Raw genomic sequence first — 59,609 nt, 5'->3', positions numbered from 1 at the left:
CATTGCATTCAAGTTTGCCTAACAAACTATCTATGGAAAATCTGTGAATGGTGAAAATAGTTTTCCTGCATCTTTGAATACTGATCAGCCTGCTGCTGTTACCTAGTCTTACATTTTATCTTCTCTACCCTCACAAATTCATCTTTCCTCTTTGCACTTCATCCCCTAAATGTTGGGGATAACAAATAAACAAATGATAAAGGCCCAGCTGAAGCAAACCTATCTCTAGATACCATTTGGCTTATCTGTATAAAATTATCAGTTTTGGCAGCCTTGACAAAAACAGGGGGGAGGCATCCTTTTCTCTGGCGAACCATTGTTATCTTCCTGTTTTGAAAACAATTCTTGATCCAGGTACATATACATCCTTTAATTCTTACAATGTCTGACTGAATGAAAAACGATTCTTTTCAGGGCTCCTTTTCATTGTTCCTTTTTTTTTTTTTTTATTCCAATACTCGTCTCCAAACTCGTCTCTCTCACAAATCAGTAAAATGGTGATGTGACAAAATCTGATTAGCAAAACGCTAATCAGATAATATAGTTCTACCAAAGTCCCCCTCAATATTAAAGGCACACCACAGTGAAACAACGCCACACTACTACAATGCACAGAGAACCAATTCACGACTTATTGCGGCCAGCAGACACAAGAGTCTGAGTTTTACAGCAGCTTCATATCGCTCCTTCCCCTCTTTTTCTTCTTCTAGCCCACACAAAGTTAGTTTTGTTAAACTGAAAAAAACTGAAAACTTAAACATCAATCAATCTTAATCAATCATTTTTAAAGCCAGGAGAGCCAGGAGCCAGGAGCCAGTGGGCGTGTAGAACCTGCACACATGCCTGGGCGGGCAAGCAGAAAGAAGTGTTGTGTAGTGTTGTATACAGTCAACAGGAAATCGATTAGATATAAGTCATGAGCGAAATTTAGATGGGGCAAGTAGATTTAGGAAGGACCCTGTTATTGTAAGGATAATTAGGCAACATTGGACATTTTATTGGTATGTGCACTGTTGAACTGGAAATGTCGCCTCAACATACACTTCTGGTCATTTTATTTCAAAGATGGCAAAAAACCAAAAGCAACCTCAGCCTCAGAAATAGTACTAAAAGTGAAGCTTACTTTAAATTAAAGTTACAATGTTTCTTATATGATACAAAAACAATAAAACATTTAAAAGTAGATGCTTCCATAAAATACATGATCAGCCCCCAAAACCCTGATCAGAGCTTCTCTAATAGGTTGGCAGTGGTCTTCTAGCATCTTTCTGTTTTTCCTTCCCCTGACAATGAATGAAACTATGAACCTGACAAATGCCACCATCCCATCCTTCCCATGAGCTGTTCTACCTTTTGGGGCCGTTTCTTCCTGCTTGACAAGTTGTTCCTTTTTTGAAAGAGCTTAGGATGCTGTAGATCACAATACCTAACAATTATCTTTTGTTGCAGAGGAGCATGGTGTCCTACAGGCTCATATTTGTCTGCATTTTGGCTGTTTTGGATCAGGTCCAAACTTTAGAGAAGTCTTCAGGAGAGTGCTTTATTAACACCACTAATGGAACTGGCTGTAATAGATAAGTGACCCAGGATTTTCCATTCATAGACCAATGTGACCAATTTTTAGAGTGACTGAAGCTGTAAAAAATGCTTTTGTCACTCATAAAGTATAGCTGCTAAAAAAAAGTTCTGGTTGCTTTTGTCCCTCAAACCGCGAGAAATAGTAATCTTTGATTTTGCTTATCCATATACAGGGCACGTATCCTTTTAGTTCATGCAGCTTGACAGCCTCCAAAACAAAAATTCTCACACATTTTTATCAACTCAGCAGTGACACCTCGTCCCAGACCAGAGCTTTTTTGTGGTGATCTCTAAAAGCAAAAAGAGTCGGATCATACAACACCGGGGGGCCAGAGATGGCAGCAATCAACTTCATTTTGATAGGAATTAAAGTACAGTAACCAAAGTTTCCGAGTATATTCCCCAAGATCCACGCAAGTGGAGAACGTCTACATTCCAATTGGTTGTCATTGTTTTATGCGTCATAGCTAATATGCATAAAGTTCAGCCATCTTCATTTAGTCGCTCTAGTAACTCAACTTTTGTAGCTCGCCGCTTTTGTAGCTTTAGTCGCTTCTGTCACTCTTGCCCATAGAAAGTGAATTACTTCTGGCAATTAAACAGATTTAGTCGCTTTGAACTGAGAAATGAGAAATACTCTGAGTTTGAGACACTCAGTATAAGTGGGGCTTTTATCATGATTGAGCTTACGGGTTAAGCCAAATTGTTGCCTGTAATATAAACTGAAGCAAATGCATGCTGAAAAAATGGAGTATTTGCTCTCTTCAATTTACTGTGGCAGTACTGTATGACTGTTGCTTGTTTGTTTACAAGATAACATAATTTAGACAATGAAGACAAGCTCTGAAAGGATGAACACCATCATGTGAAGTGTGTCCTGAATTTACATGCAAATGAAAAACCAGTCTTTGTGACTGTTGCAGGTCGTGATTTCTCATTTGTCACGTTTTTTGAAAAACTGAAGCTTTTGCTGTACAGTACATGCTGCTTTTAGGGGTCAAACAAGGAACATTCTGCTCTCCTTTTTTTTTTGATAGCATATCACATTATGTATCACCTGTAGAAAAGCGCTCCAGGTCTGTCTCACGCTCTTGCCAACCAAAGTGCCACCTTCATGCCTTCAGTGCATTTTTGGTGCAGCTGGTTTTGAATGAAACAAAACAGCAGAATCTGCAGACTGTTTCTACTGAAACACTTTTTTTCTGCTATGATATAAAAAGCCTTGGTGCAAAAACAAGTTTAGAAATGTTGGTTAAGGGAAGATACATTCTCTCCTCACAACCTATTGTGGACAACAACAACAAAACTATAATTGTTAGAATAATAAATTGTGCCATGCACTTAATCTGAAGTAATCCTACAGTAATATTAAGTGACAAAAATATATATATACATATAATATGGACAGCTTCCACTGGACAACGACATAGCTAGCAGACATCTGCACAACAACACACTCCCAGGCAGCTATAAGTAACATGGCAGTCTGTTCACACGTGACGTGTTAATTACATTTTAGCCAACTTTAATGAGGCAAACACTAAAGCTTACATAAGCATACAAATGCTACCCAGCTAACTAACGTTTATCGGAGGCTAGCTGAGCTAATAAACACATGAGATAGCTACAGATAAAGATAATTTAATTTTCTTCAGATGAGGCTGAAATTGCAGCTTTGGGGCCCCCTGGTGGCTCAGAGGCTCTATGCATTTGCATAGTCCGCATATACCAATAAACGACTGCATGCAATTGTTATTTGAAATAAATGCTGAAGTTTGAAAGTTTTGAATAGTTTGATTTTTAACCTAAAGAAAAAATTCTTGATCTTGTGAAAATCTTGTGAAATGTGAAAAACCCGAGAAAATCATTGAAGGACCTTTATTCTTTAATGATTTTACAGTTCCTCCTGCTGCCCCAAGAAAGCCTGAAGCATCCTGAGAGATTTACACCACAATATCTATTTGAAATGCTTCCTTCAGGCAGATGCTTTAGATTTCAATCTGAGCACTTACAAACAAAACAATAGTTTTTACTCAAAAGCCATGGCTGCACTAAGCACTGCAAAGTTCAATATTTAGTAAGAATTGTGTATCCATGTTCACTTTGACAGATTGTTTGTTTTATTTATTTATATATATATATATATATATATATATATATATATATATATATATATATAATCTGGAGTCTATATATATATATATATATATATATATATATATATATATATATATATAGACTCCAGATTTAAAAAAAAAAGTAATCAGACAATCTTTTTTCCCTGGTAGTCAAGAGGATATAGGAGCTCTGGAGCTCTGTTATGATGACGCAAACATTTGGAACAGACGTCACAGGATACTTAGTCAACCAATCACATCGCTTTAAAGGTTAAAAAAAACAGCAGTACACTACGCTTCTCTTCTGCGCAGACTCACATACAGAGGAAGAGCCAGGGCTCACTTCCCACAGAAGATTTCCCGTCTTCATTAAAAGGTAAAACTATCAATATTTTGAATAGTTTATAGTCTCTTTGAATGGTCGTAAGTGTAGATAACGTTTTCATCTTTCACGGTCTATAAGTACAGTATCAATGAACCGCCGTGATGATTTTTCTGGGTTTTAATTGTGTTGTTATGCTAACCGGCGAAAGCTAGCTAATGCCGCTAACGTTACCAAATAGTAGTTAGCTTGGCACCTTCCTCTAAAAGCTAACGTCAGCTTTTGTTTCATTTAGCCCCACTGGCTCCGGTCGTTTGACATATCGGCCGATCACATTCAGACATCCGCGTTTCTGAAGTTTTTGAGACTCGGATCTTTAATAAAAGCATTAAACAGCTGAATTTTGATCATCATATCATTATATCTATCTCGAAAGAATTAAATGACAAGTGAACGCCGACTTTACCCACACTAAAAAACCGAGCTTTATCGGTGGTAAAGCTCCATTTCAATTTCCCTTTTCAGAGGCTAAAAGAAGCACTTCTAGTGAATGAGCGAATTTAATGTCTATGTTTTGTACTTGGAATGTGAAGCATAAACCTTCGTTCCTGTTGATCTGATAAAAGACATGGATTATGTATAGTACATACATGCATATAATATATAATCGTATCTGTATATGGTTATCTCTGTTCTTTTCCTCAGCTCTTAGGAGCTCAGCATCACCAGTAAAGCTGTATAAGCATCGGATTGACGTGACTGAAGGCGTGTTGTACGGGGAGCTGCCTGCTGAAATCGCCATGAGTTACAAACCCATTGCTCCTGCACCATCTGGCTCCAATCACACTCCTCCAGGTATATCAAGATCACAAAGGTCAACCGGACTAGTCACATCTCTGTGTATAAATGCTGGCACCATGACCATGGAAAATAATTATAGTCCAACAGTCTGATCACCATCATAAATCTGTTTTAGAGTAGCCAGTGCTGAAGTGCAAGTAACCATAGCAACGCTATGTGATCAGCATGCTAAGATCATTGTTACAGTGACTGATTAGTGTGGACCTGCTCACCACATTAGGGGAAGAACATTAAATAAATCTTTGTCTGAGATGTAGCTTTGGGTTAAGTGTCCTGCCTGGGGGCTCATCAGGGATCAAACTGTCAAAATAAGAAGTGGCCAGAGCCAACCATAAATATTTCAGAAGGAAGGTTTTAAGTCCAGATTATAGTGTGTTTTATTTGTCCTCTTCTTGTGTCCAGGGTCTTCTGTGCCCTCTCCATCCCTCCCCTCATCGTCCAACTTTAGACCAGTATTTAGTGACTTCGGCCCACCCTCCATGGGCTTTGTTCAGGTATGTGTGCAGTAGTCACATTCACATTTTTGTAATACTGCTTTTATACTAATACCTGCTGAGCAGATGAATACAAAATGTGGAAACAGTTTCAAAGCACTTTTAAAATGCATGCTGTTTTCTTTTTACAATAGTGAAGACAGACCTTGTTCTTGTTATATTTTAGGTTAGTTATTGAGGAGAAAAAAGGTCAAAGTACAGTCAACAACACATCTGTGCTGTACTGATGAAGAACAATAAATATTGACTGTGCTGTAAGGCTGTTACTGTGAGGTGAATGCAGGCATATGATGGGATAGCCAAGGGGATAGCTGAGTCCTTACTTGATTAAAGTGTAAAATACACTTCTGTTCCAATAATTTGAAACCGTAGAAGAGAAGACTGGGCTTTAATACATCATGGCGAGCATGACGGTCAGATGGGAACAAGCGTTATGAGGCAAATTAATCAACATATCAAAAACACTAATTTTGTTTTAATACTGTATGATGATAGATATGATAGAGCACTGTTCCATATCAGGAGACCACACTTTTCATTGTTTTCACTACATGTGTGATTTGACATGACAGCTATGACAAGTCTTGATGGAATTTTTTTTCCAATTCCAAACATGTCTGTGGAAAAACACACCAACAGCCTGTCAAAGTGTCTCAAGGGTCCACCTACAGTGAGCTTCTGTCTGTCATTGAAGAGATGAGCCGTGAGATCAGGCCCACATACGCTGGGAGCAAAAGCGCCATGGAGAGGCTAAAGAGAGGTATATTTGATTTGTCAAAAGTGGCAGCTAGAGTCATTTTTTTCTTGTGTACAAGAGTGATTAATCCAGTCTGTGGGATGATTTGGGGTTTCCTACTGTACTTCTTGTTACTTGTATTATGCAAATGAGACCTCAGGAAGTATGACAACCTTTTTTTGCTCTCTAATGAGGACAAGTCCATATTTTTTGTTTTGGTTTGTTAGATTTCCTTCTATTAAAATGACCCTGTGTCTGTCTTATTCAGGTATAATCCATGCCCGAGCACTTGTCAGGGAGTGTCTTGCAGAGACTGAGAGAAGTGCCCGCACATAACCCTTTGGAAAAGATCCCTCCACCTGACACTTTCCCTCTTAGAAGCCTGTCCACACCATGCTTCCTATTGTACGTTTTACACCCATTTTTTATCCTCCCATTTTCAGCTTTATTTGCTGGCTATTTATAGGTGCATTATGTTCTGTGTCCTCTCTTCAATGCATTTCACCATGCTCAATTTGTTGACTAACTTTCTGCGACCTGTGAGGTGTATGCAAAACAAAGTTTTGTACCTATTTTAAAAAAGTGGTTGGGAATTTCAGCGTATTTTTAAGCCAAGCTGTGGGTTAAAGTTTTAGTAAAATTAATGGGAATGTTTATATTCTTCTTTAATTATAATGGCAATTTTTTTTAATGATAAAGTCAATTGAGAAACTGCACCAATCCTGTTTCCTAGTCTGTAATTTTAACATCACTCAGCTATATTGTTTTTGATAACCTGGACATCTTGAACATACACTTTTCCATGTACCCGTGCTTTGTTTCTTATCAGATTTTCTAGCATCATAAACAGACATTAGATGTTTCTCATTCCCAACAACTTGTACATCTCAAGTCAGTTTGTTAGTATGGAAATTTTGTAAACCAGATTTTTGCAGTTCGGTATGTATATCTTAATTAAAAAACGGAAAAAGAATACACCTTGTGTTTTTCTTTGTGTAATGACTTTGGGGTTTATAAGTAGGGTTATATTTGGCTGCACATATCAGGAATGAGATGATATGTCTGTTTAGGAAAAGCTTTTTTTTTAAGTGAGCCTTCAGAAGAAAATGAGTAGTACGACAAAAAAAAACTGATCACAGTCTAATTTCTAAATTAAATTCAGGGCACAGAGTGTATCGATGGCGCTCAATCAACAAGACAACACATTTTCAAATTGTTTGGTTTTCAAGACCGGGGATAAACATTTATTTTCAGTTACAATTTAATAACATCTCACTTCAGACAGGCTCAAGCTAACTGCTTCGCATGAAGACTAATGAGTAGCTCTTTCTAAGCAAGTGAAGGAGAGTGGATTTTTTGCTGAGTACATTTAGACAAAAACATTACATAATAATTACATACATAAAATAAGATACATAGGAGAAACAAAATACAACACAAGCCTGTGTTTTTTTTATCATGATTGTCACAGACAATTCGGTTCCACGTCCCACCTACCACAGTAATGTTGCTTCTGCTGTGACCTGTATATTTTAAAAAAATTAAAAAAGGGAGGGGGTCTGGCGGTGCAAGGCAGAGGTGTATATGTAAGTACACACCGTCCCTTGTGCAAAAAAGAAAATTAAAAAAAATCTTTCTGAAGGGAGAGTGTTTTTCAGGATTGCATTATAGGCTTTCTTTGCTGTATAAGTTTCACATAAATCAGAGCTTTCCTGGCAGAAAGCCCTGTGAAAGCTGGTGCTGAGCATTCTTTGGGATGCACACTTCAGGTAGTGAATCATTTACGGAGAGTGTATCTGGAATACAGAGCCCCCTTATGTCAAGAATAAAATGCAATGAATTAATGTTTCCGCCGTCCAATTGAGGCTTTCTGCAGGGTCCAGTAAATCATGTCAACATGTTCTGATCAAAGCCTAAGAGTGTGAGAGTTTAGAGGAATAAGTCAGGAATGCAAATCACCTTTGTGTGTATGTACTAAGGAGAGCAGGATGGTGTGCTTGGCTTGGGCGCATGATGAAACGAAAACACCTCTGTCTTGAAATTCATAGGCATCCTCTTGTATCAAACTCATTAAGAGCTTCAACTCTGTGAGGAGGAAGAGAAGACAGACATTTCAATCAAACTCTTTTCACATAGCAAACTCTATTCCACACCAAATAAGCAGGGAAAAACTGAAACAGGACTGACTGTAGTGGCAGTGGCTGGTGGTGAGTTGTAGCCAAACAGGCCCTTGTAGCGACCCTTATCCTCCCTCTCCTTGGTGCGGATCCTTTCCTCCATGGCCCTCAGCTCCTTGGCCACTGATGGCCCCAGAGAAGGGTCCAGCTCTACCACCTTGTCGAAGTCTGCTCGGGCCTCCTTCTCATTCCACACTGCAGAATGGGCTTTGGCCCGCTTGTAGTAGGCCTTTACATTATCTGCCAGAAAGGGGAAAAAGAAGACATAACTAGAAATACTACAGTTACGAGAGTAGCATTTTCTGTCTGAGTTAAAGAACATTTTTTTGAAATGGCTTTGATTCTGTCTGCAAAAGGACAATGGCCCAATGCATTCTGTTCCAAGTCTGTCTACCTTGTTTTTTTTTGTTAGCATAAAGGAATTTTACAGGCCTGAATCTGTCTTTTCTCTGGCCATGGTTTAACAAACTGCCACGTTCTATTCAGAGGTAAAATATCACCAAATCACCGACCTGTGGCAGTAGCATATAGCAGTAAGAGTTTTAGTCCGGATAGATAAATGAAATAAAATGAATCCAGGTATATTAATTTAGTATTCATTGTATGTAGTAGTAGTACTGGAACTCCCCTAAGGTATTCTGACACATTGCTCCAAAAAATTACTGTTTATCCCGCAAAGATTATTTACTATCAGTCGTACTGCCAGTCTGGGTAAACATATCTCATTGTTCAGCTGCTGTTTACACTGATGTCCAATAACAATCTAAAGAAAGTGATATAGCCTACACAAAGAGAGCAACAACATATACTGGCAGGGTACGGTGCCAGAACAAGCCACAAGAACAGCTTCAGTACACCTTAGCTGAAATTTACTGTAGGGAAGAACAGTGTCCAACAACAACATGTTAATGTTTATACACGGTGGCTATATATGCTTATATATATATAGTATATATATATATATATATATATATATATATATATATATATATATATATATATATATATATATATATATATATATATATATACTTGGGTTCTGTTTCAATTTTTCCCCACACAAAAACCACAATCTATAGTAATAACAAAGTCCCTGTGAAGCACCAACACAAAGCTTTACCCTCATATTTGAAGACCAAGGAGGAGCAGTGTTCAATAACTTCGTAGTACTGGCCCTGGCGTAACAGACATTGACAGTAGTTGAGAAGCAATGGTGTGATCATTTGGTCCAATTTAACCCATGCTTCATCTCCAGGGTGCTCCTGAAATAAAAGGCCACACAGAAGTGTTAAGAGATGCCTGCATTCACTGTATGACGATGTATTCATGCACACTACAACACAATAAGAATGATTAACTCTCTTCTAACCTTCATCTGTAGACTTTTTAAGCAGGCAATGCCATTGTAGTACTTCTCTGTGGCTTCCTTAATTTTCCCTTCTTTGAAGAGCGTGTTACCCTCTTCATGCATGTGTGGCACAAGATCAAGTTTCTCTTTATCTGTCATGGCCCACACATCTAGCTGGAATGATCCGGGACAGAGAACCTGAGCAGACAAGCAGACCAAAGATCAGCAGCAGCAGCAGCAAAAATGTAGGCGTTCCCAGTAACACACTGCAGTTCTGTATGATTCACACAGGTTTTATACAGAATGCTTTTTAACAAAAGCATTCTGTATAAAAAAATATTATTTAATTAAACTAACAACCAACAACAAGTACAGCCAAAGCTATCTAAATCAGAAAAAAAGAATCAAATGATAACAACAACATACATTTATTTTTTCATCAAATAATGCAATACAGGCTAACTCTCTTGTTGCATAGACAAAACAGAGGCCTACTCTGAGTAAGGAAAAACTCCAGCAGTGTTGTAAAACTTGCTCACCTCCAGCATCTCGATGGTGAAGACAAGAGGCTGTGGACTGGCCTGAAGGTGATCCAGGTCTTTGTGGCCCAAGGAGTGATGAGAGTGAATCTGGGCAATTCCGCAGCAGTGTCTCTGGCCTTCAAGAGGGTCCTTACCAGCACTTATGTTTCTCAGGGACTGGGAGACGAGGGGGTACAGTGCTGTGTGCTGAGGACACAGAAAGAGATACAATCAGCAATGTGGAATAAAAAAAATAAACAGGCGGGTTATTAAATCCAGCTTCTCCAGATTACTAACCTTAGTATCACAGGTAAATTCTGCAAGTTCTCCTTGTTTCATAGTGATGACGATTCTCTCCCACACAGCTAGTTTAAACTTCTTGCCCAGAATGAGCTCCATAGGTTTGCTATGTCCCCCCATAGTTCTGGAGTCATCCAGCACGGTGCCATCACACAGGCTGGTGCGGTAGTGAAAGACTACCTGGATGTGAAGGCATAAACACAGACAGACTGATCAGCTGTTTGCTACTTTGCTACTACCAAGTCTTCCTATCTAAAAAGGATGGGTCAGATTGCATTCTTTGATGCGCTCCGAGATCGTTGTGACTCTCAAGTATGAATAAATAAAGTTTATTTCAAACTGTATGGAACAACAGTAAGAGAACAGCTCGAGCTCGGTGCAGCTGAATCTTCGTTTAGCAGAAACAACAGAGAAACCTTCACTTTTTGACAGGCCTGGATACCGTCTGCATTCAGTGATATTCTGACCAATAACAGCAAGGGAAAGGTGATTGACAGGCCAAAAGGACGAATCAGCATTCAAAAACACAGGCCATCCTGTCCCGCCCTATATTTTCCATCAGATGAAAAAAAACAGAAGCATTTTTTTCACCCAGATTAAAAAATACAAACTGGACCTAAACTACACCGTATCACCACCCTAACCACACCTAACAAGCGCATTCGCGGTGTTTTACAGACGAAATATCATATTACATGACGTTAATCTGCCTCACTGAGTCTGGTGTGTTAGCAAAGATATAACCACTGATAGCATTAGCTAGCGTGCCTCGTCGGATACATGGAAATATTCGGAGAACTCGGCTCTATCACTGTCCAGATAACGCTGTAGTTGTACCTTAGTTCCATTGGGGAATGTTGACAGCTCTCCTTTACCAGGGCTGATCAATTTCTTCCTTATTCCTTCTTCGAGGAGCTTGTGTGCCTCTTCCTCCATCCTTGACCGCGTCTCAGCTGCCGACAAATGCCGATTTTTGCCGAACCCAGTCGTTTCGTAACACGTCACTCCGAGCTTCCGGCGTCTTTACAGTACCACAAGATTACTAGCACAACATGCAAAACATTTACATAAAATACATTTAATAAGAAGTTATAAGACTTTGCATTTACATACGATTACAGAAAACAATAATTATACTTGCATAAGGTTCTATTACTTAGTACATGTTCATGTATGTCTACCTTACTGACATCAGTGTGGCTCTTGTGGTGGAAATGTTCAATTGTTTGTTTATTGTTTGTTTTTATTTTATTGTTTCCACATGCAGTTAAAATAAGCTACTGACAAAACGGTCCAGTATTCACTCTGGTTCAGACTGTTGCTCTGACACTTTCTCACTTTGTTGTCTTTGAGCAAACAAAGAAACTAAATAGCAGACAAGCTCCTCTTTAGTTCATTTGTTGGCCCTGCCATAACATCTGTTGAGAGAATAACAAGCTACATAGCTCCCTGTTATTGTTAGATAACTTCAAGCTGCTATTGTGACATACCTTTGCCCCTTTAACCCAGTCATTACACATGCAGAGCCCGAAGTTTGGGCTGACAAATAGGCTACACAATTCTTCCACTACTTGCAAATTAGAGACTTTGTATGGGGAAAATATATTGCTACTTTCCTTCCACTGATTTATATACTGAGATAATGAACAGATATAATGTCGTATATGGATATACTGATGGATATACTCACATGTATCATGCATGCAACAGTAGGGGAATGATTTATGGATATCAGCTAAAGAAAGGGGTTCACTCATTATTCAAGGACTTAATACAATTTAAAGTACTGCATCCCCTACATGATGCACTAAGATCCCTCTTTATTTTATATACACTATATTTATATACATTACCCTTTTTATATACATTATAAAAGGTCTCCTTCTCCTTCACAGTGTCGTCATTTAATCAATGCTAATTTTTGATCAAAAATAAAATATCTGAGCATTACAGAGCAGAGTATAAACTGAATAATCCATATACGCCATGCAAAGCTACAGAGAAAAGACATGCAGGGAGATTTAATGGATTTCACTGAAAGGTCTGATAAAAGCACTTTGTTATTTTTATATTTCCATCATACTTCAGATATGAACAGATCAAAGGCATCAGGTTCTCTCATACAGTATAAGAGGAGCTTGTATGTTCTCACTTGTTGTCCTTATTACCATTAAATGATCAGGCACTGCGGTCCTTAAAAAGAGCAGTTTGCCCCACTGCAGTCCTTTAAATAAAACAGAAATGTCACTATGTCTCAAAAAAAATTACCACTCAGGAATACTGTGGCTCTACATCCTACTGAGATGATAACTACCTGGGACTGAGAAACTAAAGCAGGACTTTATTTCAAGGTTCCCTGGGTGTTCAAGCTACAATTGAAGAACCATTAAAGTGAGAAAAAGTAGTGACATTTCATGAAAATGAAAGCATTCCTGTCTTATTAGAAGCTGTGTATAAATCTGTTAGAACGGAAAAATGCATTACGAGAGAAGGCACAAAACAAACCCATTAGAAACAGAAACAGTTTAAACGTCTAAAACCTCCTATAGGGCTTTCTGGTTAATGTGTAAGCTTAAAGCTTTTACAGTGAAGCTTTTAAATTTGGTCAACATTTATTTAATTTAATTTAATTGATATGTTATGCTAATCCTTGGTTAAAAACTTGTAAAAAGTAATTTTAGAAAGACATTACATAGCAGAGAATTAATGGGCTAAATACATAACTATTACTGTGAAGAGCAGCAAAGCAAACATGCAGAGGGTTTTAATAGATTTCACAGAAAGGTCCAATCAGTAACAACGCTGTATTTTCTGATTTCAGTGAATCAGATCTCATGTTTGAATGTAATTATTTTGTTTTTGTTGGTCTTTTATTGGATCATCTAATAGCTACTATTGCTATACCATGATAATCAATGACATCCGTAACATTACACTCTGTTTTATCATGAAGGTATTATACTATTAGCCAGCATAATTTGTTTTTAATCCCTCGCACTCATAACTGATTGGCCAACCAGTAGATGGCAACAGCTTCACACAGTAACCTGGATGCTGATTGGCTGAAAGTTGTGCATTCAAACCATTGTTTTTATCTTTTTTAATCATTTATTAAGGACTGTATTCAGTCACAGTATTCAGTCGCAGCAAATGATCACGATTAATAAACAATACATGAAAGAAATTTTTGCCCTTTGTTTCTGTAGGTTTGACTCCACTCCAGTCAAAAAGATGCTGGGAATGTCACTCTGACACAAGTTAAAATATACAAACATTTTATTGTAATTTCACAGTCATTATTCACACAACATGGAAAACACAGGCAAGCTCCTTAGTTTACACATACAGCAATGTCAGTTCATGTAGTGGAAACATAGTCAAAGCACTGAGTGGTTTAGGTATCAGTGGTCATTACAATGACAAGAAAAACAACAACAACCACACATACATTTTGTGACACATGACAAAAACAGTTCATTTTAACTGAGTGATAAAAAAATGTAGTGATAATGTAGAGTCTTATAAAAAAAAGTCACTTTTCAAAATAAGGCAGGTAGAACAGTTTGAAGCCTCTCCTACCGCGGACAGCACAGCTGATGTATATCACATGATACACTGGAGGAAATATGAAGAATAACACTGTTATTGTCAACAGTATTGTCAACAAAAAGTCGAGTAATAATAATAGAAATAAACTGTGCCAGAAAAATAAATGATCAATTTACCTCCAGGGATGAAAAGAAGAAATCCAGGTACAAAGAAAATTGCACTTGAAACACCTGCAGGGACAATTTTATTAGTAACAACTTACGAGGCAAAACATGGTCAGGAATACTAATGAATGCAAGCAAAGGTAATTAGAGGAATCATTTATGACGATTTATGCTGATCCACTTGACATGGCATGACTCATAGGGGAGATGGCTGACGTACTTAAAACTAACGGTGTTTATGTGGATTTATGTTTTGCTGATGTTACAGGGAACAGATCAGTGGTGCATTCCTGTTTCTAAGTAAATTTAAAGTTTGGTTTGGCTAAGCAGCAAAGACCAGAGCTGCATGAAAACAAAAGCAGCATCACACTGTGAACTTGCTGTCTGTCATAGTGTCTGTTTTATGCTCATTAAGGTGGAAAAGATTTGACAAAAGAAAAAAAAAACTCACACAGAGGAACCAATGGGATTGAAATGTGTGAGCTCTGAGGAAGTATCGGGGGACTGATTTATAGAGCTGGATATGCAAGTTTAACTGTTAATTGTGAATTTGGAAAGACATGATGTGAATCACTCAAGAGCAAACGTGCAGATTTCCAATGACCAAAAAAATGTAGGACACCATACACAGAATCAATGCAGCTGATGAGTTGGGCATTTATCATATACATTGATCCATAACCGTGGTGTGTAATTTGCCGGTTGAGGAACAGTAATACGAATAGTTCTGATGAAAGTGATGCTGGGATCAGAAAACTGAATTTTTAGAGCAACACCTGCTCCTTTAGCAGCTGATTAAATATAGTTAATGTGTCTCTTCTTTCATTTGCACTCAGCCTGATGGCATTTTCTTTTCATGTAATGGGTATGCTCATTTAACCCAAGAGCTTGTTTCCTGCTTGACTTTTTCTCTGAGTCTGAGAAAAACCACTTTACAAACAGAGAAGCCAGATTGACTGATTAAAAGTGTCACAGAGAGTAGGGCAGGTGGGTGAGCGTGGCTGTACAGGCAGATTTACAGAGAGATGCTAATTTATGACTGAGAACAGGTTAGAAATTAAAAGCAAGGCTCTCATGTTGAGAGATACAGTGCACGTTTAAATAAAGTTAAATTAATCCTAAGGTGCACATGTGTGAAGCAATGTGACATAATACAATAAGACGCTGTTAAAGATAGTCAAGTGAAATAGTTCTGAAAGTTCATCTAATACATTTTTAATCAATCCAGAGGCTGATAATGCACCCGAGAAAATCAAAGCTACCAGCAGACCAAGTGTAAACAGAGAAAGCAGCTCTCAATCAGGCCTCTGCCAGCATCTGCGGCTCATATATATTAGAGAAATTATTATTTATATTATCTGATTTACTGAAATGTGTGACATTTAAATCATCAAATGTAATTTTATGAGGAATTGATTAGGGTGGATCTGGTTTGCAAGGAATGCAGTATGTATAATAAGTAATATAAACATGCTGCTGCATCATAGTAAACCAGGTTTAATGAACACACATTATCCTCAGGCACTCAGGCATAGCATCCAGGTTGGTTAAATTCCCATAATCCTTCAGTCTGTGAACTACCATAGAGCTATGGAAACAGAAACCTATAAAAAAAACTGTATTATCATCACTTCAGACATTTATTGTACATCCCCACTACAAATTAGATGTTTTATGTAAATGTGTTCAGCTGGCAGACTTGTAGGTTTGTTTTAAAAATAAGTTTTTAATAGCCTTGCTCTCTGCTCCCGCTCTTCACACCAGCTCTAAAAAGTATACAAAGCAAGACAAAATGGCCTTGAGGCCTGAAAAACACTTTGACTTTTAACGACTAGCGCCTTTTCCAGTATGTATAAACACAACAAACATTCCAAAATAAATGTTGTGGTTGTGCTGGTTGTGTGTGGATGAAGAGTGAAGTGAAGTGTGCCATTTCTGAACAAAATAAAATGTTCTCATCTATTTTCTTACCTGCATTTGGATTCAGCTGTACAACAATACCTGCGAAGATAAGAGCTAAGAAGAGACAGCACAAAACTCTATCAATGAGTAAAGAACACAGGTATTAAAGTATTCAAACACATGTTTTTCACCAAGTCCAATACTCTGGAGAAAAAGAAATATTGGTTTTTATAATCAGTGGACCAATGTGAGGACAAAGTCCACTGTGTAAAGTGCCAAAGATGTCCCTGACTGGCACAACTACCTGCTAGTTGCAACACTATTTAGTGTTTACATGTTTAGAGCCTGTTTTGAAGTGTTTTTAATATATTTGTCAGGAACAATGTACAAAAACACGGATCTCATAGGTGAAGAGAGCATATTTCCACATGCAGTCGCTTTCAAATGGCCAATTACCCAACAGTAACCGTTACCTCTATGTGAAAATAATGCTAATAACATGTTAACACATGGCTTCCCACAAAGCAGTGTAATCACATTCACAAATTTGGTTGAATAGTTAAAAAATAAAACATGTGTACTCACCAACCCCAGTGATAAGGAGAAGGAATGAGGCAAGAACAACTCTCCTGTTTTTCTTCACCAGTGGATGAGACACCCACCTGAGCAACACATGTTTTTAAAGTAACTCTGTTTGTTACTGTTTCCCTGCTTGAGCATGTGCTTAAGATGTTTAGACATACCCGCAGCAGTGTGCAGAGAGCTGCGTGACTGAACTCAAGGTGCTGAAGGACCACTGGGAGCTGCAGTACGACAGAGTTGCAGGATCACTGTGGAGAAACAGAAACAGGGCTTCATCTCTAGTTCTAAAAACAGGGAGGACGACAAAAACAAGAAAATTACCCCCAAGACCTCCAACAATATAATTCACCTGATTTTGAAGAAGTTGTTAAACGTGGAATTGCCGCTGCTTCCCAAGGCGTCTTCATTTTCCAGATTCTGCAAAACAGCAGGTGATGATAACTACACTGCAACAACTAAACAGAAGCTGGTGATGTAAGCATGCAGGTGTGTGTGTACCTGATACTTCAGGTTACTGTGTTCAGGGGTGCCAGAGGCGGCAGGGGACGGATGAGTCTGAGGTTTGGAGAAACTTAGAGGACCAAATGTCATCTCGCCTCCATCTCTGTCCTTGTCTCTGCCATTCCACCTCTCTGACTCTCCATCAGACACAGCTCCCTCCTCATCGCCCTCCAATACAAAGGCATCGTCGATAGTAAACTGCGTTGCCATAGTGATTGCTTCTTACACCCTGAGGTCTTCTAGCTTGATGGTCACTGTGGTTCAAGTTTGAAAATCAATATTAAGACACATGGAGTCAGAGCTACGAAGAAAAATCCAAATCACAGTACACTGTAGTGATAGCATGTGTGTTTACTATACTTGCCAGACCAAAAGACTTTAGTTGTTTTTTTGTATGTGTAATTTTTCTGTCGTGTCTGAATCTTTAGAAACAACTTATATTCAGTTTAAACTGCAAATGCAGCTGTAAAATCTAAAAAAAACAGCTCCAGCACGGTGTCAACTCAGCCTTTAGCATTCTAACGGACGAGGCGGAAGCTAACTAGAATAAAGCAGCAGCTAACTGTTGTTGCCATTGTTTGTCTTCTTTCCGCTTGTCGATCAGATGACCAGGACGAAAACTTACTGTCTTAAGTAAATCTTTTCTCCCGCGAGGCAAAAGTCGACTTCACGTCGTTTAGAGTCGGCTCACATGTTTGTACACTTTGTATGAACCACTGCGATCAATACGTGTGGAGTTTTTCTCGTGCGAAAATAGCTTTAGTAGAAGTTTGAAACTCTTCTTCTTCTTAACACCCGGCTCTCGATTGCACACGCCTGATTACGCCCAAGCAGCTTTCTTCGGGTATCAGTGCGCTTAATCGTGTGTCGATTTATCGATTGACGGGCCAAGTGACGAAAGTTGTCCGGAACCAGGAACACAGCATATAAAAGTCCAGAGTTGTTGGTATTAAATGTGCCAAAGTGCTAAAAGTAGACAGAATATTCGAATATTCAGGTTGAGTGCTGACTGAGAAATGTACTTTGAAACATATTAGTTTATAACTATACCTAAAAAAAATATTAAATATGTATGTGCAGATGTAGATTTATGACTGTGAGTTTAAGGTTTGCAATAATTTACTAATAGTTAGATCAAACATTTTTTAACCACACTGACGTCAAGGATGCGTCAACTGGCAATACTTGACTAACTACAACAAATAAGCTGCATTAGTAATTTTAGATTAAACAGACAGCTGAATATAAATTTCATATTTTCACTCACACACATAATTCATTTTAATGATAAAACACTGTCAGCCTTAAAAAGAAAATGTATGACAAAAATGCATTCAGGGAGTGTTTATGTTGATATAAATTGCTTTTTTAATGTATTTAATTAAACCATGTTGAGGAAGTAGACATCACTGAAGTTAGACAAAAAGTAAAATTTAATATCATCATTTAATATGATGGTCAATGAATAAATGAATAAAATAACACATTAAAGCTGTGTAATAGATTGTTTGCATGGTTTGAGGAGACATTATAAAACCACTTTAAATATAACATAAAATAATCACAAAATAAATCCATTAATTAACAAGCACCTTTCTAAAAAGGTGGAGGTAAGAAAATTAACACTGCTCTTCTAAGATGGATGTTTGTTTTTGCCTCCCGCCGTCCTTGTCTCTGTATACCTACACACAACTTCTCACAAAAGCCAAATTAATCACTTTTAGCAGGAACAATTCATTATGCAAATTGATATGGGTCGAAGGGGACCCGTTCATCCACTCCCACCCCTGTTCTGTTTCTGTGTTTCGGTTTGAAGATTGAGCAGACAAACATTTTAATACAAAAAAATTATATTATTAAATAAATACATGTAAAGGAGAATAAATATCAGGGTGTGTAAATCATTCCCATTAGTATCTGTTGCCAAAATGATAAATCATGTGATTTCCAGCAAGTCAGAAGACCTGCAGTATGCAAACAAACATCTCTAAACCAACAATCAGAGGCTAGTCAGAGTTGGTTGCAGTTCAGAGGAGCAGTCAGAGTGGGTGGATGAAGTGGATGGATGCATTATTAATTAAAAAAAAACCTGGTACCATCACAAATTTGAAAACTTGGAAATTCATGAGCTGTGAGTTATGTAATGGTTTTTTTTCTCCGTTCTTTGATAACAGCAGAAGCAGAGGTTATTTACATTATATTATGCATGGCTACATTTTGTCTTGTGAAGTTTTCTGAAGTGTGGCAGACACTAATGGATCCTGCAGATTAATGATCACAGTTTTAAAAAGTTTTAACGTTGGAGGATATCGCTGCTTCACAGATTGCGCCATGTATTGATCTTTTCCTGCGGCTCGATGCCATATTCATTTTGAAATCCTCTCTCCTCATTCCCTTTGCAGATGAGACAGCAGGCCACACTTTGCCTCCTGCTGCAGCTCATTTTTGAGGTAAAGTCATGTATTGATATATACGTGCATGTATGTTCTGTGGCCACTGATTGGTGGACTTCATCCTCTGTATCCCTGAGTTTGTGATGAAGCATTTTATTTGTTGGACTTGTTCCTTTTGCTCAGCTCACATCATGCACGTACCTCCGGGTGACACCTGGTTCTACTCTGGAGCTGCCCTGTCTCTCATTTCAAACTGACTTCAGTGGAGCAGACATTACCTGGAAATTCAATGGTCACATTATTATTTTTTTTCTTTCTGCTTGTACAGTATATACATGTGAATGTGTACACATGCATATGTATGATATGTTTATTTTGTTTTCTTTACATGCAGGCAGAGAGATAAGCCCTGATGATCAGTCGCCCGGCTCGGCTACAGTTCAAAAGAATGGCCTGTATCTCTCTATATCTCCTGTGAGCGCTTTCAATGAGGGCGGCTATGAGTGTTTGGTGAAGGACAACAATGTGGAGGTGATAAGAACATACAACATTACAGTTGATGGTGAGAAAAACACTTGATATCATGCATAATACTGCTGTGTCTATAGAGCCATAATGTAGATGTAGAGAGAAAAGACTGTGTCATTGTTCCTAGTGTGTCTGAATCCAATCAGAGGTGTGCAGCCCCTCATCACAACATGTAATAATAAATCACATCCAGGCAGCTCATCTGCATCTAAAGACACTAAAATAGACTGATCATCATGCTGCTTTGGGCATTTAAAAATGTGGAATATAATGACATATTTAAAAGGGATGTACTCCACTCTGTTAAATTTAACAAAGCTTAAATCCAGAGACGTGTTCTCATCCTCCTCTTTCCCTGCTACAGCATCAATTGGATATACCATTAAGGCACCTAAAGGCTCCCATGTTCACCTCCCGTGCCACTTCCCGCCTTCCAGCCTTCCAGTCAGGGCCAATGCAGTGTGGTATAAAGAGATCAGCGCTGGCATGAGAATAAAACTGAATTCTGAAGATGACTCCACAGATGAAAATAAGAAACTGGATCTGCTTTACCCTCTTGATCAAGATCAGACTATAATACTCAGAAACATTGTCATGGAGGATGCTGGAATTTACCAATGTGAAACCACCGAGGGGGGGAAGCTCAGCACTGTGTACATTATTGTTGGAGGTAGCTTTGTAAATTAAAAACGATTCAATGTCCACATCATGTTTTGATGATGTGTTTAATTTTCTTTTAGCTCCTACCTTGTCTCCTAACACGTGTGAAGGCCTCTCCACGGCGTGGGAGCCCTGCCAGGATGAGAACAGTCGCACGGGGGAACCCATACTGCAGGAGTCCATAGCAGAGTTCTCTATCAAGCTCTACTCTTACTTCAGAGAAATATATCCTTCCAACAACATGCTCTTCTCTCCTGTCAGCATCAATGGATTGCTCTCCCATTTGCTGTTGGGTAGGAAGAGAAAACCAAGCAGCAGCAGTCTGTGTTCTTAACAAACATGTGAAAAAGTGCCTGAAAGAGCTTCTTCTGTCAGACCACAAAAACTAATAATCAATACTCCACACTGTTGCAACCACTGACATGTTTCTTTAGTGAGGAGAAATTTCACAGTAACTAGACAGGACTTCCATTAAAATCCCTGTACTTGTACTATCAGACAGTATTGTAGTATCAGACAGCCTTTCTGTATCAGACTTCTGAGTACATCTTTGTTTTTTCCTGTGTTATACCTTCAGGTGCAAGGGCTGACACCCGCAAAGCCATGGAGAGGGCTCTCTGTGTGCCTCATGACTTCCATTGTCTTCACTTCCAAATGAAGAAGCTAACAGAGAAGTTGTCCGGCTCCTTGCAAATGGCGTCACAGATCTACTATAACCCATGTATTACTGTCTCAGTACACAGTACGCACAATAACCAGTCAAAAAGGAGCACTGCACAGAATGACAGGTTACACGGGTTTCTGTTTTTCTTTTTTTTCCTCCTCAGACATGAATCTGACCCAGTCCTTTACTAACCAGTCCATTCAGTTCTATGAAGCGGAGCCCGTCAAGCTGCTGGAGACCAGTGATGAGAACGCCAGGATGATCAACAGCTGGGTGGCAAATAAGACCAAAAATAAAATCACACATTTGTTAGACTCTGTTTCACCAGACGCACAACTGATCCTGCTCAACGCTGTTTCCTTTAGTGGTCAGTAGAGTGTGTGTGTGTGTGTGTGTGTGTGCGCATTTGAGACTAGTGTTAACTATTAAAGTGTGTGTGTGCATCATGTGTATCAGGTCAGTGGAAGATCAAGTTTAATCCGAAACCAAAGAAAGGACTTTTTGCCAAACTGAATGGTGATCTGGTGACGGTCCCCCTCCTCCATCATCAGAAATACTCTGTGGCTGTGGCCTATGATGGTGTGCTAAAGGCACAGGTAAGAGGAGCCACCTTAAAACCACCCTACCACACAGCTATGACATCAAATGCATACATTGTCATATTTAACAGAAAAATACTCATTTGTAATTCAGCACATATAAGCTAATAACAGCTTCAGTTTGCCAGAATTGCAATAGAATGGCTCAGTTTTAGTTCCATGTCAAACAGGTGGCAAGGTTTCCCCTCACAGGGGACAGCAGCCTTTACATCCTGCTGCCTCACTCCAACGGATTGACTGACTTACAGCTGGTGGAGGAGAAGATGACGGACACAGCTGTGCGTCAAATGATAGAACAAATGAAGGGGACACCTCTGCAGCACATGGAGGTCGCTCTGCCCAAAATCAAGCTGGATGCACAGCCAGACATGAACGTCCTTATTAAGAAACTAGGTTTGTTTTTCAGTCTGTTTAGTGACTAATTTTCCATTTAGAAAATATGTCTCTTCACCTGCTTTTTGTTTTCATGTTTATTTATTTACACACAGGACTGTCGTCGCTTTACGAAGGTGCAAGCCTGTGTGGCCTCCACTCTGAAGGACAGCTGGTCCTGGATAGTGCCCAACACAAAGCCTTCCTTGCACTTACAGAACAAGGAGTTGAGGCCGGCGCCGTCACCTCTGTGTCGTTCTCCCGCTCTTACCCTAACTTCTCTGCCCTGCGGCCTTTCATCATGTTGCTGTGGAGTGATCAGGTTAATTTGCCGCTCTTTATGGGCAGGGTGACCGACCCATGAGAAAGGGAGGGGAGAAATGTCTGACATATATCTGCCTAATAATAATTGAATGTCATTTTTTCTGTTCATTTACCAAGCATGGATATGAAACAATATAAGCTGAGTTCAAGTGATGAATAAACACAACAAGCACAGTATGCTGCCTGTCTTTTTACCTGTCATTGAAAGGAGGACAAACAACCACTGAAACAGTTTCAGTTTATTTTGCGAAGTAGTTACACAAACCCACCACAGGATGGCAGCCATACTGTGTGATTGACATCGACAGTGAATACACAGGGACTGCAGTAGTGAATTCCCATCTCATTCCCCATCTCAGCCCTCCTGCATCATTACCACGGATATCAATTTAAGGAAGACAAGTGTCAAAGTCTGTGACTGTAAAGGTTTTGTCTGTTAAAGCAACAGCTCGCCTGGTAAAGCACAGCAACTGAGCAAAAAATACCCTGAATCATTGTATTCACAAACAAGACACACACACACTGATGGCAAGAGACGGAATGGATGCCGTCGACTGTAAACACATCAGCATTCAGCATGATCAGCTAAGGTTGCACTCTATTATACAAGCTGATGATGATTGCTAAACATGCAGCTGTATTGCAGATAGAAATGATTACATAAGCAAAGCGGGGTCAATAGACAACATTCAGAAAAACTGTGAGTGTAAACAAAACAAACCAACAGATCCAGAGACAGAAATACGCAATCATCCAGCCAGTAATGTGAACTCTATTTGATCAGTGTCAGCCAGCCCGGCCACAAACAAAGTACTGAGTATTCCCAGAAATGTATCCGTAAAGCCTGGATAACATGATAACACTGTTTTGGTTTGATTATCTCACTTGCTGACGTGCTGGGAGTTTTAATGTGCATAGAGAAAGTACAGAATAAACCCCACCATTCCTTCCTGACCCAGTTTTTTTTAAACTGAAAATGTGTTTAAGCCTACAGTTAAGTTAGCTATAGTTCCAATAATGTCCAAGCCCTTTTTACTCTGAGCCAACACTGAGGAATCCTGTTTTTGTTGTTGTTGTTTTTTTGCAGTGAAAAATAATCAGACATTCACAAGGTTGTTGAAGGACACTAAGAATATGAGCAGCCGGATCGATTCAACAGTTAGAAAAACTCCCGGAGGCCACTGACCGACTGTGGGGTGTGTGCTCTTTTTTTGTGAACCAGTGTATGCCCAGATGAACCAAGGGGGGCTTGATATGCTGGCGGGCTTTTAAACAATACACCACTGATAAGCAGACGTGCATAGAGACGCATAGAACACACATGTAGGATAAAAAGCGTAGCTTCTTCTATGTATCTTGGGTTCTGAGTTTCCATGCTGGGTGTAATCCCTTCTTACCACCTGAGGTTAAATTGTAAGAGGGGAGGCTCTCTTCTCTGTGTCTGCACAGTTTATCTCAGCAGTAAATCCTCTGTTTGACAGACATGGTCAGGGTAGTCCCACTGGGGAAATATATGCCACTAGACCTGATATTTAGTAGGTCAGGAGTAATGGGAGGAATAAAACATTGATCACAGCTTTAACTTCCTTTGATGGCTGACGTACATTTCTGCCACATTTCTTTGGATCGTCACAAGGGGGGGGGGTGTCTGAGGGCGTGTAAAATGTGGGCTGGGGAGGATTTCAAGCACTAGACAGTTCACGTAAATCACATAGCTGGACCAATCACATTCTTTTATTTTTACTTTTTAATTAAAACGTGTGACATTGCCCCGAAGGGAGGAAATGTTGCATCATCTGTGATGTGTTTTTTTTTTTTTCGCTGCCACTCTGGAATACAGTTCATGGTGCTGCAGAAGCAACATTCACTCTGCTTGCTGCAGACACAACATCAGCTTTTCATTAGAAGAGTTGAAAAGAGCAGTCAGAGGTTACGTATCCTTTCTTAAAGTTGCTCTGCGACTTGTCTGGCAATAGGGAGATGGCACACATGACTGACAGTTTGTTAAGAGTCCTCCAGCCAGGAGGAGCTCACACACTCACACCGCTAAAGGCCTGCAGTGGTCGCAGAGGATTTAACATCTTCTTTGTCCTTTGTTAATATTTCTTCACACCTCTGTGCTTCTGGAGTTGGATGGAGATATTTTTTTGAATGGGGCGTGACGTGAATACAGATAAGCACGCACTGCACAGACAGGAAAATGTAGGCACTCATATTCTCATAGCCCTCATGCACACTCTTACACACGTAATGCTGACACATTACAGTCAGATATGACGGTGAATACAATACCACTGTCACCGACAGACAATGAGAAGACATAAGAACAAGAAACACTGGAAAGGTAAAGGTACAAATCCACCAAATGGATCATTTTGTGCTTTATAATAACGCCGTGTTGTTTTGCATGAGACGTCTCCAATCATCGTTTTTGAACATCCCCCCACTCCTGTACCTACTGTACCACATTATGAGTCACTAGGGTGCACATACTGTTGGGCACTTTCACGGAATGAATCTGAAGTACGATTACTCTCAAATCTGTTCTGTTAAAGTGTAAATTTGAATGAACGAGCAACTTACACGATACAGTCAGGTTCTAAAGCACAATTTTCTGAGTATTGTTTTGTTACGACAACACTTTAATGAGGACATCGTCACAATTTGGTTCACTCAAAATGTATTCAGATTACACCGTATTACCATCACTAATATTAGTATGAATATCATATACTAATACTTTGTGCTGTGGTTATTGGCATTATATGACAGACTCTTCAACATTATTGCATGTTTTATCCTTTGCTCTTATAACCGCTGCACTCTTATCAACCATATTTTATGAGACAAAAGTGTGTGTCTGTGTGTGTTTAGTGTATTTGTGTGTGTTTTGTATAATCTAGTCTGGTTTCTCACTGCTCGGGGCTCCCTGCTGTGTGAGCGTATGCCAGTACTCCACTTTCTTTCCTTTGTTTTTGAGACAGTCAAACCAGTGTCTGAGTCGCTGTCCGCTTGCATTGATGCCCAGCTCCACTCCACCTGCAGAAGGAGACGAAGGAGAGGAAGAAACAAAGAGGAGCTGAGATGTGTCAGGGAATTTGACAAGGATGGGTGACAAAAACTGAGGAAACATAGTGAGATTCAGCCACAGAATGACTCCGGTCTACTCATTTAAGATCCAAACTTTAAAATGCCTCTTTTGGTTTAATACTGCCTTAGCCTGTGCCTTCAGATAGAACGCTACCATTCATTTGATAACTCAGATCAATTAGAACATTCAGTTTAATTAATGACTGTAATATTTTGTAGAAAGTCTCTGCAGGCCACTGAGTAACAAAAACAACACTTCATCATGGCAGGTGTCTGATGACAGCGGGACAAAAACACACGTATCCACTTTGTTTTTCTTGTCAACCGACGTAATGGTCTTTATCAGCTTCTAAACTGACGTCCTACCAGTTATTTTAAGAGACATATTTTTCACTTGTGCAACAACAATGACACATCATTACAGATGCAGGTAATTGCTGATTTGGCCTACAAACACGTATTTAAAAACTTGCCATTCACATTCCCTGTTCTTCTTTGTTTAACTGTGTGTTACGTCTAGTGCAGAACAAAGCAGCCATTGTGTTCCGTGAATGAGCCAGTATATCTCCTGCCTGCTGTTTAACAGGGTTTTGTACTTTGATCATATGTTTTTATGTACGTACTAACCTGAAAAATAGAACATAATTATAGCTGTCAGATAAGTTGTTATTTTCTCCAACAATAAGGAGACAACCCAACACACACACTTACAATCAGACCCTTAAATAACGTGTAGCTGAGCTAAGGGCTAAGGATATAATGAATATTATCATTTATGCCAATGGTGGTTATTTGACAGGAGGACTAACAGATGTGGGAGTAAATGGTCATTTTTGGAGTAATTATTTCAGCCAGAGAGACAAATAGAAGATTTAGATTAAGAATGATTTAGTAAAAGAAAACTAGCGATGATGCAGAGGAACAGGAAATGAGTCAGGTGAAAGTGAGTGGAGGTGAAGGAGGCGTTGGTGGAGGGGGCAGACAGAGAGATAGGGAGATGCAGGCAGTTGTCATACTGAGGTTATTACAAAGCCATTCTCTTGGCTGTGATTGCACAGTTAATGGAGCATGAAAGTTTTAAACACGGCATTTTGGCGATGCTGACTTCTAACAGCTCCCTGGAAAATGACAGCCACGAGCAAACAAGGCTCGAATTGTTGATCTGCAACTTATCTGAGCTCTGCGTTGAACACTGCTGCTGATGCTGGGAAGAGACGAGCAGCCTTTAAGTGTTTCATAGCCTGTATTCACCCTCATTTTCCTCCCAAACACAGACACGCCACTTGTTGAGCACGTCTACACCTGTCGACAAGAGTTTCAATAGGATATTGCACCACACTTTGTCACCCCCACCGCACTTCCATCACATCTGAACGGAGATCGATGGAGTGTTGCCTGAGCCTGTGGGCAGCCAGTGACAAACGAACGGTCAGCCATCCTGACACTCGTTAGGGGACAGAAGAAGAAGGATGAGAAACCGCAGCCAGAGGAGATGACACAGATGGAAGCGAGATTGACACACAGGTTGTGGAGAACATGTGCACCCACACTCACACAGGTTTAACCCTCTTCTCTGTCCAAGCACTTTTGAGAAATTTCACGAATGCTTCTGAACAAGAAAGACTGCCATGACCTCTGAAGGACTTACATTGACATGAGATTTTGAAACAAAACAAAAACTTAAGGTTCAAATTTTGACTTGTTGAACAAAGGACTTATAATGTTAACTTGTTCTGATCTTGAACTAAGACATGATTACATGGAACTGTAAGGTTTGACTTAAACCTTACAGTAATGAATCCTTCTGATGACAAAAGTGAAACAATGAGTCTGGTTACAGTCTTACATCAACACATTTCAGCAGTCTATTCTGCATAAATGTAAATACACATCACCTGAATTGTGAGCAGTTACATGATAAAATGTAAAATGTGACTGAGAGGACCCATTGAGAGTGCAGGTGCTTTCTCTGTTTCTGACCATCTAGACTATTGGGTATTGGTGCTGATACTGATTTGGACTAAAGGCATAAGAGCAGTGCTGGTATCCATGCTTTGAGTATCTCTACACAGTTTTTGTGGCTGACAAAGACACTGTAAATGTGAAAAACAGAAGATTTATATTCGTGCAGATTACTCCTCTTAAGGTTTTCTATTTGATTTATTGCCTGAGTTTCTGTGTACTGTACTGTACTTCTGTTGCCCTCAGTTTGTCTTTTTATTGTTTAGTTTTCTCCTCTATGTATCTATAAAATCTCACCTTTTACTGTTTGACACATTGCTATATATATTCTGCTACGCCTGCTTGTTAAAACTCACTCCCATTGTGCGCCAGTGCACTGGGATTGCACTCACCCAGGCCACTTTATCAACTCATTTTCGTCCATTCTTCTTTGTCTGTGTGTCATTTTTTTCTCTCAGCCCCAATTAACATAACTGGCAGGCTGCTGTAGCTAAACCTGTAATGATAATGGTCAGGGGAATGGCTGTTATCTGGAGCTGTATGTTAGAGCGATGGCCTTTTCTCCCAGGAAGGCTAATAACTCACTGGGCTTATCTAAACAGCGGATGTCTCCCTCCCAACCACCCACTCTACCACAACACACACACATATTTGACCAAGTAAAACGCTTTGATCTGAAGGCCTTCAAACTGCCAGGGTGGTAATCCATTCTCACTATGCCTCCCCACTACTTCCCCATCAGTCCTTAAGCCCCCATTGCCATGATACATACACCAGGGCATGCCAAAGCTGTTTAGCGATCTGATGTAGCTGCAGCCATCTGATGTGCCAAGTCCAAAATACATCTTCCTTTTGGATTTGTCTTCTCCCCTCCACTTCCCGTTTCCCTTCCAAATCATCTTCACTTTCTCAATCGTTCTCCTCAAGGCTCATAATTACCCCTCATCTCTTTTCTTTTTTTTTTTTTACACTCCTCTCTCCACCCACGCGCAGCCTGCTTTTTATGTTTTCTCCAATAGCTCCACTTTGATCTAAACAGCCTGCTACAGTCATGTTCTGCTCTGACTCCTTTCTTAGCCTACCTATGAAGTCGTTGCTCATTCCCAAGTCATAGTCCCACACAGAGATCTCCAGGGTTTTCTTCGCCAGCTGGTCCAAGGATACTTCATATGAAAACTCCTGTGCAGGTGGCACACACAACAGCATATTTATATCAAAGATTCATAAATGCAAGATTGAAAGGAACTGAATTCTAATGCTGGGAACACATGCATGAAATGACTGCATTTAAAGTGTGTTTAAAAAGATTTATACTCTACACTGAAGAAGCTCATTTACAGCTCAGCAAAGAAATCAAAGAAGGTGCCAGGTGTATATAAAAAAAAAGCTTTACCTCATTGAATTCAGGATTTAGAGTTTTTTTCTTCACTGACGTCTTATACTTGGACTTTTTCCCCATATCTGGCTGTAAGATACTGAGAAGACAGAAAAAGAGGCATAAATTCAGTGCGACCATCAGAACCTATTAGGAAAAAATGTCGATAACAATTAGTAAAATTGGTGATTACATCTGTAATCCACATGGAAACAGACGGCCTTATTTAATCAGGTATCAGTAGATGGACTTTACCTTTTTCCAATTTTAGCTTCAGACACAGACAGGCTAGCTGTTTTAACCCTTCTCTACCAGTTAAAATCATCCTATAAAGGCCTCTTATCAAACAGTTGTTATCATCCCATCCTATGTCTGTTGTCAAATGTGAATAATCAATTCAATGAATATTACCATCTAATTATTTTCCTATCTAATGACTGCTATCATTCATGTAAATGGAACATTATCATACCCATTACAACACCAGCTTATAAAAGAAATTAAACATGTTGATTTAAATATTAAAATTACATTTGCAACACATTTTTTGTTTAGCTGAGAGTGGGCCTCCCTCACTGCCTTTAGTAACACATAGCAGCAATGGTCTGTTCTCTAAAGACACCAGCCAAAGCTGTGATTAACCAATTAGAATTCTAGACTGGTGGCAGGGGCTTCAGTGTCTTGGTGAGAGAGCAAACAAGGGCATTTCTAAGAATGTCAAACATCATCTTCCTTTTTACTCTGGTTCAGCAGATCAATGGGACAAATGGAGGAATAAGTGTTTGTACAACAGAAATCTTTAAGCTCCTTGACCTTTAAAAAAATGGTCATTATTTCTGAGATCAAATGAAATCATGATGTCTCTTTATCGCTTGGCCTGGTTTGACAGCAAACTGCTGAACAGCAGAAACAAAGGAAGACAAAAAGTTTGCAAAGAATTGTCTCTTTGAGATAATTGTGACCCAGAAGTCTTTTGAACAAAGGCAGGGACAGTGAGTGAAGCAGAAAGAAAGAAAGAAAGTAAACCACAGCAAGATCATAATCATGCCGATGTCGGAGGAGTGTACGCTCTAGCGAAGAGGCAACAGAAGGATCGCTGGAGGGCAATAGGAGTGATCATCAGCATAAATTCCAAGCCAAGATGTTCAGGAGATGAGATATCTCACTCTTCCAGCCTCCTCCTGCCAGTGACGAATCCTGGCCTGACAGCTGATGCATGAGATGGGCTTGGGGCTGTCACTGTAGAGCTGGAATCAGAGCGAGTGAAGGATGGAGGGACGAAGGTGGGGAAAGGAGCAGGAGGAGGAGGATGAAGGGAAAATGATAAAAGGTGGCAAGGTGGCAGTGCAAAGACAGGAGCTACTGTATGCTAGCTGTCAGTGCTGAAAATGTCATTTTTAATAATGTAAAAAGTTTTCAGCATCACAGACAATTAAGTGATAATTGTCTCTGATCATCCTGCTACTTAAAAGGCCATTTTCACCTTAAGCTACCTGATCAGCTTTTATCCTTCCGGATACCTGATGCTTATACAATGGAGGGGATGATCTTCAAAGGAAAGAGAAAGGAATACCCGAAGAAAAGAATGAATCAATTCAAAGAGTCAGCCAAACAAAGCGTCCGTTTGACCAGCAGCATGTGAGAGGGTAAGGAGAAAACCCGCGGGACAATCTCAGTCTGAGCTGCACTAAATTGTGTTTCACATTCGGCTCAGAGACAGCTCAGACTGGAGAATTGCAATTTCCAGAATAACAAAATGGTATTTGACAGCCATATTCATAATTATGATGGCACAAATAAAAAATATAGGCCAGATAGCTGCACCCAAACTATGCCCAAATTACCATAGAAAATTCAATGTGAAGAATTATTCATAACACATGAGGCTGGTCCATAGAGATATGAGCGGATTATCCTCTCAGTTTTTTTCTGTTTCCTTAAAAATTAGGGTACAGAACATTGAACAACAGCATGTGTTTGTCTGTTATAATTCTACATTTTAGCTCGGTTTGCACTGACTGATAAGGTTAACAGGGGACAGCAGCTGCTGTTGACAGTGTTAAATACTAAACTCATATAAATTATTCTTCTCATATAGGGGAATGTGAACAAGCAAGCAAAGTTATGTCAAGAAAAGAGCTGAAAAATATCGTATAATATCACGAAATCCAACACAGCAACCTCAAAATTGACACCTGGATGTTTCGTATACAGGATCTGGGTTTGGAAATAAAGAGCCTATGTGTAGGATTTAGCACTTTTAGTAGAGCAAGTGTTTCATTCTCAGCAAGTAAGTGAGCATACCTCCAAAAACCCATGTGCTAAAAGAAATGTGAAGATAAACAAAACTAGCAACAACACTCTACATCATATCTGGTGTATACATATGATGCGTTCTGTCACCTCCTGTTTGTCTTTTCCCAAAATAAGCTTTTATGTCACAGGAGCTTCACATCATAGTCACATGACAACTTGACACATTTTGGAGTCATGAGAATGTGGTACCTAAACTAATCCTGACAGTGAGTTTAGGTGCGGGAGAGACACGGAGAAGAAGGAGAGCAGCCCTATGAATGAGAGGAGGAAACAACAAAAGAACTGAGGAGTGACAGGGAGCGAGAGCTGGTGTTAAAACAGGAACCAATCCAAAGGAATTATGACAAACAGCAAAGAGAAGTGAAAGAAAAAAAACAGTGACAATGAGCTAAATATATTCCTGCAGCAGTGAGAACTCATGATTTTTTACTTCACACAAGGGCTCAGCCAGAAAGGAGATAACAGAGCAGTAAAGCAGTGTGCTTGGTCAGCAGGAAATATCTGACATGTTTTGCACTTTTTCTGCTCTCACATGCCGTTTATTTCCCGTTCCTGACAGAATAATTTATGTTTTAAAGTATTTTCTGTTAGAACTGAACAGAAAGAAGGAACACCACAGGGTCCTCTGACAGCTGTGCTCTCCTTTAGTATTTAAAATGCTCATTTGTTCCATTAATCTGAAGTCAAATCTGTTCTGAGATCATTTTGACCTTGTGTTACCTGAATATCTTCTTAAGGGTGAATGAGAGAAAGTCCAATTTTAAAACCCCTTCTGGACACACACACACACACTGGTATCAAGAGCAGCTTTAGTTGCAGATTTCTCAAGAGGATTGTTGGTGTTTGAGCTGCAGGACATCATCTCTCTGACAGTGAAGTAAATCAGACGCTAGCTAAGCAAATTAATTTCCATGTCGATTTAATTGCTGCATATCCTCTTGGGGTGTAACTCACCTATGCCAGTAGCACAATCAACCTCCACGTCTTTGTACTTTAAAGTTAGCTTCGCTAAAACTTCACAGGATTAATTATGTTGAAGTCACTGGCAGTACATGCAGCCTGTCCACTGAGGTGAAGCAAACAAGACACATACAAAGAGTCTCTGTGAAACATACACCTGAGAGTACAAAAGGAAAATGTAGCTGACAAAGATGCCAGAAATCAGAATGAGACCAGAACTGTGACTTAAACAAATCATACAAACTACAAGATTCTGAACTAAGATGCAGTTGCTACAAGCGTCTGGAACAACGGGATGGAAGACATGACAAAAGAAAAGAAAATGTAATACAGGGGTTACAGTGAAAAGGAAGAAGGAAGAAGGAAGGCTCAGAGTCAGGCGTCCACATAAAATTTACCCCTGTTCTCCAGGACTTGAGAATAGACAGATAAGCAACAAGGCAGCACTTTGTGAGGAAACAAATCAATTCAACATTTGAGAGACAGAACGTTTCAGTGAAATATAACATTATTGTTATTTTTACCAATGAATCCCAAAAATGAAATATACTGGTTGTCTGGCTGGTCAGCAAAGTTCACAAATGCAGTGAGGTGGCAATTGACAAACACCAGAGTCCTCCAATGCAACACTGGAGTTTATGTTCCATACGGGACCATTTACAGAAAAGGGTGCTCATGTGTAATGCTAGGGTACGTACATATCCACGTAGAGTGGTTTTTTCAACTTCTCCATAAGAGTCTCATAACTTAAATGCTAGGAGAAGGGCCGTACTCCGGACCACATTTTCATTACACAAAGGAAATAAAAACTGCTTTAGAGCCTTTGAAATCTTCTTTGCAAAACAACCTGGTGCTCTTTCTACCTTGAAGCCTCCCACTACTGGAGGTGGTGTTGGTTATAGGATTGGTTGTCCTGTGTGGGAGCGCTCCCTCTCTTCACTGTAGGGTTTTCAGCACAGCAGGCGGATCGGAGTTTGAGCTGTGTGGGTTTTTATCTGTCACCATCCGTGCCTTACAGGCAGGCTGGCTCAGGCGTACAGTGTCAGACACTTTGCCTCTCCTTGGTTCTGTGTTTTAGACTTTACAAAGAGACCTGCGTTGGCTGAGAAAAGTTACAACCTCACAGATCAGAGTCTGATCAGGAAGCTGCACCACCTCCATCCTGCAGCATTGCAATCGTTGTTTTGGAGACTTCTATAGAAGCATCTTACTTCAACTCTGTTGAATGCTGTTGATCTCCTTGTTACTTGATGGACTGCATACGATTGGTCAGGCTTATAAATAGTGATCTTATATTGCTGCACTACAGTCTTGGAACATGACATATGTGTTTAATAGCTTTGTGGGTGGTGTGCCATGCCAGTGTGACAGCAGGACATCTGGCTACGCCCCCTCAGGCCCGTCAAGCTGGTTAAAAACCAAAGCATGTGTGAAACAGACTCAAGGTGACAAACTCTGGGTTCACTGAGCAGTCAGAGAGCCCTCTAACTACACCTGCATCCATTCAACAAAACTCAGAATATTATAGGAGTCACTGTCACAAATAACAAGAAAAAAATAATGCTGAGTGCAATGTACGCTTTCTGAGAGATGTCGATGAAAATTCTCGGTCATCCAGGACATATGCATTCAAAAGGTTGAAACGAGGCAACTGGACTTGTGGTGTTTCCTTGAAGACGTTTTGCTGCTCCTCCAAGCAGCCTCATCAGTTCTAACCCCAGCCAAACAGTTAGAACTGATGAGGCTGCTTGGAGGAGCAGCAAATGTTTTCAAGAAAACTCTACATGCCTTACTTTAGCTTTTTAAATTCCTGAGAGATGTTACTTGAAACAAACATATGTGGTGTACTAATTGCAGAGTAGGAGCTAAAAGAATAGAGTGTTCTGAGAACTAAAATAGTTTGCAACTTTAAAACAAAATATTTTCAGTTTTAGTCCGAGGAAGCCTGTTTGAGATTACTTTAAGTAAAATTTTCATTTTCCCTGTTTTTTTTTGTTTTTTTTTGTGTAGACACCCCAACCAATCAGATATTCAGATAAATGCTTAAAATCATCTTTCAGCTATTTTTATACATAAACATAAGCAGGCCTGTCTCACATTTAGCAACAGAAGATCCATGTCAGATCCACTCTCACTCCTAGTTTTTTGTCCTGAGTATTTGTCTGCAAGAGGACTCATCCTAAATTATGTTAAAATGATTCAAATTACATGCACTTGATTATATCTGCTATCACAATAGTTTGTGGATACCAACAGGCAAGCAGAGAAGAGTAGGAAGCAGCTACACTTTGTCTGAAGGCATCATCATCAACAGGCCCCACTCCCTGTGAATTCTCTGCACAGTTTCCTACTTTATTAATCCATCAGCCATAAACTGACATGATCTTTGTATCTGCCAGAATAAAATCCGTTTAACGTCCAGTCTGACTGATTTGGACTTTTGCCTTCTCCCATAAAATGGGGCTTCTACAGCAAATCTAATCTCATTGTTTTCACTGTACACATTGAACTGGGTATTCTCTCAGCATATATGCCCAGTGGTTAGGATATACCTAATGTTAACATCCTTTGCTTATGCTCAGCAAACGGCACCCATCATGCTGATATCCTTTCCACACCCCTTATTAATTACTGCTCTATAAGAACAACTTCCTCCACAAACATGAACAGCTAATGCTGAAAAGCTGCACATGAGCATAATTTGTAGGATGCCAGCTTTGCTTATGAATATCTGACGTGACTTACATTTTGACGAAGGGGTCAGAGTAGCCGTTGGAGTCCATGGCAGCCAGATGGGCACAGCGTATGATCCCAACCAGCAGACAGCCCTTCTCTGTGTTATAGCACAGTGACACCAGAATGCGGCCTCGCTGGGGACACAAAACGCAACACAGCACCTGTTTACACCCCGACGTTTAACTTAACACTCATTCCGGCAGCAGTGTCAATAAAATAAGGAAAACTTTCAAAACAGGATACAAATAAAATTTCAATATTGCATGAAAATAGCTATTTGTTGCAATATGTATGCTGTTTGCCATACAGTGCGTGTGTGTGTGGAGGTTTTGAATTAAAGCTTGTAATTAAAGGCCTTATCAGAGCCCGGCAAAATGACACTGCTCTCTTCTTCTTTTAATCTCAATGCTGAAGCATAAACTGAGTCTAATCAGAGACCAAAAAGCTATTAGCCTCTGTCTCTAAAATCACAACGAGAAATGAGATAACAACCAGAAGAGTAAAACTCTGGACGGCAGGCACTGGTGTGTCCATCCACAGCCGTCTATTACACATCATGCCTCAGATATATATATATGTATTAAAAATGTCTAATTAAACACAGTTTTTCCTTCAGAGATGGTAGCAAGAGATGACAGATTAGAATTGGAAGGAAGATAAGAAAAATGTATTAGATATAGGGGAGTAATAGAAAATTCTAATAAGATTGATGATGATAAAGTTGATGATGTTACCTCCTCCTCTGCCACGACTGCTCCCTGGTCCACTGTTTGATTGTTAGTTTCTTTATTCTGAAATGAGAGAGAGAGAGAGAGAGACCATGGTGATAGCCTGCAGGAAACTATCTATTACACAATATATTGTATTATATGAAACTGATGCCTGACAGCCTCTGGGCAAAAAAAAAAAACATGTGGAAGAAAAAATAGGACACATCTTGATATACGTATGGAACCAGCTCAGACACACACACATGCACACACACAGTGTACATACCTGTGCAATTCTCTCCAGGCCCATATTGTAGCGTTTGCTCTCACCCTCTTTCAGTTTCTTCAGAGCCACTCTCACCTCTCCAATGAATTCATTTCGCCCGAGCCTGTCCATATCACATACACACAGCCTTCATACATCAACACACACACACACACACACAGATGGAAAAGAGTTAGCAGAAAGTTTCAGATAAACCCTCATTACTGTGAAGCAAGCTGTGCCAAATATATCCGAAGTGCATTTGAACAGTCAATCAGCTCTTCCATCTGCAACACAAAACAAGTGCTCTGTGGCTTCTCATGAGCAGCCTTATGAATGATAAGAAGTTGTGTGATTGCTGCAGAGAGATTTTCAATCACTTCCTTCTCGGTTTTTACTCCATGAAGCGCTAATTTATCGTAATTGAAACATGTAAGCGGGTGAGAATTTGTTTAAATCAAGCAATCAGATGTTCTTTTTTGCATTTCCCTGAGCTAAAGGCACCCACTGATTTCATGCTCTATGCTGCTAAATATCATTCTGCAATCATTTGCATACATGGATCATTTTATTATAGTACAGGTATTTCTGTAGATAAAAGTGAAAAAAGTGAAAATATAGGTGACTCATCCTGCACTCAAGGGCATGAACTAATATTGCACCTAATCAAACACTTCCCTTCCTCCCACTGTGCTTCTCATTCACCTGCAGCGTTACTGGCATCAAGTACTGGCTTACAGGGTTCATTTTAGTAATCTTTAAGAGCACAGAAAAAGTTATTGCGATGCTTTAAAGATTACTTTTTTCAGGTGCAGCCTGTTTCAATCTGCAGCTGTCTTTTTTATTGGCCTTTACTAGCTCTCTAAATTTTACTAGAGACAACTGAACCAATATCTTTTGCTATATTGCCACAATGCTGCTTCTGTAAAATGATATTTTTCCACAGAGTGCACTTATTCAAACTGATGATGTTTGATGGAGGGTGAGTATTCCATCAGCTACAGTTGAGTTTTCACAGACCATCACCTGCTGCAAAACCCCCCTCTGTGCTCAGATATTCCCAGATGGACTGTGGCTTGATTTTTTTTTTTCCTGGCTCTTCACTTTCTCATCCTCAACCTTTCTCTCTTTTCACACAGACACAGACACACACACACCTTCCCCCTCTTCCTGTTCCCTTTCTGTCCCTCTGACATTTGGACGTTTGACATGCCGGTTCCAGCCTTTTAGTCATAACTGATGAGTATCTCTAGCAGAAGCTTCAGAATAGCTCTGACTCATGGCCACGGCTGTCAGATGATTTATGTCCCTTTGCTCTGTCATACATGTAAGGAGTCTGTGGTGAGATGAATGGTTGCGGTGAAATGTGACACCAGTACTGCTCAAAGTTTTGGCTTCATCCGCTTCCTCACACTCCACATCACAACTTTCCTGTTTCAGAATTCAACGCAGGTGCTTGAGGAATCTCTTAAAAAAAATCACCTTGTGATGACAAAAATGATTTGACAAAAAGTCTTGTTTGGACCACCTAATTTGATGTTATTATCAAATTATAAATTGCTAACATTACTTTCTGGGTTGCCAAGGTAACTAAGAAGTTCCACAATTGATAACAGCTGATAATGCCAACTCATTGCCTGTCAATTTGTAAATCTTACTTTTCACACTCAGATGCACTGATCATTTTTCTGGCTACTTCCCTTCACTTTCACAATTCAGTTCGTTTGGATTGTGGATGACAACGTCATGTGATACAGAACTCCATCATGTAGCTCAAGCCAGACGCAATGATATGTTGGTTTAGTAGCCATGGTAGCCAACCAAATGTTGCCATGAATTCTGAATAAGTCGCACCTCCACATGATCACACCTCCTCCATGCATCACAGAGAGGTGCAGTCATCATCCATTCACTTTCTCTGCAATATTTCAAAGATGGCCTGTCTAGAACCAGAATCATCAGAGTCATTTTGAGTCATCAGATCAAAGTCCAGATTTGAACATGGAGGCCTGGTTCATACACTCCTTCCCAGCAGGTGATGTTGAGATGTGTTAGCTACTTGAACTCAGGAAGCACTCATGCAGGCTCTTATATGAGATGTAAAGGAAGCTGAAAGGGCCTCTGACCATTAGCGCAGCTCTGAAGGTTAACTGCATTATAACCAATGGACAATTTAAAATAACATCTCAGCAAGAAACGTCATTTAAGTACAAACAGTGGGTTTGTGTTTCTCTACGTGTTGAGCAGCTCATTCACTGACTGCATACTTCTTTCATCATCAAGTACTGAACACAAAATTGGGGTCAAGCCAGCTGCTGTTTGAAATTCACTGCATCTAAAATAGTGTTATTATAGTTAAGAGAGCCTTTGAATGTGGCCACTGATTAGCACTGCAAGGGGACCCAACTATTTAAGGGCAGATGTGCTGCTCAGGAGTAAAAAAAACAGTGTTTCAAATGTCTTATTTAGGGAGTTTTGAGGGGACTAGTTACAAAAATAACCTATAGGTGGTAGATAAATATCACTATCACCTAATCAAAAGATTCTTCCCCTTTCCTGATAACACTGGTACCCGACTACATCCTATCTCAGTCTCACCCTCAATCCAATACCAAATCAAGTCGTAGATTTGTTCCCATCTCCCCACAGCCGAGGACAGTGCAAGTCTATTACAAACCCGACTCAGGGATCGAGACATAGAGGGAAGAAATTGAGAGGAGATAAGACTAGACCTGGCACTGACATCATGTCTGTACTCCTTGAACACACACACACACACACACCTCTTGATACCCTCCTCTAATCACAACACCTCCACACATTCCATCTCTCTGCTGTTATGTGGCAACCTGATAATGGTTTTAGTGATGAAAGTCAGAAGGACCCTTTAATGATGAGCTTCTTCCTATGGTATGCATTAACGTTTGACTCGCTTCATATTTTGGTACATTAAAATGCACAAAAAGGAAAGGTGTCATTAAAATGAGGGAACGGATCGAAGCATCACCTTATTACCATCAGTGCTTTTGACATCAGCCAGAGACTGATGGAGAAATTAGATTTAAATCATGTGCAGTGAGCTGGTATTTTCCTCAAATTAGTGACATATCATTCAAATGCACATAGATAATTATGACTCTGTAAGAAAATAAATAACTTGTCAAGATAAAGATTTCTGCAGTCTATTCCAGTTCAGTGGACTTTTCACTCAAGACCAGCGCACCTCCGGCAGCCTTGGTGCACCAATTAAGGGTTTAGCCGGTGTGAGGCCAACCGTGAAGTCTGGATTGAAGACATTAGTTATTAGTTTACTCAGCTGGTTCATTCTTATTAACAGAATGGACCTCCAGTGGCCCTCAGACATAAAGTCTTTGAATAAAAGATCTTAAAAAAAAAAAATCAATGCTATTACAACTTTTGAGAGGTTTTTTTCTTTCCTGCAAGCACTTTCATAACTGTCTTTTATTTAGTTGGCCTACTTTTTATTATTTTGCCTTAGCATAATGGCTTTATATAATCATTCCTAGTGCAAATGAGTGAATGAAAGATGAAATAAATGAACCCCTCTCAACTCGCCTCACTTTAAGTCCTGCAGAACTCTTTATTCAGCATCTGTCCTCCATTACAAAGAGCAGTGCAACAGAATGGATTTGACACCAAAGAAATTTTAATAACCCAAAAGTTATCACAGCCTCTGATTAAAAGGAAAAAAATCCCTAAGGACATCATTCCTGAATTTTTCAACATATAAAACCTCATATTTGCTTTTGCCTATGACAGGACTTTTTCTTGCAGTAGAAATTATATTGCTAATATCCAGTTATTTCCGTCTTAGCTGAGTAGGATAGATTCAATGTAGTGATGGAGGTAGTGATTTTATTATGAAGGGGTCATTAAAATGCATATGTCACACAGGTAATCGCTTTAGTATTTCTCCTGTTTGCAAATTATTTGCTTATTTCAACATGCATTTGTACATAAAAATATTTTGTCTTACTCATAAATGTTTACAATCATCTCAGATGCTGCATTTCAAAACTCTGAATCATTCCATGTTTACACTACACCATGTTAACTTGCACACAGAGGGCTGGAAGTTCTCCTGGAGTGACACCCACCGAATTAGTCAGCACAATAATCACTAATCAGTGTCACAGGCTCACAGTCGGTGAGTGTTCATAATTTACACTCGCTTAAGAATATCTGTGTTTTTTCAGTACTGTTCCTGCTTAAGGATTTGGGAGTTCTGGCAGCTTTTGGGGATCTTTTTTGGCTTCCTAAGTTGGAAATCAGGTCTGAAACGTTGAGGAAGAGGAGATAAAGTCCTTCATCAGTATCAAGTTCTAAAATCCTGCTAATGCTGGGATTTTACTTTTTTGCAGTCACGACTGCTGCTCACGCCACTGACATTTAGTTGCTCTCATTATGCTATTTTCCAGTCTAATTTCCATGTTGACACTCACTATCTCTTTCCTATGGAGCCACGCAAAAATTATGGGGACGTCCATGCAAAGCCTCACATGCAGACCCAGCGGACACTTACACAATCACCTAAAATATACCTAATTCCAAAAATGAACATATGCAGAGAGTTTTACTTTGGCAAGGTAACCACCATATAATGACTAGATAGCTACTCATTAGTTTCATTAGTGCACAGCCAAAGAGATCAACACAGCAATATTGTTTTGCGTAGCAGCAGAAATAACAGACAGATGAATGCTATGATTGACCAATCAGACGGAAAAATACAACACAACCATGTCTTCATTTGAACATAATCCATTTTGAGTGTTGCACAATTCTGAGTGATAATCTGTTATCTGTGAACACCTCTGTTATTCTCAGGCTCTGGTTCTAATTTGAATAATTAATAGGGGAAAAGCATCATCAGCACTAACCCTTTCATTTGCAGAGCTGTCATCTCTACAGTCCAATATTGCAGAAAATGTTGCAGCACCATCACATTAGAAAAAAAAACTGCTGCTTATCTGTTGACATTTTGATATCAATCTGCTCAGCACCAAATGGCAAACAACACAGCCTGTTGTCAGCCAGTGAACAGTCAGCCAGATAGTTTTATTGAAAGTTAATGAATACTAGACCTGTGACTCCAAAAACATAATGTTGGTCCATAACTATAGGGAGCGTGTAAATGGACAACAACAATGATAAGCCCATCTAGTAATATTTCTTGCTTCCACATGGCCAAGCACTCCAACCTGCTGCCAGCTGCAACTGCAACTCTGCTTTAACAGATGCTTGTTCCCTATATAGAACCTAGATTGCAGGATGGTCCAATTTAACATTAAACTTTGTACTGTCCAAGCCTTCAGGCAGGTCTACAGAGAGTCTGAGTCTGGGCAGAGCCCTCCCCACTCAGTAGTGCACAGTGTGCATGGATCAAAGAGTACAGCATCCCCTCCTCTGCACCCTGCTGGGAGCACCAGAGCAGGAGGCAGCAGGGCACAACCCAGTGAGTAAACATCTCTCTGGGGCTCCCTCTCCACTTCTCCATTCTGCTTGCTGCTTTCTAAGGAGTAATGAGAACAAAGTCTGTTTATTGGCTGAGGTATTGTGCTGGTGTCTAAACACATCCACAGAGAGTTTGAGCAGCTCTTTTACTCTTTAGTCTGCCACTCACTTTCCCCGCTCTCCTTGCTGTCAGAGAGCCTCTCATTGACTTTCTCACATATTTCTCACTGTCCTCATTCTTTCGTTCTCTGGCTCCCTTTTGAATAAACTCCACCCCACCACTCTTTTTTTCTCAGCTAAGTGAATTTCCTCATTCATCACTTTGTCCATCTTGTTAGCTGCTCTCTCTTAGCTAATCTCTCTCTTTCAACTGACCCTTGGATTTGCTCCATCCCTCCATATTGTGTTATCTTTCTCAGTCTTGGCCTCCTTATTTTCTTTTTCCACACCCCTTTATCTGTCACTTGACATCATTCACACTCTTCCTCATACTCTCTTTGTTGATCTTGGCAGTCACCTCACCCCCCCCCTCTCTCTTCCTCTCTTCTTTGACACTGGTCACACTCCACCTCCTCCTCTTCCTCATTTTGGCTATCCCTAGCTCCCATGCTGCTTTGTGACTGAGGGCTATGTCCTTGAACAGAGGTCAGGTGGGTTTCCTCTAGTTTGAGGGGTCTCTCCTCAAGCTGATGTCTGAGTAGGTGTTTGGGGAGAGAGAGAGTAAATGTTATTTCCGAACGTGGGAGCTCAAGGACATGTGTTGTTGGCGATCTGTGAGTGTATTTTGTCTATGTACAGAGGAGGGGCCATGCATGTTCTTTCCTGCCAGTGATTGCCCTTGACATACACGCAAGAGGATAAGCACACACCTGACTGCCTGCATTTGTGTGTGCGCTGTGGATGAGATTTGTATATGTGTGTGTATGTGTGTACGTCTGCGTCGCATTTCCTCAGGATAAACAATGCCATCCAACCCTATTATGAATGCACTGAGTAAACTGACACTGATTGCACGCAGTGCACACGTTCACAAACAAAGCAGACCAGAAACTCCATCTCTGAATCAACTTACATGTGCAGGATGACGCTGGTGCGTCAAGAGTTTTTGGGCCAAGATGGCTACGTTTGACCTGAATCGCTCCACACGGAGAGCACTGTGGGAAAGGAGGGGGCGGAGACTCACGGCACAGCCAACACCTGAGCAGTTACTGCAGCAACAGCAAGTGGAACAGTTGGCTTGTGTCGACCGGCTGAAATAATGAATTGCTGTAAAAGCCCACTGGGATGCAGAGGCTGCGGCTGACAGTTCACAGGAGAGTTGGAAATATGGATCTTAATCCTGTGCATAATAAAGTGGTCAATTGGCTGCCTGGGGAATACTGGAACACTGATGGCTGGCCTTGGTGAAACTTAAAAGCGGAGCACCTACCTGAGTGTTTTGGTGGTCATGTCGGCTGCTGTGATGCCATGATAAATCAGCGTTTCATTCCACACTGGATTCAGTGTATTCTTCAGGGTTTTTGTGCGTAACTTGTTTGCCTGCAGAAAAAAAAAATAAAGGAAACATGATAAGAAAGTCAGAAAATGGAGAGGATCTAAGGAATAAAAGAGAAGTGTTGAATGTTTAAAAGGGCAAGGGAGCAAATTCGTCAGATCTTAATGAGAGAAAGAGAACAAAAGATCATGGGAATGTGGCAAAAACCAGTGATAAAAGATCAAGAAAAAAAAATGAAAGAGACCGAAAGAAAGAGCAAGGAACCATCATTTATCTCTGTCCCGCAGGAAATAGCAGACATCTGGTGCCTACTTTGCAGAAGAAAGTGAGAGGACACAAGGCTTCCCTTGCCTCACCTGTTCATCTGTCTCTCCCCGACATAAGATGACAGTGCATTAGCACCAGTAAGACCTCAAAAACAAGCAGTGCTTCAAACACAACACTACACAGCAGCCAATTAAACTGCACAACACAATCAGCATGAAAAATTAAACCTTTCGAGGGGAGGAAATGCCCACGGGCCTGTAATAGCTTCACCATCCATAAATAAAGTGTGCCGCCACTTGCTGCTTCATTTCCCACAATTCCCTTCAGGACGTGTCCATCTTGTTAAATTTATTGTGAAGTGGACTCATTTTAAAACCTTCTAGACACTGGAATTTAACTCCAGTAAAATGCATTTTTACTAACTCCCATGATACAACTCAAAGCCTAATACTACTCTTCAATCATAAAATCCTCAGTTAGGAAGACTTTCCTAATTGGCTGTTCTAAGCTGCTGGAGTGAATTTAAGTGGTGGAAAGTGATAAAAGGCATTTACTCCTACTCGCCAATTTGCATTTTTTTCATTTGAAGTATTTGGAAAACGAAGAAAATCCAGTTTTCAGATCACAATGTAATAAATGTATATTGTTAATTTGTAATGGAGGTTGTGCTTTTACAATGTGGTGTTGCTAAATGTACTGCTGGCTATATATACTCCATGTCCAGCTGGTAAAACCATTTTCTTAATATGCTCCTCCTCTGAAGCTTGGAGGCCTCATTCTTTTCCTCTCTGCTGCTGTCAGGATCCTTCTATAGTGCCTCAGGGCCAGATGCTGATTCTGCCTTCCTACCATCTCTTACTCTTGGTCTGTTTTAGTCTTCCCTCTTTACCTCCACCTCACTGTCCCCCCGGCTTCTCCATTCTTCCTTTTGTTTTCTGCTGGAAACTTCCGGCTTATCAACAACAGGCAGCCCTCCAGAGTTCAGGCCATTGGGGGAACAAGTGTTTTCATGTCATTTGTTTCATTCATTAAAGTGCAAGGGAAGTCGGGCACAGGCAGAGTCACGACTGGCAGCGGTGTTCCACAGCTGTATGTGTGCCAGCGCAACTCAAAAGAACTATTTCCCAAATAGCCATCACTCCTTTTTGACTGAATCAGGTTGGTTTGGTCTGAGTACATATTTCACTACATGCTAGTGACATTTAAAACACCACTTCCTTGCCACTGCCCTCTTTCACTCCCTGTCTTCTTTGTCCCTCTATTGCAGTGCTTTTGCATCTGATTCTAAATGTTTTATCTTTAGCCCTCACTCTGTCACACTCCTGCTTTCTCTCCATCTGTCTGCACGGATCTCTTTACTTATTCCACACTCTCTCTCTTACCCAATCCCTGCTTCCCAGAGCTGTGAATGAACACAGTCTGGCTTCAAGTAAATTTTCCATCCACCTTAGTAAGAAATAGGCAGCTAAAAAACACCAATGACCATAACAGAGGCTGTGTCTGTGCATGTTTATGTGAGTGAGAGAGCAGTCGAGAAGGGAGGGAGGGATGGATTCTCTGCGAGGTTGTGACTAAACCCTTAGCATGTGTCTGCTTACACACAAGGTCAAGCGCTGCATGTGTTTGCAGGGTGTGCTTGACATGACAAGACGGGAGGCCTGAGTGTGTGCTGGTCAAAGAGCATGTACTGATGGATATAAGATGGATGGGCAGAAGAATGTGTGGGGCAGAGTGATTCTGTATTTTGAAGATTCTTAAAACCTTTTTTGTGTTCGGCATTAGTCATCCCAAATCTCACAGTCTGAATGTAAATGTGTGAGCGTGTCTTCCGTCATACTCACGTCTGCATGTACATGCTGCTACTTTTAAACTAACATGGTCCCTGTTTAGTGGGTATTTAGCAAACTGTGGCTTATTGCCTGTACTCATTGATAATTTCCCACAAAACCCACCTATACCCCCCCCCCCCCCCCATCAAACACTCGCCTGTTGACGTGAGCCGTGTAACAATCCTCCTTGTTTCCATGACAACCACCTGCTGCTGTCCTCCCCTCATCTGTCTCTCCCTCCCTCCCTCCCTCCCTTTCACCACTTCCCGACCCTCCCTCCCTCCCCCCCTTCCTCCCTCTCAGTTGTCTCCCTTCTCTCTGCACACTGTTGGTATTTCAAGGTCAGAGAGGGTCACAGGCAGATAGTGAGATAGAGACAGAAATAAGGGTGAATGTGGGGAAAGGAGAGTGATAACAATGGGAGAAGAAGACAACAAGGGAAGGCTGGAGGACGAAAATCCTCCCAGACATCCTCCCAGAATGTTATTGTTAGCACCTTAGACCTTAGACGTTTGCCTCGGCCAACCTATCTGGCCTCCTCTCGTGTCTCCCTCCTGCACTTATCATGACCTCAGATTTTCGTGTCAACCTTCAGCCAAAATGGCCGACAACAGGTTGCATTCTGCTGCAGCTGGGTGGGGGTGTGCGCGAGCCTTATCTTCCCTGCCGCTTGAGCTGAAAACAAGACAAGAGCAGTGCAGCAGACCAGAACATGTTTGTGCTCGATAAAGCAGCACTTACTGGACGAGCCACATTAAACAGTAACCAACCAAAAGTCTTCCTGCTCAACAGCTTAAAACAGCACACCAAATTAGTCTACTGTCATGTTGACTAATGATGCACAATATGTTTTTTTTTCTATCACAGCAATACTGTCCAACTCATTTTGGTGGATTGCTGTACATATTGTTTCCACCAAAATATAGAAAACATGGAGTCTATTTTAAGATAATTACATTAATAGATTTGACACAAAGCAACTCTGCTAACATCTGCTAACACCTAAAAAAACCTCTTGAGCTCTGATTGCCGTAATGACATCAATCTTCATATGTGGTATTGGTCTTTAATGGCCAATACCTATGTCATCTCTGACTAATTGATAAACCCCTTTATTTGCTATAATGTCCTTCCTCAAGTCTTTTAAAAAAATGTTACTGTGTCATGTATGGGTATAGTGGCTGTGTGTCTGTGTGGTAGCATGTTACATTAATTGCCATTGAGGTAAGGTTGTAGCAGTGACCTTGCTAGCCCCAGGTAGAAGATGAAGCTTGACGTATGGATCAGCCAGCCCGTTGGAGTCCATGGCTTTCAGTCCCTGTAGACACAAGAAGACACACATACACATGAATGCACACATGTGCACACACAGACAGACACACACAAACTGTAGTGTCAAAGGTGACGTCATAATGCCCTCAAACACTTCACACAACTGACAGGGTCAGAAAAAGACAGCGAATATGACAGACCTCTTCTACTGTAGTTACATCTCAATTGCGCCTCTGGGTGTCTCTTTCTATGCCAGTATTTTCTACACTCCTCGACTCCTTTCTGTTGTCCTCAAGGGAACTGTTCAGTGAGATTTACATAATTAACATCATGTGACAGTACGCAATGTGTAATGCAAGGCTCGTGTCCTTGTACGATGGCCATTCTAAATGTGTCTGAAAGAGGAGCAAGCTAGCCACCATGATCCAACAATTCGTAACACCATGATAAGATTTTGTGTGAATTGGAAAGCGGCCATGGGTGTACGGCAAAATATGCTATCTAAAAAGGCTGAGAGACAGCTAGGTTGACATCTTTTGCGCAACCGTAAAAGCATGTAAAAAAAAGAATGTTTTCATTGAGCCTTCAAGGAGGATTATGCAACCACAAACACACACACACACACAGTCTGTTTATATGAAGAAGATATTGAAACTGTGTTTACCTTTGCTTTATGAATAGTACAATGAAGACAGTTGTTCTCTTGATCAAAGAGCAGGCTGAACTCCAGTGTTCCCAGGTAGGCTAAAAAAACACAAAACACAAAGCACAGCAATTACTGTCAATAAAAAGCACAGACACATTCAGTCACACATATACGCAAAGCTCTGAGTCATATTTGTAGCAGATGGCCTCTTAAAAACATGACTCTGCCTAATATGAATTGATCTGTCTTGTTTGATTACTGTTTGGAAATGAATAGAAACTAAAGTCCCACAATGGCAACGTAGAGCAATAAATCATCGGAGCCGCTGTGTCACACAAAGTGGGAGTGACAAACACTTTTGGAAAAATGCTTGACTCCACAATTACTCTGTGGGCATATGTTGTGCTACTAGGGGGGAAAAATGCAGAAAATCAATCGAGCAAAAAAGTAAAAGAAAAAATGATGACTCTGTTTTTAGGCTCAATTGCTTACACAACTTTTTGCACCACTTTTCAGAACTTACTGTCATCATCATCAGAGTCGATCACCTCCTCCCTGTCTCCCTCGTTTTCCCCTCTTCTCTCCCCATCCTTGTATCCTATGCCCATCTCCCCATTGAAAGTTTCCTCCTTTAGGATCTTCTTTTCCCTGGGAGGTGGTGGTGTGCAGGGATAGTCGTGGAAACGTGGGAAAAAGTCGGAGATCTGTGGAATTGGGAGGATGGGCCCCGGGCACACATTAATGGCAAAGTGCTCCTGCATAGAGATCTTGACAGGTGAGGGTGGGGGGGGAGCAGTCGAGGGGGACGAGGCGGACGAGGAAGGGGTGGAGGTGGAGGATGGGGGGATTGTCAGGTGGGAGGTGGAGGGCGGGGGCGGGGGCTTGGAGACACTCATGTGGACTGTCAAATAAGACTGTGGGGTCAAAATGAAGGGTAGAGAGAAAGAAAAGAAAGACAGGTAAGAAAATAAAAGTCATATCCTCAGACTCTGTTCACCTTTTCACTCTCTGTGTGAGTTTATATACAGCAGCAGTAGCGGTCAGTTGTTTTAAAGGCATCAGTGGTAGTGTGTTGAAATTCACGACACATCCGAACAACCTGGAGAAACCTGAAAATATGTCTCTGTTTTCACCCACTGATGCAATCCTGACTTCTCAAAAGCCAAAATAGAATTTGCTAGAACCTTTGGCACTTCAAGTGTGACTCACACATTGTGTCAGCACACCAAGTCTGTGCACTGAATGAATATTCAAATGTGGTGCTGTAAAGTATGAACAAGTGATGTCACTTGTGTATCTGCACTTCACTCTAATCCTTGCCTTATCTCTCTCTTTCACTCCTCTCTCTCTCATCTGCAAGTCCCTTAAGCATTATTTACATAATACTATTTGAAGCCTTTCTCAATCTTTAGCATATTTGTCACTAAACAAAGCACGATAACTGTTAGTAAACTCATCTTTGTTAAGCCAAATGTTATAATTTCCGTTTTTTCCCTCATTGTGATTAAGGCGTTTTCTCTTACGGGACAGCTGTGTCTTTAATATTTCAACAGCTGGTTTGATTTTACTGGTCACAGAAACAAACTTCAAACAGGAATGTGGCAGTGTTTCCTTTGTTGGCAACAGATGCCCCAGATTAAACCGATAAAAAGATAAAAATAACTAGATAATAAAACTGATTGGGTCTTCAAATGAAACACATAAAAATAAACACATGATCCACTTCTTGAAAAAGCCACTTCATATCGGAAGAACTCAATAACTTACACTGACTAGACTGGCATGTCATTTCAGGATTCATGTCACTTGTCGCCCTCACATATGCAGCATACGGTATCTCCATCATGTCGCTGCTGGTTAGTGCCAAGTGGTGACCTCTGTTCTCTAATGTCTTTGCAGTTTATTTATGTTTAGCATGCTGCCGTGGCTTTTAAGACTACACTCTTCAGCCTGTTTGTCTCTTTAGCTTTTGACTGATGGATCTTTTTATGGACAACTCACAACACATCCTCACACATAAACAGTGACTTACAAAACTACATAGATGATCATTAAAGTAGTAGGCTATAAAAAGTATTTTGTCATTTCAATTTTCATTTGTGTCCTTTCACACTGTAAAAGGGTGTGCCCTGGAACAAACAAGACAAAGCAAACTTCTTTTGAAACAAGCTGCCATTTTCTTCCTTTGCCTAGAGACTTAAGTTGGATATGCATTGAATAATTGGTTATTTATCTAAGGTTTGAAAATGTTGGTTGGAAACCAAAATGATTTTGTAATTGAAAAAGTCATTTTAAGATTGCTTGCATTGTCTATAACGATAACGATTTTTCATTTATAACAATATCAAAGCGAGACAAAGAAAAGCATTTCGAAATGCTAGAAATGGCTAATGACTGATATGTTGCATGACTACCAATCAATTATGACAATTGCTGCTAATTGTGTTTCCAATTAGTGTTGCACAGAGTCATTAATTGTTGATTTGGCTCTTGTTACGTATGAGTTCTCTTTCATGATATAGACATATCTATGCTACGAGTAGATTTAGCTTCAGATACTTATCTGCCCAACAGAGGCTAAACTCACTCGTGAACTTGCATTTCCATGACATCTTCTCCATACTAAGTTACACTCACACACTGGACCCTCACAGACTGCCAGCTCCCATCTTTAGTACCCACTCTCATTCAGTCAGTCATTCCCATCTTATATAACAACACCCTAATTCAAAGCTGGGGTACCCGTATACAAATGATCATATGCAGCATGTTGCTTAAAAACTCATTTGCTCTCATGTACTAAGACACAGACACACACACACATACGTGCAAACACATGTGCTTTCACACACGCACACACAAATGCATAAATATAGCCAGCCACAAAAAAAAACATACCCAGGGACAGTCTTCATCTGTGCCAGCACTCCATCTTGCCTGCTCTCACGTCCTCTGTCTCTCACACACTGTGTAGCATGCAGCCCAGCTTTGAGTCAATATATCTCTCTGTACTCCCTCTCTCTCTCTCTCCCTCTGTCTCTGTTCATCGTTCGCTCTCCTCTTCTCCTCCTCTCCGCTGTCCCTCCCTCTTTCCCTTCCCCTCTAGTTGTGACGTATTCAGTTAAACTCCCCATCAGTCGTTTTCAGGCTGTGCATATAATACTGTCACTCACTTTCTCAGCAGTGGGGAGATTTAAGGAAACCCGGGAAAACGGGTGGGGGCGAAAGTGAGTGTGTGTGTGTGCATGTGTGTGTGTAGGTGTGTGTTTTCATGGTGGATGAAATGCGTATAAGGGAGAAAAAAAGTGACAGATGAGAGGAGAAAGACAGAGAGCAGATCACAGGAACACACAGCCAAACATAAAGCGACACCAGCAAAGACCCATAGGGAGGCGGATGTATGCAAGGAGAAGGAAATGTGTGTGAAAAGACTGAACACACACAATAGGGAATATTAGGGAAGAAAAAAAAAACACAAGCTGAAGGACAGCAAAAGGAAATTAAATTCAACATGTTGACTAGGCTGAACAAAACACACTGCCAGCCATAAAATCACATCGCTAGATTACTTTGTGTTGGCTACAACTGCGGCCAAAATCGGACAAGCATATGTGTGTGTGAATATGTGTGTGCGCGTGATTGTGTTTGTTTGCACGCATCCAACTGTAGCAGACCTCATAGTAACTGCTGCCACCTGCCTCAGTAATAAAATGAATCAAAGACAACAAAGCATCGATAACAGCAGACTGAAAATGTCACTAAGGAAAAAAAGAGTGGAGTGCTGCTCTGTTTAGGGGTTTAACGCACAAACACATACTTATACAACTTTTTCCTTTTTTTAATACATAGAGTGGCTTATATGTAAACAGGAGGAATTGCTCCTGTAAATCAGTTTTATTATAATGGATTTTATCACTGATTTCTAATGAGTGTTTTTTTCTCTCTCATAAATTCCAAAATAGGCATTTCCAGCTTATTTATAAGAGGTTTAACAGGGATTTATACCTGTGTGACTGTTTATACTGGTTCCAAACATAACTTGTAATTGGATAACATTTATGAACGGCAAAAGTCTTAACATCTGTAAAACATTAGATGTCTCTGCTACAGTCATGAGTGTGTTCCCTCCTGTAAATCGTGTTATGTAAAATGTAATTCTCTATTAAAAGCAACAGATGATCAACAAGAGGCCTGTCCAATTAAATTAACGGTCAGCTGGAGGAAGGAGGGGGAGACATGTGGATGCATGTGCTCATCAATCTGTAAACACTTAGACTTACTTTAGGCATCTCATTAATGTCAACATTACCTCATAAATATTGTGTTAACAGACCATTACATTGTATATTCATTAATCTGAAAAAAGAACATGTGAGCTAAATGAGTTGAAATGAGATAAATGCATGCTCAGTCTAACGATGCCAAACCATATCTCTATAAAAGGCGCTTTGGGCCACGTGCCGTTAATGGACTGAAATTGATGCAGAAGTGCTCCTGAGTGTGCACCTAAGCCTGAGTTCTGGTCACACAGACAAAAAAAGGATGAGAGTCCTCTGGTGGACTTCATGGTTTTGGTTTCTACAGAGCTGCTCATCCCTTAAGTGAAAATGAAAAAGCACATGTTTGCATAGGTGAGTGCTTTCTCCACCCACAGCAGCAGTTATCAGACAGTCACAGAGAGCTCACTGCTGACCTGCTGACTTCCAAAATCCTCAGACACTTTACGTGAGGCTGGGCAGCCAACAGACGAGCTGCACTCACCATTAGGGCTCTTATAGCATGTTCTGGATCATGGATAATTTACAATGAAGTATACAAGTCTAGCATACTTTTGTGGGAGATTGACAAAATTAGAAAAAGATATTCTACCTTCAACTTTGTCTCTCTTAAACATTAGCAAGTAATAAGAGCACATCAGAACTTGCTGTTTAGTGACAAAAAATTAACAGTAACAAAATAGTCACCAGTTGCCGCCAATTTGTGCTGTATAACCCCACCACTGATGTGCCAGTGTTACACAGTATCGTCTTATAAGACATCTGAAGACAAAGTCAGGCAACAAAAGAGCCTGCTAAATCCACCAAAGTAGAGGATAGATACATTGAAGCAGCACATTTTAGAAACCACATGCCACTAAACAATTCTGATTGCAGTTTGTTTTTTGCAAATTATAATTGTGGTTCTTTGTTGCTGATGTACTATCATCAGATCAGTGTTCAGTATCAGCCAATATGCAAAGTTTAGGCACAAATAATAAGTACTGGGATGTGTCAAATGGTATTGAAATGTAACGTGTTTTAGCGGTGCATACTCGTGGCGCTCAGCCTTTTATGCACATGCTCATAAAAAAGGTGGCACTACACAACTGAAAGATGCATTTCAGCACATGACCAGTGGGGGCAGAGAGCAGTTTAACATCATCACAAAGATGATAGTGGTGAGATTGAAAAACAAGGTTTGTTCATCAATGTGGACAAATCTTGAGTCTATATTGTGTTCTTTTTAAACAACAGGCTAATATTTCAAAGAATTCAAGTTACTAAAATCCACTCAGTAAAAAAAAATCCTTCAGTGTCTAAAATACGATGAAACGTGATGATAGGGTTGTCCTTCCCATTTACGGTAACTCAAAATATTGTCTGAATCTGAAGGATAAAACTATCATAACCACAAATTGACAGTGCGGTGAGCGAGGTAATGTGTATACATGCGATAGGCACAGGCTTTATTGGTGCTGTTCTTCAGTCACAGTGTCATGGATTTGTCTGGTTTACCATGTCCCGGCCGGTTGAAGGAGTGAAATGCAATCAATTGTGCTTGAAGAATGAAGTCTGGACAATGCTGCTGTGGTATTGATCTTTCTCAGAGGTAAACATTAGGGAGCCTGTCAGATGGATATTTAACACAGTGGTATTGTCCCTTAGCCGAACAGTGGGCAGCAGCATCCAAAAAGTGAGATCTAAACAAGAAGAACCATGTGTGACCATGCTGTATTGTTTGCAAAAATAAAAAATAAAACACACACACACACACACCAGGGACAATAGAAATACAAGAAACCATTTTTTTTTAAAATCTACCCAACTGCCACACATGCCTCCATGTCAGCATGATTAAAGTGCCCACATTGCCCATGAGTATAATATAAATAATAAACATCTATTACGAGTGAGGAAGAGATTGGATGGAGGGAGGGAGAGGCTACAAGCAATTTGCAGAGCACCATTCATCCAGTCCTTCTGCATGGGAAGATAATCTCCTCCCATTACTACAGCACAAAGCAGTGCAGGTTTTCCATTAAGAGTACAACCACAGCCTCCCTAGCCTCTCAGCCAGCCATTAGCTCTTAGATTAAGTAAACTTCTATTTAAAATCCTGTCGCACTAGTATATGCTGAATTTTTCAACATTTGGCACCAGGACTTGAAATTGCATAAATATTCTGATAAAGATCAAAGTTACTGCTCACTATATCCTACACTCACCCTTGAAAGTATGTGCAGACATACCCTGAATTCTTGAATTACTTCTCAACTTCTTGGTCAAAAACGCAATGCAGCATATGAGCGTTTACAGAATTTATCTCAAGGTAAATCTAAAGGCAAACTCCATTTTTGATTAAAAACATATGTTAGGAAGTAAGACAAAGTCTGAACATATGATAGGAGTGAGGTTTTATCAGTGTTCTTGTTACCAGTGGTCGATTAAACATGTATAATGAATTGTAGTCTTTGCTGATGTTGGCTATGATAGCAACTGTTATCAGTTTAATTCTACAGTACATCTTGCAACTATTGCAACAATTCCTTCTGGATTAATAAAGTTTTATCTTATCTTATCTTAATTCATGGGTCAAGTATTCAGTATACATGCCATTGTCAACACCTACAATCATCTATGTATATACAAATATACATACTGTACTGGAAGTATTCTTGACATTGAGGAGCAGCATTAGTGTGGTGGCTGCACTTGTCAAAAGCCTTATAGTGCTTAACTCCTGGCTAATCCAAAACTTATCGGCCTGTGATGGCACCCATCTGTCAGTCAGTGTGGTGGGAGAACTTGACTATGTATAGCTTTAATGATGTTCATTTTCCTTGAGTGTCTGACAAAATTATCAGAGCAAAATTATAATTCTGCTCAATACTTTAAAATGGTTCAAGAAGCCAGTTGATGTGCAGTTTGAATCGATGTCGATCACTGAAAAACTGAATGAATGTAAAAGGCATGTGTGATGTTGGCGAGTGCATTTTTTTAACAGGTGGCTTGTTGTTGATGTTTCCCCAGAGTGGCAGTTGGTGTCACAGGTGCTGCTCGCGCTCCACATCACTCTGCTTCAGGGGGAATCATTCGTCGTGTTGGCAGAGAGTGCTGTTCTGTCAAGGTGAATTATTTTTTTCGCCACGTGCTACGTCCCCAACTTCAGTCTCGCATGGCTTCTGGTCTCACAACAAGAAGCAGCTCCGTCTTTCTCTCATTCCCTGCCATCCCTGCTATCATACTACCAACATCACCTTCCACTTTTACCCTTCCTTCATTTTATCAGTCTGTTTCTCTCTGAGGCACAGACAGATCCTATTAACCCTATCTGTGATTTGTCCTTAACTTTGACAAGAAGGGCTACACAGCAAAACAACAGGTATGAGTTTTTTAATCTATATTCATGCACAATGTTGCTGAACAAGTTTCCATTTTTCTAACGTCTTGTGACAGGCCCAGGCAACAATGTAAAAGAAAGAATGACCCCTGTCAAAAAACATGACAGATTGACAGAATGATATTCCCTCAGGTTAAATGTGTTATTTCATTTTTTTTGTTTATTTTATGCTTTTCTGTTTGCTCTTTTGGGGCTATGGTGCAATCGGTCCCTCTGGCATTTAGAACTGTTGTTGTTTTGGAGAACATGTGATTGAAGTCAGGTCGCTTAGGAGGTTCGAGGTTACCTTATTTCTTGTTTTATCTCTCATGAAATTGAATTACTCTCCTGCTGATGCCGATTTCCAACCAGCCCGCTGTTCTACTCCGAAGCAAAGCTCAGCACTAACACAGCCATATTATTTGCTACTGACCCAATTAGATCCTGCATAGATTTTGTGATACATATTTCTCTCTCAGCTCTTTCTCTCTCCCTTATTTGCCCATTTCTTATTTTCCCTCCATTGCTTTTGATGAATAGCTTTGCTTTATAGGACAAATGACAGGTCAGTGATTAATTGTGCTTGCTCTTTCACTCTTAAGCCTGCTGACTCTTTTCTCTATTTCAATTCTCACCCTGTAACTAAAAAAAAAAAAAAAAAATCTATCTTTACCTGGGTTTGCCCCATCAGCATATTCCCATAAATAAAACAGGGGGAGAGGTTGAGATGGAGCAGAGAGGGGGGTGGAGGGAAGTGTGGCCCAGAGGCAGGGCAGTGGGCATGTGCGAAATGGAGGGGTGAATGGATGGAGCGGGAAGAGGGAGAGACGAGCCAACTGCTCCAGATCAGGAGTGTGAAGGTGACTGCAGAGAATAAGTCAGAGGGATGGAGATGGAATGGAAGAGAAATGCAAATGTTCAAGAGCATAAAAAAAGGCAGAAGAGGAAAAAAATAAAAACTGGATGACTGAAATGCTGAGGTAGGTGGACTGATTAATAAAGAATGAACTGTGTGATGACATCAGACCACTTTTTTCAATAAAGGAATCATTTCTGTAAGCGCCTTTAGAACTACAATAATTGGAAGAGAAATAGATCCATCATGACATCAGAATGAGCAGCAGATGAGAAAAGGAATAAAACCCAGACATGTTGAGATAGCAGTGATTATAGTGAGGTGTGCAGCCAGTGCCCCGTGGCTGGACGTCATACCATGCTTAATGAGGCAACAATGCAAGGCAATTAGCTCTTGGTATAACATTATCAGTCACCAATAAGTGAATGCATCATTAAGCACGAAGACCTCTGCGATAACTTCTGTTCTTCTGTCTTTCATGGTTGCTCATACAGAAACAGCCATGCTTTGAAATAATCAACACATACACAGCCTGTAATGTTACTTTTCATTTATTCACTATGGCACAAAAGAAAAATCTATCTTTCCAGTCTGTTTGTTTTTGGTCTACTATGGCAACAACTTTCGCACTAAGCATATTTGAGCGTGGCGAGAGTCTGATCTCACAGGGGAATAGGTTCTTCCACAGTTTCCCACTGCAGCACTGCCTCAGTGGGCAAAAAAAACAGGGTAGAACAAGAGAGGATGAGGACAGAGAGAAACAGAAGAAAGCATAAAAATTAGATTATGCTTTACCTGCAGTTCTCTGTTTTTTTCTTATGAGAAAAACAAAGTTATGGGAAAATCTGCTAACAGCTGTACTACTGCCATGTTTTGAAAAGTTGCAAAATATTTTATATTGTTATGCATTTTAAAATAAGGTGTGACATGTATTCATGGTATGGGTCAGCCAGCAGGTTCATCCAGTGAAGTAAGACAAAGTCTGAACTTTGTCTTACTTCACTGAGCTAAGCAAATGCCAAAGAAAAGAACTGCAGAGTGAGTTTGGACAGTTACAGACCTATCATGTTTGAACAAACAAAGCTTAGGAAACAATGGGTTATTGTTGATATATACTGAATTGAAAACAATTCTGGCCTTGTTTGTAGGTGAAATTTAAGTTGTCCTTTTGGCAAGAATAGCAAGGATGTTTGTGTTGTGTCAGAAGTCAATAAACAGTGTATCAGTCAATAGTAAATGGCCTAAGGGATCTCAAATCCCTCTAAATCCTTTGCCTGACTTAACTAACAAACAGCAGTCAATCACTAAACTGTCATTTAGGAAATGGCAGGATGGACAGAGGTAGAGATCGCCCTGCCTATACTGGTATATAAAGAATGCACACACCTAGCTTGAACTTAAAAAAGTTATTACACTGTGAATTTATGGGCAATATTAAACATTTCTTGAGTTTTTATTTAAGGATTTAACTGATAATTGACTCTTGAATTTTCTAAATACAATATATGTTATCAGCTTGGTCTAAAACGTAACATAATTATACAGCGTTATGTCATGTAGACATTTCAATCAATCTGACTACATAAGTTTATATCATTTCTGGTGCAGCTGGGTAATATAATGACATGACCTTACATGAAATGTTAAGTCTATTCCACTTGTTTTTGGTTTAATAGGAACATTTTATATTATTTTTCTGACTGATAACAAATGAATATTTTCCAGGCTCATGTCATATCTCCACTGTATTCTGTGCTACTCCTGGACATGAGCAGCGACACGTGTGATACTTCTTAGAGTAAATGAAACATTAGAAGAGATGCACAAATAAGTCGATCAGGTTCTGGAAAGTTGAATGATTTTCCATCTTGTGAATCTCACCTCATTCTAAACCAAACTAGATTGAAATAAAATCTAAATTGATCCAGATTCAAATAAATATGACACATCTGCAGTAAGACAATAGCATTGCCCTTTTTGTTCTTGAGGACCGAGGCAGCCAGTTACATCTCTAATCCTGACATATTTAGCTAGATAATCACCTTTCATTATATAATCCTCAGGTTAGATAAGGCCTCGTACAGATACACCTCATCCACATCTGACATCCAGCAAACTCAAGAAGAACAATCACAGTAAGTAAAAATATGCATCACAGTTGTGTATTTTGCTTTGCAAATGATTGATAGCGAAGTGTTAACTTGCTTGACTCTACAGTGTTTAATAATTCACAACTAAATCAGCTATGGTTCATTTGTAGTGAACCAGCCTTGTGCAGAGCATATCTGAAGCCACCCACTCACCCTCTAATGAGACTGACAGGCATTTCCTTTCTGCTTTATGATATTTGATTATCTGGATCTTGGGTATATTTTGCTGTAAAAGCTAACAGATGGCTGTCTGCATTTGTTTTGGTTCAATATTTGAGCCCCTGTTGCTGGCTACAATGTAATCATATCAACAGACTTGTTCAATCCAACTCCTGCCGTATGACTATCAGCCTCCAGAAATACAAGGAAGAAGGGGTTGTAATTAGACACGAGTTATACAAAGCAATAAGTAGATCCCCCCCCCCCCCCCAAACGAAGAGACAGAGAAAGATGTCTGTGAATGAGAAAAATATCTCATTCTCACCCTCTGTTCCCTATCTGCAACAATACTGCAGGCGACAATCTCATTTCAAAGCCATGACATGAAATCAGTGCCGGACGGAGGGGCAGCAGGAGAGAGGTGAGGGTGGGGGTGACGAGGTGTTAAGATAGGTGAAGATAAGATGGAGTGCCAGACCTGATTGCATTACTATCGGTTGTTTATGGATCAGACACAGACTGGTTTGGCCCCTCTGGGATTGATTGTCTTCTGGCTGGACAGCAGGCGAATAAGAAGATAATTCAAAAACAAAGAGAAAATTGAGTGCAAAGAATTGTGAAGCCTCACTAGAACTCCCAGCGCACCTCAGTGGTGCAACATATTTTTAATGCCTTTACAAACATGCCTGTCTATTGGCCTGATAAATGGAGGGCAGCCTATCTGGAAAAAAACAAGTGTCCATAAACGTTGACGTAAATTTGCTGACAATTTAAGTGATTTAAATCTGACAATAGTCAGTGGTTTGTGAGGATTTTTTTAAAGTCTATTGTAAAGACTGAAGCCTTTAATTGCGCCACAGGGAACTGTGCATAGTCTGATAAATGGGCTCAAGTAATATTACTTCAGTCAGGGTAAAGTGAGGACTGCAAGTTTGGAAATTAAGAAAACTTTAAAGAAGAGAGCTTACTGGAGCTCAGTGCTTATCTCTGTTGGAGGCTGGCAGCTCACAGATATGTTAGCCACTACTAGCATAGTACACAGTCAAATCTATGCACTGTTGCACTGTAGGCACTTTGTTCATAGCGCTGTTGGGTAAAATACTCCCCTCCTTCATGTTTGTCCTTTTGATCTTGCCTTGTAAGAAAGCTAGATCACACACACATCTTGCTAGTCTTTAAGCTATGTGCTATTTACCAGCATGTTTTAGGTGTCAAAGGCTGTCTGTGGCAGCACAGCAATAACAACTTCATCTCCTAATAGTTTTTTTTGTGTCTGGCAAGATACAAATACTGTATAAAAATAAAACCTAGATACATATCAATTCTGACATTTATTTATCTCTACCACGTACTACTGGCAATGTCCCAGGAGACAATGAGAGTATTTTATACAATTAGTGCCAGCTCTAATACCATCTTTTAGTATTAAAGTACCTCTGAATTATCCACCAGGAGTCCCCAAAACTGTGTTGGGTGCAGCCTAATCAAAATCTTTAGTTCTGGTGTATCAATTTTTAACATCTTTCCAGCCGATTATGAGAATACCAGAGTTATGGGGAGTAAATGCATTTTCCTGTCTTTTTTTTCATTTCTTTTTTCACCTTTCTTCTAATGGCAACACTGACATTTGTGTGTTAAAAAAGAAGAAAACACTCTGTAGCTCTGCTATGAGTTAAAACTTGAGAGTCAAGACCAAAGTTGCAAATAAGTCTGAGG

General features: G+C 40.1%; 5 protein-coding genes across 9 annotated transcripts; 2 read left to right on the top strand and 3 right to left on the bottom strand.

The window, feature by feature from the left end:
* Nucleotides 1–3,971: 3,971 nt before the first annotated feature.
* Nucleotides 3,972–7,081, top strand: cdk2ap2 (cyclin dependent kinase 2 associated protein 2). The gene is made up of 5 exons (XM_028404507.1): nucleotides 3,972–4,071; nucleotides 4,723–4,872; nucleotides 5,281–5,372; nucleotides 6,012–6,132; nucleotides 6,377–7,081. The coding sequence occupies exons 2-5, from the start codon at nucleotides 4,818–4,820 to the stop codon at nucleotides 6,442–6,444; spliced, it is 336 nt and encodes a 111-aa protein (XP_028260308.1). The 5' UTR covers nucleotides 3,972–4,071; nucleotides 4,723–4,817; the 3' UTR covers nucleotides 6,445–7,081.
* Nucleotides 7,082–7,321: 240 nt separating this feature from the next.
* On the bottom strand, nucleotides 7,322–11,431 carry aip (aryl hydrocarbon receptor interacting protein). Of its 2 annotated transcripts, XM_028416759.1 has the most exons (7): nucleotides 11,292–11,431; nucleotides 10,452–10,634; nucleotides 10,173–10,361; nucleotides 9,655–9,831; nucleotides 9,406–9,547; nucleotides 8,296–8,525; nucleotides 7,322–8,193 (listed from the first exon to the last, which is right to left on the bottom strand). In XM_028416759.1, the coding sequence occupies exons 1-7, from the start codon at nucleotides 11,388–11,390 to the stop codon at nucleotides 8,188–8,190; spliced, it is 1,026 nt and encodes a 341-aa protein (XP_028272560.1). In that variant the 5' UTR covers nucleotides 11,391–11,431; the 3' UTR covers nucleotides 7,322–8,187. The 2 variants fall into 2 exon arrangements, with proteins under 2 accessions (XP_028272560.1, XP_028272568.1); XM_028416767.1 differs by lacking the exons at nucleotides 7,322–8,193; nucleotides 8,296–8,525 and adding an exon at nucleotides 8,578–9,216 and having other exon boundaries at nucleotides 9,314–9,547.
* Nucleotides 11,432–13,712: 2,281 nt separating this feature from the next.
* Nucleotides 13,713–18,038, bottom strand: tmem134 (transmembrane protein 134). Of its 3 annotated transcripts, none has more exons than XM_028416502.1 (8): nucleotides 17,778–18,038; nucleotides 17,150–17,406; nucleotides 17,001–17,068; nucleotides 16,813–16,899; nucleotides 16,655–16,731; nucleotides 16,139–16,183; nucleotides 14,180–14,233; nucleotides 13,713–14,069 (listed from the first exon to the last, which is right to left on the bottom strand). In XM_028416502.1, the coding sequence occupies exons 2-8, from the start codon at nucleotides 17,360–17,362 to the stop codon at nucleotides 13,987–13,989; spliced, it is 627 nt and encodes a 208-aa protein (XP_028272303.1). In that variant the 5' UTR covers nucleotides 17,363–17,406; nucleotides 17,778–18,038; the 3' UTR covers nucleotides 13,713–13,986. The 3 variants fall into 3 exon arrangements, 1 of the variants encoding a protein (XP_028272303.1); XR_003671370.1 differs by having other exon boundaries at nucleotides 13,986–14,069; nucleotides 15,678–16,183; XR_003671369.1 differs by having other exon boundaries at nucleotides 13,976–14,069; nucleotides 14,180–16,183.
* Nucleotides 18,039–19,132: 1,094 nt separating this feature from the next.
* serping1 (serpin peptidase inhibitor, clade G (C1 inhibitor), member 1) lies at nucleotides 19,133–22,869 on the top strand. 2 transcript variants are annotated; one of them, XM_028414746.1, is made up of 11 exons: nucleotides 19,133–19,283; nucleotides 19,555–19,602; nucleotides 19,729–19,837; nucleotides 19,940–20,107; nucleotides 20,438–20,743; nucleotides 20,814–21,026; nucleotides 21,311–21,454; nucleotides 21,561–21,764; nucleotides 21,854–21,993; nucleotides 22,167–22,389; nucleotides 22,485–22,869. In XM_028414746.1, the coding sequence occupies exons 2-11, from the start codon at nucleotides 19,555–19,557 to the stop codon at nucleotides 22,730–22,732; spliced, it is 1,803 nt and encodes a 600-aa protein (XP_028270547.1). In that variant the 5' UTR covers nucleotides 19,133–19,283; the 3' UTR covers nucleotides 22,733–22,869. The 2 variants fall into 2 exon arrangements, with proteins under 2 accessions (XP_028270547.1, XP_028270538.1); XM_028414737.1 differs by having other exon boundaries at nucleotides 19,151–19,288.
* A 166-nt stretch (nucleotides 22,870–23,035) lies between these two features.
* Nucleotides 23,036–50,116, bottom strand: doc2g (double C2-like domains, gamma). The gene is made up of 11 exons (XM_028414758.1): nucleotides 49,989–50,116; nucleotides 47,614–48,004; nucleotides 47,109–47,188; nucleotides 46,416–46,490; nucleotides 43,011–43,120; nucleotides 36,128–36,254; nucleotides 35,866–35,922; nucleotides 35,141–35,265; nucleotides 29,138–29,219; nucleotides 28,827–28,923; nucleotides 23,036–25,731 (listed from the first exon to the last, which is right to left on the bottom strand). The coding sequence occupies exons 2-11, from the start codon at nucleotides 47,984–47,986 to the stop codon at nucleotides 25,592–25,594; spliced, it is 1,266 nt and encodes a 421-aa protein (XP_028270559.1). The 5' UTR covers nucleotides 47,987–48,004; nucleotides 49,989–50,116; the 3' UTR covers nucleotides 23,036–25,591.
* Between the last annotated feature and the right edge of the window lie 9,493 nt (nucleotides 50,117–59,609).

The sequence above is a fragment of the Parambassis ranga genome, chromosome 1, assembly GCF_900634625.1.
Source record: "Parambassis ranga chromosome 1, fParRan2.1, whole genome shotgun sequence".
Lineage (NCBI taxonomy): Eukaryota > Metazoa > Chordata > Actinopteri > Ambassidae > Parambassis > Parambassis ranga.
The sequence above is the reverse complement of the archived record's forward strand: the minus strand, read 5'-3'. Positions and strand labels throughout refer to the sequence as shown.

What these genes read in the sequence shown, in the direction of transcription:
- cdk2ap2 (XM_028404507.1), top strand. Translation starts at nt 4,818, where the DNA reads ATGAGTTACAAACCCATTGCTCCTGCACCATCTGGCTCCAATCACACT. An exon ending in CTCCAATCACACTCCTCCAG is followed by an intron (nt 4,873 to 5,280) that starts GTATATCAAGAT and finishes TCTTGTGTCCAG; the next exon opens with GGTCTTCTGTGCCCTCTCCA. An exon ending in CCTCCATGGGCTTTGTTCAG is followed by an intron (nt 5,373 to 6,011) that starts GTATGTGTGCAG and finishes ACACACCAACAG; the next exon opens with CCTGTCAAAGTGTCTCAAGG.
- aip (XM_028416759.1), bottom strand. Translation starts at nt 11,390, where the DNA reads ATGGAGGAAGAGGCACACAAGCTCCTCGAAGAAGGAATAAGGAAGAAA. An exon ending in CATTCCCCAATGGAACTAAG is followed by an intron (nt 10,635 to 11,291) that starts GTACAACTACAG and finishes CTTCACATCCAG; the next exon opens with GTAGTCTTTCACTACCGCAC. An exon ending in AATTTACCTGTGATACTAAG is followed by an intron (nt 10,362 to 10,451) that starts GTTAGTAATCTG and finishes CTGTGTCCTCAG; the next exon opens with CACACAGCACTGTACCCCCT.
- tmem134 (XM_028416502.1), bottom strand. Translation starts at nt 17,362, where the DNA reads ATGGCAACGCAGTTTACTATCGACGATGCCTTTGTATTGGAGGGCGAT. An exon ending in ACAGTAACCTGAAGTATCAG is followed by an intron (nt 17,069 to 17,149) that starts GTACACACACAC and finishes GCTGTTTTGCAG; the next exon opens with AATCTGGAAAATGAAGACGC. An exon ending in TCTTCTTTTCATCCCTGGAG is followed by an intron (nt 14,070 to 14,179) that starts GTAAATTGATCA and finishes TATTTCCTCCAG; the next exon opens with TGTATCATGTGATATACATC.
- serping1 (XM_028414737.1), top strand. Translation starts at nt 19,205, where the DNA reads ATGAAGTGGATGGATGCATTATTAATTAAAAAAAAACCTGGTACCATC. An exon ending in ATACAACATTACAGTTGATG is followed by an intron (nt 20,108 to 20,437) that starts GTGAGAAAAACA and finishes TCCCTGCTACAG; the next exon opens with CATCAATTGGATATACCATT. An exon ending in ATGGTGTGCTAAAGGCACAG is followed by an intron (nt 21,994 to 22,166) that starts GTAAGAGGAGCC and finishes CATGTCAAACAG; the next exon opens with GTGGCAAGGTTTCCCCTCAC.
- doc2g (XM_028414758.1), bottom strand. Translation starts at nt 47,986, where the DNA reads ATGAGTGTCTCCAAGCCCCCGCCCCCGCCCTCCACCTCCCACCTGACA. An exon ending in GTACTATTCATAAAGCAAAG is followed by an intron (nt 46,491 to 47,108) that starts GTAAACACAGTT and finishes TTGTGTCTACAG; the next exon opens with GGACTGAAAGCCATGGACTC. An exon ending in CAGTCGTGGCAGAGGAGGAG is followed by an intron (nt 35,266 to 35,865) that starts GTAACATCATCA and finishes TTGTGTCCCCAG; the next exon opens with CGAGGCCGCATTCTGGTGTC.